At 54.1% G+C, this 71,029-nt stretch overlaps 1 long non-coding RNA gene across 1 annotated transcript; it reads left to right on the forward strand.

Annotated features, from left to right (window-relative positions):
• The first annotated feature begins 25,349 nt into the window (after positions 1-25,349).
• LOC125162203 (uncharacterized) lies at positions 25,350-33,573 on the forward strand. The gene is made up of 4 exons (XR_007150928.1): positions 25,350-25,480; positions 25,955-26,034; positions 28,745-28,834; positions 31,559-33,573. It is a non-coding gene; the product is annotated as an uncharacterized LOC125162203 (long non-coding RNA).
• The last annotated feature ends 37,456 nt before the right edge of the window (positions 33,574-71,029 follow it).

Consider the following 71,029-nt stretch of genomic DNA (forward strand, 5'->3'; position numbering starts at 1 on the left):
AGGTCACATAGCCAGGGAATGGCTAAGGTGGAATTTAAGCCCATATCTGTGTGACACCCAGTCTTTCCATTTCCTTGCCTGGTTCTGGCTCTGGCATGAAATCGGGAGGCCAGATCAGGTGAGGAAGGAGAGGCCACTCTTTGGAGCCTCCTGCTTCTGCCTGACCCACCACATGGCTTCCCCACGTGTGCCTCCGCCCTCGCCCTCAGCCATCCGATAGCCGTCCAGGGCCTGGGTGAGCTCCTGACTTTTAGGACCATCCCCTCCCATGTGCACGGTGGATCTTCAGTGTGGGACAAAAGGGCTATTCAAAGGATCCCAGGGATGACTGAGGGGTGGCGGGCAAGGGCCTGGGGACTTTGGGGCAGTTGTGGCTCCGCCTCTGATTTGCAGAGTGGCCAGGGCAAGTCCCTGGCCCCCAAAGTCACACTTGCTTAAAGGACAATCACTTTCTTTTTCTTGTAAAAGGAAGAGAAATTGTCAGCTCTTGGGTTTCACTCTGAGCTTTGCTGATGTCTTTCCAGTAACTGAGGAGCAAGGGGCTGGGCCACCGCCTAGAGGCTGCCTGTGGAGGCCTTGGGGGCTGTGGTCGATGCCACCTGGCTCCCCGCTGCCTGCCCCCCCCCCCCCGCCCTCTGCACCCCTCCTGCCTCCTCCAATAATTGTGGTATTTGGTGCGAAACTCTCCTGGAGGTAACACAGAAGGGAATCTGTGTGAATCTCTGAACTGTGGTTGAACGAAGGTATTCTTAGGCGCCTGCCTGTGAGGGTGATGAACTTCTGGTGCTAAAAGCAGAATTGCTTTTCAGTAAATGTTATTACTCAAAAGGAAGTTGTTACCGCCACGGCCGCCTCGAGCTGCTTCCAACTGCCACGGTGGCTGTCACTGTGAGGGGTCTCTAGGTGGCTCCCGCTGACCCCACCCAGCCCCCAGCCAGGCTCTGGCTGCGTCTGCTGACTCTGGGCAGCTGTGGATGAAGTTCAAGTGCCCACAGGCTGTCTAGGCATCATAGCTAGGGGCCAACTGTTTTTTGACTCAGCATTTAAGTTTCCAGGCTCGTGTGGTCTCGACCGGGCTGAGCAGAAACTGAGGGTGGGGCTGGGGGCCCAAGGACGAGCTGCCAGTTGACTGTTTTTTTCTTTTCTTTCTTTTTTCTGTCTTTAGACCTTTTGTCCATCTTGGCAACTCACCTCTCTTAGTGCCTGTTTCCTCTTCTCCAGAATGGGTGGGGGGTGATGCCACCCTATGTAAAGAGTCAAACATAGTAACTGACCCTGGCAGAGGTAAGGCTGTTATGAATGGTGAAAGTGACTCTGGATTCAAATCAGACAGACCAGGGCTCAGATCTCAGCTCTGCCACCTGCGAGTTGCATGACCTTGGACAGGTCCATTCACCTCTGAGTCTCAGCTTCCTCCTGTAAAAGCAGGGATGACAGGAATGCCCACTGCACGAGATTGTAAACCCTTAGGCACCGCGTGGCCACGCAGCAAACATGGGTCCCATTCCTTCTCTTGATCGCCTTAAAGAGGCTAGCCGCTGGGCTATTTGAGCAGCCGGGCCCACAGAAACCAGCTGCGTTCTTCCTTCACGGAGAACGGTCCGTGAAAGCAGGCACCCGAGTCCGGAGGGCACATGAGGACCAACCAGGCCAACCTCAGTGCAGCCCGTTCAGTACCTGCTCTGCAGGATGGTGGGTCACCGTCCCAACCGAGAGCTCTCAGAGGATGCCTGGAGATCTGTCCCTCCACCCATCGCAGCAATTACATTTGCTGAGCAGTCCCTGTGAGTGAGCACCGCGCTCCGTGTGCCCCATGTCCCCGAGCCCCCGCGGCAACCCCCCAAGGTAGGGCCTCTCACTGCTCAGCCCCTTGCAGGTGTGGAACCAGAGGCTCAGGGAGGTGAGAGGTCTACCGGGCTGAGATTTGAACCCGGGCTGCCCCACTGCAAAGCCACACACTTAACCACCGCACCGCGTCTGATGTTTGAGACTCTGATGGTGCCTCCAAGTCACCATAGATATGGTTGGTTATATTCAGAAGTGCACGGGTATAAAAATATCACATTTGTGTTCTGTATTAAATTTCTTATTTTGAGATTATCGTCGACTCACAGGAAGTTGTAAGAAATAAACAGAGAGAGCCCATGACCTCTCCTGGTTTCCTCCAATGGTAACATTCTTTCAAAACCACAGCCCAGTGTCATCAGGGTGTGGGCACCGATACAGCCAAGATGCAGAACATTTCCATCACACAAGGATCCACCGTGCCGCACTTTTTTTTAACGTTTACTTGTTTATTTTTAAAGTTTATTTATTTATTTAGAGAGGGAGCGAGACAGTGAATGAGCAGGAGAGGGGCAGAGAGAGGGAGAGAGAGAATCCCAAGCAGCCACCACGCTGTCAGCACAGAGCCCGACGCGGGGCTCGAACCCACGAACCGTGAGATCGTGACCTGAGCCGAAGTCGGACGCTCAGCCGACCGAGCCCCCCAGGCGCCCCCATCAGGGGCACTTTCACAGCCAAACCCAGATCCCACCTCCACCTCTGCCCCGACCACTGGCAACCACTCGTCTGTTCTCCGCTTCTAGAACGGTGCGAGTTCAAGAATGTCATATGAGTGGAATCATGCCGTGTGTCACCCTTTGGGATCGACTTTTTGTACCCAGTATAACTCTCTAGAGATTGACCCAAACTGTCGTGTGATCCATATTTCGCTTTTGTGTTGCTGTGTAGAACTCCATGGTATGGGAGCACCGCCGTTTCCTTAACTAACCACTAGCGACAGGTGTCTGGGTGGCTTCCAGTTTTTGTCCACTAGGAATCAAACTGCTATGAACATTCGTGTACGTACCTTTGCATTTTTTTCTTTTTCTTTTTCTTTTTTACATGAGACAGAGAGAGAGCACGGGCAGGGGAGGAGCAGAGGGAGAAAGAGAACCTTAAGCAGCCTCCACACTCAGTGCAGCGTACGACCCAAGGCTCAATCCCATGACTCTGGGATCGTGACCTGAGCCGAAATCAAGAGTCAGATGCTCAACGGACTGAGCCACACAGGCGCCCGCCTAAGTTTTCGTTTCTGTGTCCAGGACTGCAGTTGCTGAGTCATACAGTAGTTTTTAAGAAACTGCCTGTTCTCCAGAACACGGTAGCATTTGACATTCCCACTAGTGACACAGAAGTGACCCAGTTTCTCCAACCCTCAACAGCATTTCGTGTTCCCATCATTTTTGTTTTCATCATTTGAATACGTGTGTAGTAATATCTTGTTGTGGCCTTAAGCTGCGTTTCCCTTATGGCAAATGACGTTGGACACCTTTTCGTGTGCTCATATGCACCTGTGTGCTCGTCAGTGAAATGCTGCTCCTGCCTTGTGCTCATTTTCTTTCTTTCTTTCTTTTTAATGTTTACATCTTTATTTTGAGATGGAGAGCAACAGCACATGTGAGTGGGGGAGGGGAAGAGAGGGTGGGAGGGGGGAGAGAGAGAGAGAGAGAGAGAGAGAGAGAGAGAGAGGGAGAGAGAGAGAATCCCAAGCAGTCTCCACACCCCTCACCGAGCTCGACCATGACCTGAGCTCAAATCCAGAGTCGATGCTTAACTGACTGAGCCACCCAGGTGCCCCGCCTTTTGCTCCTTTCCCAACTGGAGTTTTTTAATTGCTGAGTTTCGAGAGTTCTTGATATATTCGAGATACCAGTCCTCGGTCAGATATGTGGCTTGAAAGTATTTTCCCCCGGGCTGCAGCCCCCGGGCTTTCATCCTCTTAACAGGGTCTTTGGGGGAGCAGAAGGTTTTGATTTTGATGAGGTACAATGTGTCAGTTTCTTCCTTTTATGAATCGTGCTTTTGGCATTCAAATCTAGTAATTCTTTGCCTAGTCTTAGGTCCCAAAGATTGATTTTCTCCTACTTAGCAAAAAATAGTTAACGTTCTATAGTTTTATGGGGTTCTATTCTAATAGTTTTATGGTTTACATTTAAGTCCATGATGCGCTTTGTGGATTTTTGCATAAGGCGTGAGGTCTGGGCCAAGGTTCTTGTTTCTTTGCCGACGGAGGTCCAGTTCGCCCCAGCACTGCTTACTGAAAACGTGATCCTTCCTCCAGCGAATTGCTGTCGCGCCTCTGTCGAAAATCATCCCGGCATATTTGTGCGGGTCCATCTGCATTCTCTATTTATTCCATTGATCGTGTATCCCCCCTTCCGCCAGCGCTACGCTGTCTTGATTGCTGTAGCTGTGTGGTAAGCCTTGCTATTGGGTAAAAGGAGTCCTCCCACGTTGTAGAAAATTGTCAGCCATACTTTAATTCACTGGTAAGTGGTGTGGGCAAAGCTTTGTTTCCTCAAGGTAGTCATTTAAAAAGGGAATATTGAAGCAGAGATGGCCAAGGTTCACCAAGCGTAGAAAGCACTGGGTGTTGTATGGAAACCAATTTGACAATAAATTTCATATATTAAAAAAATAATAATAAAATAAATAAATAAAGTGTACAAGTGTAGGAAGGGAGCCACCCAGCCAGGGGACTACATTTCCCAGTTGTCTTTGCACCTGGGCAGAACCATGTGACTAGTTCTGGCCAATGGAATGTGAGGGGAAAGGTTAGGTAGGTACCTTCTCTCTCCTCTCTCCCGCTGGATGTTGATCCCCGCGGTGACCTTGGGAGCTACCAGATGAAGAAGGAGGCATAGCCCTCTCCCCCCACCCCCCCACATCAGTCAAGATACCTGAGTAACTATGTGAATCAGGGCCCCTCCTCCCTGTGGCCATCCTGATGAACAAAAATGTCTGCATTTATAAATGAAATGTTATAACACTATTAAATTTTAAAAGTTAAACAGTACAACTTATAAAATGTCCATCCCTATACAACTGAAAACCATTTCATGTACCCCTGGTACAGTCGCAGTTTGGGAAACATGTATTCTAAACACTTCTACAGCTGAAAAAAAAAAGAGGCCCAGACAGGGAAGGGATGCACCCAAGGTCACACAGCAAATCCAGGGCTGAGTCCGAGTGATTCCACTAGTAAGGCATAACTGATTTCCATGAAACTTTGATTCCTTCTTTTAAAGGACAGACAAGTCTGAGCATGTGTCAACCCAGTCTCCAAGTGGACGGTTATAAAAACAAATCATAATTAATAATTCCTTATGAGGCAGGTCAGAGAGCTCCCGGGGCAGGCTGGCGCCTCCAAGCACTGTTTTGGGGCAGAAATAATTTTAAGGCTTCCCGCCTTTCAGAGACGTGGGGGAACAATTCAAAATAAGCCTAATAAACATGGTTCAGGCAGCTATGATCCATGAAATGAAGCTCTCACATTCAGAAGCCGCTCAGGCTTTATGATGTGTGGTTTGTCTGTGTGCTGAGGTTACAGGGGGAAAAAGACCACGAGGGATTTATGGGGAGAGACAACATCAACAACAATAATTCCTTGAGGAGCTGAGTGGGTCAATTCTTGGCAGTTGTTGGACTGAGTGGGTCAAAAGGCCTCAGAGAGAGTAACTTTGGAGGAGGCAGGAGCGGGGGTAGCCGAGGGCTCTGGGGACAGACTCACAGACCCCGCTACAAGCCTGTTCTGCCGTTGAACAGCTGTGAGTCTTCAGACACCGACTTTGCCACTCTGTGCCTCAATTTTCCCATCTGTGAAATGGAGATTATGAAAGTACCTACCACCTAGGGGCTATCTGAAACTAAAGTGAGGTAATGCATGTAAAGCTCTTAGCACAGCATCTGGCACACAGTAGGCCCTCAATACATGCTTGCCCTTGTAACATCATTACTGGAAAAATAACCCTTTGAGGATAAAGAACTGAGGTAATCATACTCCTGTGTTCTGTGGTCGGCAGCCCCCGCTTCATGTTTTAAAAAATACTGGTTTCCGGGGTGCCTGGGTGGCTCAGTAGGTTAAGGGTCCAACTCTTTTTTTTTTTTTTTAATGTTTATTTGTTTATTTATTTTTGAGACAGAGAGAGACAGAGCATGAACGGGGGAGGGGCAGAGAGAGAGAGGGAGACACAGAATCCGAAACAGGCTCCAGGCTCTGAGCCGTCAGCCCAGAGCCCGACGCGGGGCTCGAACTCACGGACCGCGAGATCGTGACCTGAGCCGAAGTCGGACGCTTAGCCGACTGAGCCACCCAGGCGCCCCAAGGCTCCAACTCTTAATCTCAGATCAGGACTTGATCTCAGGCCCCAAGTTGGTCTCTGCACTGGGAGTGAAGCCAACTTTAAAAAATAAAATAAAAAGGAAAAAATACTGGTTCCTAGGTATCCACCCCAGCAACCCTGCCGCAGTGGCCTTGGGGGGGGTGGGGGGGCGGGTGGGCACCAGGGTAACAGGTGATGCTGGCTGGCAGGTGTGGGAACCCCCGCCTTAGGCACAGCGCAGTCTCATGGTGGGGCTCAACACATTTACATCACAGGGTGACAAAACATGGGTCTGCTTTTTACCATTTGTTCTTAAGCTCTAACTTTGGGTGACGCCTAGTTCATTGCCTCCAGTTTCTACATTTTTTGCATCCTCCACGTCTCCCTCAGCCCCTCCCCCAGCGCAGACCCTAGGCCGCCCTCCAACCCCCACCTTCCACAGACGACACGACACGTGACACACTCTCTCCCTGAATGCCCTGCCTGACCCGGAGGGAATTTCTCTGAGACCTGATACTATCAGTGAGGTTTAACCCGGCTCCAGTGACTGAATCTGAATCTCAGGGGTGGGGCCCCAGCCTCTGAAGCTTTCAAAATGCTCTGCAAGTGATTCTGAGGAGGAGTCATAAGGATTGAGACCGCTGGCTTAACCAAAATCTCCATGACGGAGATAGCAAGAAGCTTCAGGACACAGAAGAAAATGCCAGGGAGCTGAAAATGTAACTCAAATCCCTGGGCCTGTAGGCTCACCGAGGGCCTGAGAACAGCCTGGCCCTGGAGACACAGATGTGAGCACCAGAGTCAGTTTCAGAGAGGCCAAGAGAACGGAACTCAGGACTCTGTGACCCCAACCTGTAATGTTCTTAACCCCCACGAGGTAGCCTCTGCCTTCAAGTTGTTCCGTTCCCAGCGGGGCAGGCAGGGGTGTTAAAGGGTCATGACAATCCCCTGTGATAAAGGCAAATATTAAGGTGCATGGGAGCAATGGAGTGAAGTGCTTGGCTGATTTAGGAGGGTCAAAGTAGTCTTCCCAGGGTGGGGGGTGGGGTGGAGGGTGAAGGACAGGTTTTGAAGGCTGAATAGGAGTTTGGTAGGAAAAGATCGGTTGCTAGTGAACGTCGGCAGCAGATGCTGCCCGTGCCTGCCCACGTTCCCTCGATGCGCACTCCAGCTTGCTGCAAATGTCTATGACTCTGCCTGGGAGATGGGCTCTGGCTGTGGGCATGTGCGTGGCCAGAAGTTCCAGAAAATTGATGCCCTTGGAACTGGCTGTTAGTTGATGATTAATGGGGAGTTGGAGGACACATAGCCCGTGTTCTCATCGCTTGTTTGAAATAACTGTGGAGTGAATGTTCTACACTGGCTCCCAGGGTTCCCCAGTGGGTTTGAGGTCCGGTTGCCCACGATGGTGCCTGGTTCGATAACATATGTTTTATTTGCTTCTTCCCTGTCTTGCTTACCCATGTCACTAGGGGTGCTTCCCAGGATCACTTCCCAAACACGCTCCTTGCCCTTGAATCCTGTCTCAGGGTCTGTTTGGGGGAGAACTCAGACGCAGACATCATCCCTGGTGGAAAAGACAGCATGTGCAAAGGCAGAGGCAGGAAACCACATGATATGTGCAGAAAATTACCAATAGCTCAGTGCAGGGGGTGAAATTAGGAGAAGAGGCTGAAGAGGCCAGAGACCCAGGCAGGAAGCAGCCGCATGGGCCTCAGCTGCCACACCCAGGTCCCAGACTTCTTCCACGTTCTCTGCCCAGGCCGCAGGAACTGGGCCCCAGGGCAGGCGGGAGAAACAAGCTGATGGCTGAGACTTCTCAAGGATGTTCTGGTGAGGTTGGCAGGCTTGAGTACCAAATTCTTCAATCGGTGCTTCGGCAAGCCACCGGCCTTTGAGTTATTTGAATAAGGTCCAATTCTGACCTGGACAAAGGCAACAGGGAAACTGACAAAAGGCCACTGTCTTTGACTGGCAGAGACAGTCCAGCTGGATGATAGCTGCCCATCCAGTTTGGTTTCCAACTGCGAGTGCCAAATAGTCTGTTTCCTCCTCTGCACAAGGGGGATTGTGATGGCACCACCCTCACGGACCGCTGCAGCACTCAGCGAAGGCCCCTCTTCTCGCCTCCTGCCCCGTGGGGACAATCTGGGGGACAAGAAGAAACACTGTCCCTGGTTGTCTGTAGAAAACCCAGAGCCAACTTCATCTTGTAGCTACCCACCACCTCCAAAACCGCAATCTTTCCAGGAGACTGGGGTTTGCCCAGGTAGGAATCATCTCTGTGCCTTGGCCATAATGCTCCCACCACACCCCCATCGTGCCCAGCTCCACTGTGGACCCCAGGAGCCCCAGGGCCCAACTTGACAGCTTAAGCCTCAAAGTTAAGTTGCAGTAACTCCCTTGCCAGCTGACTTGCCAGCAACTTCCTGCCCTGGGCTGTAGAGGAACTAGGCAGGAGAGGAAGAACAAAGGCTTTTGTTTACCCAGCCTCAGAGGAAGGCAAGAAACTGAGACTCCTGCCCGATCCTGTGGGAGCCCCCAGAGCTGCCTTCTTAGGATAAGAGCCAGAGGAGGGCAAGTCACAACAGCCAAGTGGGAGACCCAGAGCCCAAGGGTGAGAAGTAATGCTGGAAGAAATGGTCACCTATCCATCCATCCATCCATCCATCCATCCATCCATCCATCCATCCATCACCTATCTATCCACCTGTCACCCATCCATCCATCCATCCATCCATCCATCCATCCATCATCGCCCATCCATCCATATTGAGCATTATGGGGGGACCAGGCCATGGGTTTGGCACTGGGGAAACAGCTGCAAATAAAGTTCCTGCCCTCGAGGGGCTGATATTCTAGGCAGGGAGATGGACAACAAACATTGTATATTTAATATAATGACAGAGAAGGTGAGAAGCATTAGGCAGAAAATAAATCAAGATAGGAAGAGTTAATGCAGGGCTACTGTCAACGGAGTTGTCAAGGAAGGCAAGAAAGACGTGATGAGCCAGATCTGGTGGGGGAAGAGCCAGATCTGGTGGGGGAAGAGCAAGTGCAAAGGGCCTGAGGCAGGAATTGGGATTGACACGGTGGCATGGCGCAACAGCCTAGAGGCCAGTTGAGCCTTCATGAAGGAGGGAAGTGGATGGAGGGAAATAGAGGGATAAATCTGGAAAGGTACTGGGAGCAGGGAGACCTAGCTTCCACTCTGGCTCTGTATAGTCAGGGAATGGTTCCTTTCCCTCTCTAGACCTTAGAGTTCCCATCTACATAATGAAGGCTTAGGTAGGATCATCTTTTCCCATCTGGGGCTCTGTCATTTAAAAAAGATGGCCTTGCTCTTGCCTTGAGAGCTAGAGGAGCAGGATGTAGACTCCTCACCAAGGGTGAAGAATGCAGGCTCTGGAGTCAGGTATTTAATCTCCTGGAGCCTCCGTGTTCCCAGGCATAAAATGGGAATAATAATCTCTTACAGGCTCTTACCAGGAACTGAAAGGAGGGTGCAGGAAAAGTGTCTATTCTGGGCACCTTCCCTAGCTGTTATTATAATTTGGTAAGACAGTGGTGGTAAGTTTTGCTGACCCTCCAACTCAGAGGTACAGAGTATGAGGCCCTCAGATGGCCCTCTGCAGTGCTGCTGGCCTTACTTACAGGGCGAGGCTGACACAAGCTTAGGGGCTGGGTCTCCAATGCTGAGTTCAAATCACAGGGAGACTTCTGGAGAGGAGTATGGAGAAAGCCCTTTGAGCAGTTCAGAGACTTCCATCCTAGACAGGTAGCTCAGCAGTACAAAGCTCTTCTTGCGGCAGGAGCAGACGTTCCCAGCTGGCTTCACCATGTCTGTGCCGTGGCCTTGGGCTGTCTTTTTCCCTCTCTGGGCCTCAGTTCCCACGTCAGAAGCATTGCTCAGGTTCTCATCCTACCTCATTTGATCTGTTCCAACCCCAGGGCCTTTGCACTTGCTGAGTTTCCAAAGCCAGCTCCTTTTCCTCCTTCCGGACTCAGCTCAAATGTCACCTCAGAGAGAGCTTCTCCGACCACTCGATCCAACATAAACCCACCTCCCCATTCATTCTTGGTTTACTTATCTTCAGAATACTCCTTAAAACTCTCTGACATGTTTTGCTCATTTCTTTATTTCTTTTTTGCCTGACTCCTCCCACTATAATGTCAGCTCCACAAGGATAGAGACTGCCCACCTTATCCACTGAATCTCCAGCAACTAGCACATGGCCAGTGCCCAGGAAGTATGTGGGGAATGAATAATGGAGATCTAATGATTCCTTTGTTTTTCTTTAAAAGTTTGCCCCACTTAAAATTTAATTTTTTAATTATGTGATTAACACATTAATTACACTCTTTAAATTTTTCTTGACTGTTATAACTCATGGTTAAAGTTCCCTTTGGCTTCCATGCTGGACACTCCCTGGACCAGCCATACAAAAGGTTTGGTCTGCATCCTTCCACACTTATTTCTGTGCATTTACACACCTAGAAATGCATCACACTGTTATTGACATTGGCTGTGTGTATGTGCGTGTGTGTGTGTGCGTGCATGTGGATAAATGGCGGATCAGACAGGGCTCAGAGTAGGACTCAAAATAAACAACTCTGAGTAATTGGGATGGTTAAATTTTATGTGTCAACTTAGCGAGGCTAGGGTTGTTTGGTCATAGTTTAGGCTCGTGTTCAAACGCTAGCCTGAACGTTGTTGTGAAGGTGTTCTGTAGATGTAATTAACATCTGCACTCAGCTAACTTTAAGTAAATTATCAACAATAATGTGGGTGAGCCTCATGCAATCATTTGACAGCCTTGAAAGCAAAAACTGAGGCTTCCGGGAGAAGGAATTCTGCCTCTCGAATCCAGTCTAGAAATCCTGTCCGAGTTTGCAGCCCGCTGGCCTGACCTACAAATTTCAGACCTGCCAGTTTCCACAACTGCATCAGCCACTTCCTCAATTCCTTCCTTGATTTTGTTTCCCTAGAGAACCCTGGCAGATAGAGTAATTTAAACAGGAAGAGAATCTATTAAAAGGAGTTTGGGGGAAAAAGAACGATCAACACAATAGACAAAAAGGGCAGAGATTTTAACATTCCACAAAAAAAAAATACAACAAACTACCAATAACCAGGCGAAGGTGCTTGACATCATTAACCAGCAAAGAAATGCAAATCACAGCCACAGTGGGATACACTATGCACTCACTGGGATGGTTAAAATGAAAAAGATGCGAACTACCAAGAGCTGATGAGGAGGTGGAGCATCCAGAAGGACCTCGCAGACCTGATGGGTAGGAATGCAAGACGGTACAGGCATTTCGGAAAACAGGCGGTTTCTAATAAAGTGAGGCATGCATTTACCACGTGACCCAACAATAGGTCTATACACTGAACAGTGATGCAGACAGATGTTTACCAAAAGGCATGCACAAGAATGTTCATAGCAGCCATATTCATAAATAGCTCCTTGCTAGAAAACACCCACTTGCCCCTCAGTAGGAGCGCAAACAGATGAACTGAGTCACATTCGGACGATGGAATACTGCCCGGCAATGGGAATAAATGGTCCACCACTGCATACAACAACATGAATGGATCTCCAAGACATTAACGTTAAGAGACAGGGGCCAGACACAAACCCATGCCCCTTGATTCCATTTATGTTAAGTACTAGAATTAGACTCACTACCCTCGGCTACCCTCGGGGAAGTCACGACTGGAAGAAGGCACAAGGGGACTAGAACGTTCTGTTTCTTGATGTGGGGTTGCTTACACAAGTGTGCTCACTCACGAAGATTCGTCAAGTTATGACCTGTGACCTGTGCCCCTTTCTGTTATGTATGCTATACTTGAGTGAAAGTTCACATTAAAATAGATTTGCAGAGGCCAGGAGGGTTGGAGGACCAGGTTTCAAGGTCAGTAGGAACAGCCCCCCGAATCACACCATCGGGTGTGTCAGGTCCGGGTCGGGTAAGACACCTCTGCTCCCGCTGGACCGTCACTGCTTCCGGTCTGGGTAGGCGTGCCTGGTGGGTGGAGCCGAGGTCACGTGACCACCCACCCCCTAGCTACAAGGGAGGCTGGGAAGAGTGAACATCCAGCAGGTTTAGCATCAAGAGTGGGGGGGGGGGGGGGGCAGGCTCTGCCTCAGAAGACAGGGAGTCCTGAGACCACGGCAAGGTGCTTAACCTTTCCCCAATCAGTGGATATTTAGGTTGTTTCCAGCAACCATCTTGGCACATACTCCTTGTGCCTGATGTTTCTCTAAGGGAGATGCCAAACAGGGCAATTGGTGAATTGTAGAAAATATGGCTTTACGATTTTACTGGACGTTGTAGAATCGTCTTCTTGAGAGGCAATTCCACATTATACCAGTCCCACCAGCAGTATATGAGCATGGCCATTTCCCCCAAGTCCCCTGAACACTTTACATCACCACTCTTTTATGTTTGTCAGCGCGACGAGTGGAAAATGTTATCTAATAATTCTTTTTCATTGCGTTTGTCTGGCTACCAGCAAGGTTGAACATCTTGCATGTTTATTTGCCATGTGCATTTCATTTTCTGTAAATTGCCTGTTCCCATCCACTACCCCATCATTCTAGTAGGTTGGGTGGTTTCTTTTTCTTATTGTTCTGCAGAGATTCTCTATATATTATGGAAATAAACCACGTATCTACATTTACGTTGCCAATACTTTTACCCAGGTTGTCATCTGTCTTTTAACTTTGGAGTCACCATGCTGTTCCCCCAGGCTGACGACTTTTCTGGGTCTGGGAAACAGACGTTGAGGGGAAGGAGGCGGGGATAAAGAGGAAAGGGGATGTTTCTGACCTTACCCCATTTTGTTCCTACTAGCCCCGAGTACATTTTGTAATATCTTCGCCAGTCACCCTTTCATTTCCTTGTTCTTGTCACCAATAGGAAATGGTAGTGGAGCCCCAGCCATCAGACTTCCTAACTTTCACTTTATGATTTTTTTTTCCAAGCAAGAAGTTTACAGAACTTGGTCTAAAGAAGATGCAGTCCCAGGCTCTTGGCATTCTTAGGGTCCCTGGTGGGAAGTCAGCTAGGCTGAGCACCACTCGCAGGTGTCATTCATTTATTGACCTTACGAGCAAAGGCATTCGATTAATCTCAGGAATTTGCAAACGCCAGAAGCTGCCAATAGTGGGCAAGTGGGTAAATGGTGCAGAGGGCATGTGGTGAGCAAACGGCCTGGAGGTAAAACTTGGCAACGATTGAAATTATCCTTGAAAATCCTTTATGTCGCTCATACAAGGGCAAGAGATCACGGTTTGGTGAATGGAAATACGTGTCTAATGCACAAAGTCAGGGGTCGGTAAACTACAGCCCTCGGGCCAAATCTCGCCCTCCCTCCACCTGTTTTTGTATATAAAGTTTTATTGGCACACGGCCACACCATTAGTTTCATATTATCTGTGGCTGCTTTCCAGCTACCACAGCCGAGTTGAACAGTTGCAACAGAGACCACATGGCCCACAAAGCCTAAAACATGTATTATCTGGTCCTTAACAGAAAAAGTTTACCAACCCCTCAACTAAGTAACAAAACAGACATAATCAAGTTAAAATTTTATAGTATGTTTAGACCCATAGATTTAAAAAGACGATTAAAATAATATTTGGCCGACCATGTATGGCTGAGTCTTCCTAAGTTAAATGCTGCTGCCTGGCTCAGTGATCTTAGCAGCTTACTTTATGCCTATCGACCTCAATGTTCTCATCTGTAAAATGGGGGTACGGGTATTAAATGAGTCAAGATGCTTACAACAGTGCCTGGCACATCGTGAGTGCTGCATAATTATTTGCTATTATTATCATCATTGTGGTACACAGGCAAGTCTAGATCGGCATGGTGACACTGGTACCTCCCAGCTGTGTGACCAAGGGCACATGGCTTCCTCTCCCTGAGCCTTAGTCTCCCCATCCATAATGGGGTCGTAATGGTTCCCATCACCTGGAATCTCTGTAAGGGCTTAGCAGAGCATCTGACACACAGTAGGCATTCAACACGTATTAGCTGTTATTGCCACTGTTCCCATTCTTCTGACTTCCTCTCTGACCCCAAAGTCTCTGCACTGTCTGGAACTCAGCCCTCTTCCCACTGTGAAAGGCAGGTCATGACTCCAGACCCGCTTTGTACCAACACTGACTGTTCCACCCAGCGGTTGTTTATTTAACTGTCCTCTTAAGTAACTCCCCAGCCATCAAAGGGCTGTTTACAAGCCCCACAATTAGCCTTCCTGGAACAACAAATAAATAGAAACCTAATTAGGCGTGTTTCTCCTGGCTCAAGAGACAGTGATCTGAAGGCTCGGGCACAGCAGCCATCAGTTAAATAAACTTTTGTGGGATGTATGGATGAACGGATGTGTGGAGGGATAGACGGATGTGTGGACGAATGTATGGGTGGATGGGTGAGTAGGTAGATGGATGGGTGGGTGGATGGATGAACAGATAAAAGGATGGAAGGTGGAGGGATAGGAAAGTGGGTAGGCAGAGGAACAGAAGGATGGGTGGATGGAAGCGGGGTAGACGGAGGGAGGGGTGAATGAAAGAGCCAGATAGAATGACAGGAGGAAGGGCGGATAGATGTCTGGATGGTGGATGAGTGCGTGGACGGATGGAAGAGCAGACAGATAGATACATGAATGGATGGATGGGTGGAGGTTAGTGGGATGCTGGAGAGGGGAGGCAATGAGAACTGAAGTTCCAGGCTCTTTCTGACATCTGGGTCCCGTCCTGTTCTTCAGTGAGAGGTGGTGTCACCTCCCAGTAGAAGGGACTCTGGCCTTGTGGTGGCAGATCGATCCCGGGTTTGAACTCAGCCTCTGCCACAGCCTGGCTCTGTGAACTTGGCCAACTCCTGCTACTCTCTGGGCCACAGTCTCCTCCATCTGTAAAACGGATGTTAGTGACTGTCCTTACTGCGCAGGGTTGCTCCACGGGTTCGTGGCTTCAGTGCCCAGACCATGGCCCCTGCTCTGTATGTGTAAATTCCCTTTCAGAGGCTGTTGGTGGCTTGCCCGGAACCTGTGTTCTGAGGGTTCACCTTGACAGAGGGACCGAGGGCCAGTCTGCACGGGTGGCAGGAGGGGCCCCTGACACAGAACCCAGGGCTTGCATCACCTCCCTCCCTAGCTCCTTGGGTGCCAGCCTCAGGGCCACCCCCACTCTGTTCTTCGGATCTGCTGTGCGAGTCTGACATCCAGGCTGCCTAGATTCAAATCCTCCTGCTCACCAGCTGGGGACCTTGGGCTGGTTACCTACCACTCTGTGCCTTGGGAAAACGAGAGTCTCTACCGTGTGAGATTGCTGTGATGGTCGATTGAGTCAATACAATAAAGCGTGTAGTACTATGCCTGGTGCATGGTACGCATGGCTAGTTACCATTATTGCTGCGTAATAGCTATTATTAGTAGGGTGAGAGTATTATTAGTGTATTAGTGTCAGCTCTCCCACCACCCCTCTACCCTTCGGGCCAGAGGCATCTCTAACGTTGCCCGGCGGGAGATGGCCCCCAGGCTGGGCTTGAAGGAACAGGAGGGCTCCAGGCAGAAGAAGAGCACTGCCAGCCAAGGCACAGCCCGGGCAAAGGCGCACAGTGGGAACTCTCCCCTGGGAGCAAAGGGCTGGAGCGTCTCTGGCCAGAGGGAGGTGTGATTTCCAGTGGCAGAGGCTGGGCGGGGTGAGGTGAGTCAGTGTTTGGCCCAGCCGGGCCCTGGCAGTGCTGTTTCCCATCAAGGGGGCGGGTGGGGCAGCTGCGGCTCCCTCTGGCCAGGGGTGAGGGTCTGAGTCAGCCCCAGCCAGGTAAGTGGAGGAGGACGTGGGGCTTTCCCATCTGTACCCTGGAAGCCCGTGGGAGCAGGCCAGGGCCCCTCCCATGGCAAGGGAGCGGAGGCCTCCGCCAGATCGAGCCTGGGTGCCACCGGCCTCCACTGCCGACCCCAGGCCCCAAGTCCAGAAAGAGGCCCGGGAGCCTCCCCTCTGCCCGAGAATGGGACGGGGCCCAGGACCCCGGCCACGGTCCTTCCCTGAGGGAAGAAGCGAGTTCTGGAACCCAGTAAGATCTGGAAAGCCAGGGAAAGCTTTCCCTGAAAGCCCCTGAACAGGGGACGTTAGAGCCAAGGATGAAAGGAGGTAAGGAAGTGAGCAGTGAATGACATCTGGGGAAGAGGGTCCCCAGCAAAGGGAATATCAGGCACAAAGGCCTGGAGTTTTAGAGCCGCAGCAAGGAGACTGTCACGGCCAGAGCCAAGAAGAGAGAGACTTGGGGGGGGGGGGGGAGTGAGGGGTTAAGGGGGGGTGGGCTACAGGGGATGTGGGCAGGCAAAACAGAGCCTTATGGGCCACGGGGAGAACTTCAGTTTTTCCTCTGCACAAGGTGGGGCCGTGGCAACGTTCTGAGCAGGGGAGAGACAGGATCTGACTTCAGTTCTAATGAGATCCCTCTGGCTGTATATGGAGAATGGCTTGGGGGTGGAGGGTGCAGGACAGAAGCCAGGAGACCAGGAAGGAGGTGACTGCAATAGTCCAGGCAAGCAATGAAGGGGGCTAGACCAGGGTAAGGGCAGTGGAGTTGGGGAGAACAGACGGGATTCTAGGAATTCCTCTGGGCATCAGTCAACATGCCTTTCTTGGGAACCCACTGTTTGTGAGCCCTGTGTGGAAACTATGGATACAGAGATGCTGAGGGTTGAGCCCTTGCTTACAGTTCAGGAAACAGGAGGCAAATAAACTCAATTATGGTGTGATCAGCACTTGACCTACTCAGCCCCAGGCCCTGTCCACAGGCTTTCTTTCTTTCTTTTTTTTTTCAAGGTTATTTATTTTTTTTGACAAAGAGAGAGAGAGAGCGGGTGCAAGAGCGGGGAGGGGCAGAGAGAGAGAGAGAGAGAGAGGGAATCCCAAGCAGGCTCCACACGGTTAGTGCAGAGCTCAACGTGCGGCTCGCACTCACAAGCTGTGAGATCATGACCTGAGCCAAAATCGAGAGTCGCCGCTTAACCTACTGAGCCACCCAGGCACGCCCTGTCCACAGACTTTCTATGTAGTAACTCAATCTTGTGAAACAAGAATTATCATGAACCCCATTTTATTTCTTTACATGTTCTTTAGTTTATTCTTTTATTTGAGAGAGAGAGAGCATGAGTGGGGGAGGCAGGTGGAGGAGGAGGAGGAGGAGGGGAGAGAGAGAGAGAGAGAGAGAGAGAGAGAGAGAGAGAGAGAGAGAATATCTTAAGAAGGTTCCATGCCCAGCGCAGATCCTGGGATCCATGACCCTGGGATCATGACCTGAGCTGAAATCAAGAGTCGGACACTCAACCAACTGAGCCACCCAAGTGCCCCATGAGACCCATTTTAAAGATGAGGAAACTGAGGCCCTCTTGGGGATGTTAAGCAATGTGCCCAAAGTTAAGAGACTCCACCCTGCTAGTAAGCAGCTGGTTTGGGTTTCACACCTGGGTCTAAAGGGCTGTAGGACTGGGCCCACCTGACCGCTCCAGTCACCCGATGGGCCTGCGTAATCAGGAGGGCTTCCCGCAGAGGAGAGGCTTGGCCTGAACTCCCAGGGATGGGCAGGATTCTGTCAGTGAGCAGAGAGGGCATTCCAGGCCTGGGCACGGCATGAGCCAAGGCCAGGAGGTGAGAGCAATCGTCTTAGCCAGTGACTCCTACACCGCACTTAAAAGACATCTTTAAAGACATTAGGACTTTCTATGAAGTAAACTGATTTTTTTCCTTTTGGCTTGGTTGGTTTTTAAAAAATAATTCACTTAGGTAAAATTCACGTAACATCAAATCAACCATTTCAAAGTGAACAATTCAGTGGCATTCGGTACATTCACAACGTTGTGCAACCACCACCTCTAACTGATTGCAAAACGTTTTCGTCACCCGAGAAGGAGACCCCGCACCCATCATGCACTTGCTCCCAGTTCTCCAGTCCCCCCACAACCCCCATCAGCTTCCTGTCTCCATAGATTCTTCTACTGTGGATATTTCACAGAAATGGCATCATATAATAGGAGACCTTCTCTGGGGCGCCTGGGTAGTTCTAGTTCTGTTGGTTAAACGACCGACCTCGGCTCAGGTCATGATCTCACGGTCCGTGAGTTCGAGCCCCACGTCGGGCTCTGTGCTGACAGCTCGGAGCCTGGAGCCTACTTCCGATTCTGTGTCTCCCTCTCTCTCTGCCCCAACCCACTCGCATTCTGTCTCTGTCTCTCTCAAAAAGCAAAAATAAATAAAAATTTAAAAATAAAATAAAATAAAATAGGAGATCTTCTAAGTCTTAATTCTTTCACTTAGCATCATGTTTTGGAGGTTCATCCTTCTGTAGCATGTGTCAGTGAAATGATTTTTATTTTTTTTTAATGTTTATTTATTTTTGAGAGAGAGAGAGGGACAGCACAAGCAGGGCAGGGGCAGAGAGAGAGGGAAATGGAGCAGGCTCCGCACTGACAGCAGAGAACCCAATGCGGGGCTTGAACCCACAAACCATGAAATCATGACCCAAGCCAAGGTCGGACACTCAACTGACTTTTTGAGAGAGAGAGACAGAGAGACGGAGAGACAGAGAGACAGAGAGAGAGCGCGTGCTAGCAGGGGAGGGGCAGACAGAGAGGGAGACACAGAATCTGAAGCAGGATCCAGGCTCTGAGCTGTCGGCACAGAGCCTGACCTGAGCCAAAGTTGACTGCTTAACCGACTGAGCCGCCCAGGAGCCCCCGAAATGATTTTTAAAGGGAAATTTGCATTATAACTAGAAAGGGAAAGCAACCTTAAAAGCAATGATGGAAAACTGCACGACTAAGTTCTAGCTGGATTCCGCGGCCTGCCTAGGGCTCTGGGTCCAGGCCTGCTTGCCTCGTAAAGGGAACTGAGGGAGACCTGCAGAGGTGTTAAGGTTCCACCAGCAGCCACATGAGGCTCTCCCCATGGGTTAATCGGAAGAATCGAAGAGAATTCCAAAGGGAGGAATCCTCTTCGGGGCCACCTCTTATTTAAGTCATCTTGAACTGGGGGCCTCTGACATTTCCAGGGGAGACATGGGATCTCTGGGGCCCATGAGGGTGACTCTCCCCAGTACCCCTGCAGGTGGATCTGAGAGCAGGGCCAAGGATGGGGAGCCTATTGGGAAGCCACTGCCCCAGCCCAGACGTAATCCACAACATCCCATGTTAAGTGATGGCTTCCCTTTTCCAAAGCCTTTTGCATCCATTAGGAGCTAATTTCCAGTCTATTTCCTTGATGTACTTACACGCTGCTGTGTCAGTAGCACACTGTTTCATTCTCTGTGCCTCCGTCATCTATTCTAATGTCTGGACGAACAGGTCCTTCTCTTAGGTTTTCTTCTTCAGAAGTGTCTTGCCCATTTTTGCAAATGTACTCTTTCCTGGGACTTCAGAACATACCCTTTGAACAGACAGGCCCAGAGAGGACAGACCTGCGTCACAAAGGGCTCCAAACTTCCTAGCCCATTTCCAAGACTCCCAGGAGCACCGGGCAATGCCGTAGGGTGTGGAGCAGCTACACAGGGGGGGATCTGGGGGGGGGGGTCTCTTCACCACCCCGCACACACCCATTTTGGTGGGTCACAAAGGAGACGGAGCCCTCGAAAATAGCGCTTGCCAAATTCAGCGTTTCCCCTGTGCACTACATACATACTTTTTCTAAAAAGTGCTTTTATGTTTCTTTCTTTATTTTGAGAGAGAGAGAGAGTACAAGCCGGGGAGGGCCAGAGAGAGAAGGAGAGAGAGAGGATCCCAAGCAGGCTCCGCGTTGGCAATGCAGAGCCCGATGTGGGGCCCGAACCCACAAACCGTGAGATCATGACCTGAGCGGAAACCAAGAGTCGGATGCTTAACCGGCTGAGCCCCCAGGCCCCCCACATGCTTTTTTTCTTTAAGTCAATGTGCTTTAAAATTTTTTTAAATCTAGTTTTAAAGGAAACTTTTAAATCTCTGCTTTAAATGAGAAACCGGTATTGAGGGTGAGGTATTTGCTGTCGGCGCTCTGCCCACCTCCCCTCCCACAGACCAAATTCCAGCAGCCAGCACCTGCCCTTTACCTGCGGGCTCTGCCCACCTGGGCAGGCGGGAGGTGCTGGGAACGGACGCTCCAGGGAGGCGCCCTCGACCGTGAACTGGCAGGAGAGGACGTCGACATTCCTCAGCAACATCTCCACCCTGACCGCCCCCCCCCCCCGCCCCAGTGGGATAACTCAGAGGCACACGGTCTACACCAGGCCCGCAGCAGGTGCCCGAAGAGGTTACTTGCTCGATTACACTCTGCACTGGCTGCCCTTCCTCACGTCCCCCCACTTCCCTGCCAGTGTTTCTGGGAGTCCCCTCCCAAATAAACTATTTGCCTTCAAAGTATTTTCTTAGGGATCCACTTCTAGAGGAGCCCAACCTACGTCACTTGCTGTGAATCAAAGGTATTTAGCAGATTACACGAAGTGAAGCAAAGCCAGACACCATAGCTGCTCCCGGCTTGACGCCGGGGTCTGCTGTGTGTCTTAAAAAGAAAGAGCAGGTGGTAGAAAAAGGCGATAGAGACACACGGGCCCCAAGCGGAGCCTCGCCTTCCCGTGGCAGAATCAGGAGGACGGAAAGGAGGCGAGACGACTCTCAGAGTGAGATCGCTCAGGGTGCCTGCCTGCCACACAGCTATCTCCGGGCCCTTCGGTGGCCCACAGCTCGTGAGGTCCTGGGAACAACAGGCCAGCTCCGGGGATGCCGGAACAGCCACCTAGGCTGGGCAGCTGGCAGAACACAAGCCTGGGTGGGTCCAGTGAGCAGCACCCAGTGTTGGGCTGGGCACAGGGGCCGGATGGGGGCCAGGAGGAGGACACGTGGGCCCAGTCTGAAGGCGCCTAGGGGCCCCTTCGCCAGACACATGAGCTGATGAGCTCAACTCTGCTTGGAGTGCATCTTGAGGAGGGCGAGCTCACACACTCATTCACTCACTGTGCCAAGTACTGGGGACGCAAATGGCCGACCAAAATCCTTTGTGATACTGACACTCTAGTGGGGGACACAGACAAAAATACAAGTGAACACAGAACCAAACTCCAATATCAGAGTCTTGGGTGCTACAAAGAAAATAATTAGAATGATACAATAAAAAGCAGAGGGGAGAAAGGGGGGAAGGCTTTGGATGGTATGGCCTGGGAGGGTCTCTGAGGAGGGGTCGTTTAAGCTCAGAACTGAATGTGGAGAAATACCCAGGTTCCCAAAGAGATAGACGAAGAGGGTTCCAGCCGCTCTGGAAAACAGTGTGGAGGTTCCTCAAAAAAACTAAAAATAGACCTACCCTATGACCCAGCAGTAGCACTGCTAGGAGTTTACCCAAGGGATGCAGGAGTGCTGACGCATAGGGGTGCTTGTACCCCAATGTTTATAGCAGCACTTTCAACAATCGCCAAACTATGGAAAGAGCCTAAATGCCCATCAACTGATGAATGGATAAAGAAGATGTGGTTTATATACACAATGGAATACTACTTGGCAATGAGAAAGTATGGAATCCTGCCATCTGCAGCAACGTAGACGGAACTGGAAGGTGTTACACTAAATGAAATAAGTCGGTCAGAGAAGGATAGATATCATATGTTTTCCCTCATATGTGGAACTTGAGAAACTTAATAGAAGACCACGGGGGAAGGGAAGGGGAAAAAAACCAGTTACACACAGAGAGGGAGAGAGGCAACCCATCAGAGACTCTTAAATCCAGAGGACAAACTGAGAGTTGATGGGGGGGCAGGGGAGAGGGGAAAATGGGTGATGGGCATTGAGGAGGGCGCTTGTTGGGATGAGCACTGGGTGTTGTATGTAAGCGATGAACCACGGGAATCTTCCGCCAAAACCAAGAGCACACTGGATATGCTATATGTTAGCCAACTTGACAATACATTGTATTTTAAAAAAGGAAGGGGGGGGGGGGCGCCTGGGTGGCTCAGTCGGCTAGGCGACTGACTTCGGCTCAGGTCATGATCTCACAGTTCGTGAGTTCGAGCCCCGCGTCGGGCTCTGTGCTGACAGCTCAGAGCCTGGAGCCTGCCTCCCCTGCTCACGCTCTGTGTCTCTCTGTCTCTCAATAATAAATAAACGTTAAAAAAAAAAAAAAAAGAAAAAAGAAGAGAGTTCCTGAGAGAGGGAACAGCAAGTGCAAAGGCCCGGAGGTGGGAACAAGTCTGCTGTGTTGGAGGAACAGAAGCAGGCTGAGGTGCTGGAGTGGAGGAAACGGAGGAAGGGTAGCAGGAGGCCAGGTGAAGTGGTCACCGGGGCCAGGTCAGAGCGAAGAGTTGCCTGGCAAGTATTTGTGGGATCAATGAGTCACTCAAAGATGGCATCCATGGACCCTGGATGGGAAGCAAAGAGAGGAGATGACGACATCGGGTTTGTGAAGTATTTTCTCTTGATGTCTTTGTTAGTGGGAGACACGGCCAAGGAGGATGACCTTGATTTGCATGGGGCCAGCCCAGCATGCAGCCGAGAGGGGCTTCAGGCTAGCTCACCAGGGCAGACTTGGCTGATCTCAACCAATGAAATCAGCAAACTCCTCTCTGGCATCTCATAATAGTGTCTACTCTACGAGGCACTATTTATTGGGAATCTGTGCACCAGGCTCTATGCAACCCAATCAGAAGCTGTCAGACATACTCTTTCCCAGGAAGACACCCACACAAACAGAAAATTTCAATACAGTGTGGTAAGGAAGGGCTATCCAAGTTGGGTTTTGAAGGATAAAGAGGAGGCTCGCTGGAGAGCAATCATCACCAAAGGGCGGGAACTACTCTTCTTGCTCTCTCTTCACTGTGTCCCAGTACCTAAGATACAGCCTGGCACACCGTGGGTGCTCAACCGATATTTGCTGATGGAATTAAATGGAGCTGCCCACACTTGGTTATTCAAGTAACTGCCTTCATGATTTTTGTGCAGTCTGCTTTCTAATTCTATTACTTAATATTTTTCTTAACATTGACTTACTTAAAAAAAAATTTTTTTTAATGTTTATTCATTTTTGAGAGAGACAGAGTGTGAGCAAAAGAGGGGCAGAGAGAGAGTGAGACACAGAATCCGAAGCAGGCTGCAGGCTCTGAGCTGTCAGCACAAAGCCTAACACCAGGCTCGAGCCCACAAACAGTGAGATCATGACCTGAGCCAAAGTCGGAAAGTCGGATGCTTAACAGGTTGAGACACCCTGGTGCCCCCACACTGACTTACTTTTTAATTTAAATACACTTATTATAAAAGGAAACACTTGGGGCGCCTGAGTGGCTCAGTCAGTTAGGCACCCAACTTCAGCTCCGGTCGTGATCTGACGGTTTGTGAGTTCGAGCCGTGCGTGGGGCTCTGGGCTGACAGCTCGGAGCCTGGAGCCTGTTTTGGATTCTGTGTCTCCCTCTCTCTCTGCCCCTCCCTCGCTCAGGCTCTGTCTCTCTGTCTCTCTCTCTCAAAAAATAAACATTAAAAAAATTTTTTAAAGGAAACACTTTATATTATCCCTACATTTGAAAAACAAAACAAAACAAAGGACACTTGGCACAAATCAAAGATAACCAGAAAAATCATCACCACGAAAACAAGACAATGTTATTCCTCTATCTGTTAAGAGAACAAAAGGACAAGCCCACAGACTGGGAGAAATATTTGCAAATCACATATCTGACAAAGGACTGACTTGCATCCAGAATGTAGAAAGAACTCTCCAAATTCATTAATAGGAAAACAATCCAATTTTTCAAATGGACAAAAAATTTGAACAGACACGACACCAAAGAAAATAAACAGACGACAAATACGCACATAAAAGACGCTTGCCATCATTCATCGTTAGGGAAATTCAAGTTAATACCATAATGACATATACCATTGTACTCCTACTAGGAATGGCTAAAATTTTTTAAAAAAGAAAAAGAAAAAGAAAAAAAAACCCAAACCTGACCGCACCAGGTGCTGGTGAAGTTGGGAAAGCAGCTGAGGCTTTCATACAATTGCCGGTGGGAATGTGATCTGTCGCTCTGTGCGCGCACACAATGTCGTGTGGGCAGACGGTGCCCCTCACCAGTTAGTAGAACACCCGACTGTCGGAGGCAACGTGCCAGCAGGGCACAGCAGACACAAGAGCGAGGGCGTGTGGAGGCTCAGCTCCGAAAGCACAAGAGCCCACGTTCAGCGGGAGCAGTCGGGGCATAGCTGGGTGCGATTTTGCCTTTTTCATCCCTGTGTCCCTTGGCCCCCAACACAAACCTGGCACATCGTTAGCCCCCATGAATGAGTCACCCCTCTGGGATTCTGCACTGGTGGTTCCCTCTGCTGGGGATACACCCTTCTCCCACCCTGACCACCGGCCAACTCCTAAACTCATGTCAGGGGTGCCTCCTCCTCCTCCTCCCTGTCTCTTGAATGATACCTAGAATCTTTTCCCCACCTGCCCCCCACCGGTCCTTTGGGTCAGTCAGGACCTTTTGTGTGCAAGTGACAGAAAACAAGCTCAACTGTCTTCAGCCAAAAATGGGAAATGTAGTGCCTCACAAAACTATAAAGCCCAAGGGTGTCTGCGTTCAGGTACAGCTGGCTCCAGGCGTTCAAACCCTATCCAGCTCCATGTTCTCTCTCGGGCAGCCTCTTCCTTGTAATGTCTTCTGATGCCTCAGGCTCTCTCTCCCTCACCCTCAATCCAATGGGAGAATTGCACCTTCACAAATAATTGCCAGCAACCAAAGTCCCAGGATTGAGCTTCACAGGCCAGGCTCAGGTACATGCCCACCCCCCCTGGGCTAATCACTGGAGCCAGACCTGGTCATGCACCCCTTCCTAGAAACAGGGTTGTGGGGCATCCCACCCAAACCTCAGGGACTGTCATGGGGGAAGAGGACTTTCTCCAGCAGGAAACTGGGATGCTACTACCTGAAAATGAGAAATGGCTACTCACCTGTTCATAAACTTCCCACCTTCTCCTGGCAAACCCTCGCTCATCCCAGCATGCTGTGTGACCTCAGGCCAACCCCTTCCCCTCTCTGGCCCTCACGTTCCTCCTCTGGAAAATGGGCAGGAGGCCGTATGAATTCCAACATTCCAGAATTCTGGGACAGCTTCCAGAACTGGCGGCTGCTCCCTAAATCCCAGGAACCTTCCGGTACTTCTGAGGGCGGAAGTGGAGCGTCAGCCAGAGCCGCCCCTGGCCCCCTAGCCTGGGAACATGCTTAGAAGATGACAATTGGGCTCCCTTCGGCCGAAATTCCACTCCTGTGGGGGTTCTGCCAAGGAAAACAAGCCCAAGAACCAGGCATTAAAGGTGAGCATATTTGATGAGTTTTAAGATGACAAATTATTTACACAGGTGTGGGAACCATCCCCTTGCACCCTTGGTTTCTTTTCTCTCTCTTCCTCCCCTTTCCAAATTCTTTCCCCCAAGGGTGCTAACAGACATGCCAAGGGAGGGGTGGCTGGTCGTGGGGATCTGCCCAAAGAGAGCCCAGCAACGTGAGGCAACAGGGGAGGGGGCAGAGAGGCAGCCGAGAGAGCTCTGTTTTCCCTCGCCCTCCTTGCTCTCAAACCCCATTACCTGGGGAGATGCGAAGTGAGGTCCTGGGAATGTCAAAGCTACCTGAGTCCTTCTAGAGAATGATGCCTAGTCTATCCTTAGTTAACAAGGGGGGTGCGGGGGAGAAGTTCACAGGGTCACACAGCCAATAGTTGACCTTGCAGTTAGCAAGGAGAGAGGTGGAGGAAGTGATTGTTTTATAAGCACCTACTGTGTGCCTGACAGTGAGCCGAGCGCTGGGAATACGTGGCTAATGAAGCAGACAGAATCCCTGCCCCGGTGGAGCTGAGAAGGAAACAAACAAGGTAAATAATGAGTTGCATTCATAGATGCTTTAAGAAAATAACACAGGGTGGGGTGCCTGGGTGGCTCAATCAGTTAAGCAGCCGACTTCGGCTCAGGTCATGATCTTGCAGTCTGTGAGTTCAAGCCCCATGCCGGGCTCTGTGCTGGCAGCTCGGAGCCTGGAGCCTGCTTCTGATTCTGCATCTCCCTCTCTGCCCCTCCTCTCCTCTCTCTCTCTGTCTCTCTCTGTCTCTCTCAAAAATAAACATTAAAAGAAAAACAGGGTGAGGGGTTGGGGGGATCTCTAGGTTGAGGAGATGACATTTGACCAGAGAAAGATGAGAAGGAGTCAGTCATTAAGGAAGGACATTCCAGGCAGATGGCATTGCACATGCAAAGGCCCTGAGGTTGGAAGTGCCTTGAGTGCTCAAGGAACAGTGAGGCCAGTGTGGCCAGTGCAAGGAGAGGGAGGGGAGATGGCTTAGAGGTGGGCTCCATGCTTTTTGCCTCAGAAAAACCCTCAAAGTGGCTTCGATCACTCTCTTTTTTACCGAGGAGGTAACTGGGATCCAGAGAAAGGCAGTAACTTGCCCAGGGTCACAGAGCAGAGCCAGATCTCTCAGCTCCTTCCATCTGGCCCCAAGCCCATGCTCCTGTGCTTCTGAGAGGTGAGAGGGCAGGAATAAGGAGCGTCCAGGACTTACAAGCTTCTCACCTACAGCCTGGCCCTCGGGGGCCTGGGGGTAGGCCCTGTGCTTCCTGGGAAGAAAAGTGGAGGCTGATTAGGGCTGCTGAGTAATGAGGGTACAACAGGCTCCCAGGCCACAATGAGTTCTGCCTCAGTTTACCCACCTGTAAAAAAAAATGGGTTTAATAACATGTCTGCCTCCAGTGCCAACTTCAGAGAGGTGCTCTGAGGGTTAATTACTGCCTGGCAACCCCGGAGCCTTGATGAAAGGCGGCAGGAAGTGGGCACTATTAACCTGGGCAGGTAATTACTCCCAGCCTGGGGGAGGACGGAGAGGGGTCGCACCTGGTGCTGATTCAACCCCAGGCTCCTTTCCAGATGTGTAGGGCCCAACATGCCATAGGCATCTGCCTTTGACCGCCATCCCGGCCCCCAGATCCCCTGTACCGGAGGTGGGGCATTAGGGGGCTGTTGGGGCTGAGCAGTCACAAGCCACACGGGCTGGGGTTCAATCACATCTCTGCCGATCCCCTGGAGGGGAGACGTGGGCAACGCTCCTCCCCACTCGGGGCCTCAGTCTCTTCATCTGTACGATGGGGATAAGAACCTGGCCTATCCCACAGGGACTGTGTTATTTCTCACACGCCCACAGACGCTATGAAATCTGCCCATTTCATCCCCCCCTCACCCCCGCTGCCTCAGTTGGAGAGAAAAAGTGACAAATGAGGCCACAGCTACCCATGCTGTCAGTCACCCTGGCCTCCATGACCTGAGCAAAATGGTGAAGGACTTTTCTAGGGAGAAATGATTTTTAAAACACGCTCGGCTCATGGTGCCCCACCCCCCACGCGGGCCCCATTATCAGGCTCCGACCGCCCCCTGCCCTGGAAGCCCACCCCTTCTCTCCTCCCTCTCTTGTGGCCCCCGGTCTTGATCTAGCCCCCACCCCCACCCCACCACCAACACACACATACACACACACACACACGTCCTTCTCTTGGTCCAGCTGTAAACACAGAGCCTAGTCCCTGGGGACCCCTAGAAGTTTCTTTCCATGCAGGGCTCAGCCCTGGGCTAGGGAGGGGGAGCGAGGACAGATACTGAAGCTGGAACCCCTCTTCCTTCTTTTAATCCCTCCAGGAGGCAGCATCATGCCCATCTCACAGGTGGGGACACTGAGGCCCTGAGATGCAAATGCCAAAGCCCTGAGCTAGCAGGAGGCAGGGAGGCTCACACTCAGGTCTGACCCAGGTCCTCGGCTTCCCCGTGGCCACCTGACCGAAGCCCTCTGGGCTTCGCCCCCACTTAAGGGAGGGAGTCAGAGTCCCAGCGGGCCTGGCCCTCCATGGCGATCCTGGGATGGAAAGAGGCCAGGTCCTTGTTAGAGGCTGGGACTGTCGCTGCCCCCGCGGGTATGGGTCGGGGCCCAGGCGGCACCACGCTTAGGAAGAGCTGTGGGTTCCGAGAGCTGGTCCAGGGCTCAGGGCGCGTGGCCGCCTTACCAAGCTCCCTTCGTACCCCTCCCCCCACCCCCCCTCCTCCAGCCACACCGGCCTAGCTGATCCCCAAACACGTCCTGATTCCCATCGCCTAGCCTTCGGGCCTGGAACGCTGTCCCCTCAGACCTTCCCACACTGGCTTCTTCCCTTTGTTTCGGTCTCTGGTCCAATGTCCCCTCCTCAGAGGGGACTTCCCAGCCTCTGTCCTTCACACCCTGTTTTATTTCCTCCAGAGCCCTGACCACTCTGAGAGAATCTCAAACTCCTGATTCCCTCAATGACAATACAGGCTCCGTGAGAACAGAGGGGTTTTTGTCCGTTTGGCTCACTGTCGGATCTCCAGGCCCCGGCAGGGCACCTGGAACATGGTGGTGTTCAGCAAACGAAGAAGTGTTCAAAAGAGAAGCGTAATTCACTTCACGGGGTGGGGGGGGGGGGGGGGAGTTCCGGAGGAGATGTCACCCGAAGGACTGGATCATCCCTCCAGGGTCTTGAAGAGTGTCACCAAGAACAGCATCATAACAACCATCCTGTTTTTATCAGGCGCTGTGCGCAGACCTCACCCAGCCCTCTCGGCGACCCCGTGAGGCCAGTCCTGTGATCATCCCGTTCTCCAGAATGCAGCTCAGGGAGGTAAGGGACTCGCTCCAGGCCACCATGACCACCACCCCCACCCCCCAGCCCTCCCCACCCCACGATTCCTGGCATAGCCCAGAGAGGTTGAGTGTCCTGTCTGACGCCCCCGAGCTGGGCAGCAGCCTGGAGGGGTGACCCCTGGCCCCCTGGCCCCCTGGCAGCCACTGGCCCTGCCCACAGGGAGAGGGAGCCAGCAGGTTGGCGGCTGTCCTGTCCCAGGGACGCTGGGCAGCCAGGAGTTTCTCTCTCCGGACTTACTGTACATGATTCAGCGCCAGCCCCAGTTGTGAAATCTGGGAATCTTGTGGGCAAGGCCAGGCCCGGGGGAAGGCTGTCTGGGAAAAAGAGGCCGGGAAGGGGTTAAGGGGGGCGGCGGGCCCTTCCCCGGGGAGGCACTAGGCCAGGCCAGCAGAGAGCCATTAGCACTGGGCTGGCCACCTCCTGCGGCCAGTCTCTGACATCACAGCTGCGTCAGCACAGCCTGCCCCAGCCCCCCACTTCCTTCCCTCCCTCAGCCCGCATCCCCAGCCTCCCCGGCCTCACTGTTCTCTCTGGAAAAAACGGCAGCACCCAACCCTGCCTCCTGGGAGGGAAGGCTGGACCGGGAGAGGGAGGTGACAAATCTGGCTTTGCATGCAGGAGGCGCTTAATAAACGATGGGTGGGATGAGCTAGACCTGAGCTAGACAGAGCAGGCGGGAAGCTGTGACACCCACTGTAAAGAAGAGAGGGAGGGCTCAAGAAGGGCAGGGGCCTGCCCAAGTTCACCCAGCCCCACGGTCACAGTCACTTGCCATGTTAACACGACTGTGTGACTCTCCCTCCACAAGCACGCGTACCCCTCGTCACCCCACTGTGTGGCAGTGAATGTCCGGAGGCTGGGATTCTCTTCCTCCTCTCATTTATTTTGTTAAGTTCGATTTTACACCAAATGGATGTTTGTGTGACTAGAGGGACAACAGAAAGATTTCCGAGGGACTATTCATAGATCAGTGGTGACTTATGGTACTGAATTAAATAAATTCTGCACTTGAAATCTTTGAAAAAGTCACCGAGCGCATTCCCTGCCCCAGGCACCGTTTACACATATTCGACTCACTCAACCCTCAAGAAAACTCTGTGAGGGCAGCTGTGCTATTTACTCCACCTCACAGAGGGGGAAACTGAGGCACAGGGAGGCAAGTGACAGGCTTGAGGCCAAGAGCTGGCAAATAGCAGTGATAATAATAATTAAAACAAACAAAATAATAATAATAATATCTGGCACTGATAAGGTGCTTACTCCACATGCTAGGTATATTATTTACATCATCTCCCTGGCTTCTCTTACCACCCGAGGAGGTGAATACTCTTATTCTCCCCTTTCATAGAAGAGGAAACCGAGGGGTCGACTTGCCCAGATAGCACAGCTACCCAGAGTCGGGATTTGAACCCAAGCCCTCTGGCCTCTGTCCCTACCCAGGCACAGACTGGACACACGGTGAGTGCTTAGGTAACTCAAGGACATCCAGGTTGGAGATGCCCAGGGCTGCCTAAGGCATCCCTCCCCCAAGATATCCCTGGCATCAGCTCAGACCCATCCTGCGTGGGCCTGCGTGGCTGGGAAGAAATGTGACCTCACACCTTTTCCAGGATGCCATGACTCCCACGGCAACAGCCCCCGAATTCACAGGCACCATCGTTTGAACCACCTCTGAGAAGGTTCATTATCCTCCCCATTTTATAGGGCAGGAATACCAAGGCCCAGAGAGGGCATGCGACCTGCCCCAAGTCACGCAGCAGACATATGGAACACAGCCTGGCTTTCACCTCCCGCACCTGCCCTTATCTGGCAGAGGCCCTGGAGGGTGTTTGAGGAGGAAGGAGATGAAAGCTGGCCCTCTCCTGCCCGTCTTTGGGAACCTCTCTCATTTTCCTAATGAGGCTCAGCCGCACATGAGCTAGGTCGCCAAGAGGGGCAAGAAGGGGAACAGCAAGGGACAGGAGAGACAGCTCCGGGAGCAGCGGAGGAAGAACACATACCTAGTTAGGTTGGGGTGGAAAGGTTGGGGGGCTAGGGACGGGGAGCGTTGAGGCCTGGGTCAAGCAATAGGGGCCTTGAATGTCATGCTAAGGAGCTTTGGGCTTTGTCCAGGGGCAATGGGAAGCCATGAAGGCATTGGGAGGAACATGATCACTACACAGAGGGCCGACCACTCCAGTCACTTCCCCTCTGTTTTTCCTGCGTCCACCCCGGCCTCTACTGGCCATTCTCTACTTGCAGCCAGAAGAATCCTGTGAAAACCCAAGTCAGGCATGTCCCCCCTCTGCTCAGAACCCTCTATGGCTCCCACCTCATGCAGAGAAAAAGCCAAAGTCCTTACCATGACCCACAAGGCCCTACGCGTTCTGCCCGCATCCCCTCGCTGCCCTCACCTCCTCCCGCTCTCCCTCCCTCCCTGTGCTCCAACCATACCAGCCTCCTCCTTGCTGCACCCCGCCTCAGAGCCTTTGCACTGGCTGTCCCCTCTGCCTGGAAAACCCTTTCCCTAGCGGCACCTTCCCTCACCTCCTACAGATTGTTGCCCCCATGTCACCTGCTCAGTGAGGCTGTCCCCGACCCACCTATTTAAATCCCCAGAATGCCCCACCTCCTTTTCTGGCTTTATTTCTTTCTGTAGCACTGCTTATTTCAAATATAACACAGTTTATTTATCTTGTTTACTGTTTGCTAACCCCACAGAAGTGCGAACTCCACGGCGACAGCGACATTGACGGTCTTGTGTCTTGCTGTGTCCCAGTGCCTGACATCAGGAAGTGCCCAGTGAATATTCATGGACTGAATGGATTCTTTTTGTCCCTCAGCATAATTTGGTGAGGATTTAGCTGGACCAGAGCTTACAACCTTCACTGCGGGGTCCAGCTAGAGAAGTGACTTACCCAAGGCCATCCAACTCGTAAGTGGCAGGTTGGTATGGCCCCAAAGTCTTTGATTTTTCCCCTCTATTCTCGGCCGCCCCTCTGGCATTGAGGCCCCGCATCAGCCACGTTACCGCTACTGGGCGTGTCCTTGGCTCCTAGCGTGTCCTTGGCTCCCTCTTGATCGGGAGGCTCAGAGAGGTAAAGTGACTTGCCCAAGGTCACGCAGCAACTAAGGGTGTGAATTCAGGTTTTTCCACGTCTGTGTTTTGGGTACTTTCTGCTACAGCAGCTCTGTGTCTCTCCCCTCCTCCTTGCCTCTTTTCGGCCAATGCAGCCGCAGCTGAAATATGAGGCCGCGTGCAGCCTTCACATCCCCAGGCTTGGCCCCCGCCGCCACCCTGGCTGGGTCGAAAGCACAGCGCCTGGTCCCACATGCCTCAGGGATGAGCTACGGAGAGTGTGACCAGGCCCAGCTGACACATCTCAGAGCAGATGTGGGTCGGCCTCCCACGGGTCCAGCTGGCCCCAGCCAAGTCTCAGCCCATCCCCCACCCCCTACCCCCAGGGCGTGGTGCCGGGCCTTGTGGGGCAAAGGGGGGAAGAGAACAGTGGCTCCGAGAAGTCCACGTGAGGCACAGAATAGGCAGCTCAGAGCTGGAACCAGGCCAGGGCCCTGGTGGTATGCGAGAACACGAGACTGGCTCCCGTTGAGAACGCTCTGCCACCAGGGGCCAGCGGGGATTTTAAATCGAGAAAGCAGGTCAGGGTCCGACAATCAATAGTTACGCTTCCTTGACCTCAGTTTTGGAGAGACAAGAAGGAGCGGTGGGGACTGGGGCACACACCCTAAGCTGAGTTTGGCCCCTTGGGAATGAGGACCCCGGGCAATCAGATCTTCAGACCCTCTGATTTCCAAGGGGAGCTGGAGACAGATTCTTAGAAAGCATCTACACATTTTTTAATGGCTCCGTTCATTAAAAAATTCTCTGTGGGCCCAACAAAGCCCACCCGAGGGCCAGGTTCAGCCCCCTGGGCCTGCAGTCTGCACCCCAGGCCCAGCCTAATAGGGCGGCCGGGGAAGCTCCTAATCACAGCCCAATCGTGAGTCAGGATATGGGGCCCGGACTGAGGCCAGGACCTCGAGCCAGCTGCTCTGAGGTACTTCGGAGAAGGTTCCTGTCATCTGGCCCCCTCCTCCACCCCATGGTGAGGGGGATGAGCCTCCCCCTCCCGCCCGCCCCGCTCCGGCTGGCTGTGGGGGGAAGGAGCCTGGGCGGGACTAAGGTCTCCTTTCCCACGTGGGACACAGCTGTGGATGTGTCTGCCAGGCAGATCCTAATTTCCCTCTCCCGTCCCCCATGTCCCTGCAGCACCAGGAAGGAGGTGACTCCCTTCTTGGGCACTGAACCGTCCCCCGCAGCCCTGCCTTCACAGCAGCTCGTGTCCCTGCCCCACCCCTTGTGCTCCAAAAGTTACAGGCCTCCACAGGCATCGCTGACTCTTCACCACGTCCCTTCGTGACCAATTTCCAGATGAGGAAACTGAGACTCGGAGGGAAAATGTCTGGGCCAGGGCCCTCCAGCAAGCACACAGAGGACCTGCTCTCAAACACAGGCCTCACACACTTGACCATGGGAACCTCACCCCGTCTCTTCCTGATAGAACCCAGCCCAGGCTCGTGGCTCGGCCCCAGTGCGTCTTTCTGGTTTATCTGACAAGCACCCAGGCCCTAGGCCCGGTGCCGCATATTTAGAAATGAACAAATATCGGGGTGCCTGGGTGGCTCGGTCGGTTAAGCACCAGACTCCATTTCGGCTCAGGTCATGATCTCACGATTTGTGAGTTTGAGCCCTGCATTGGGCTCTGTGCCAACAGTGCAGAGCCTGCTTGGGGTTCTCTCTCTCTGCCCTTCCCCTGTGCACACTCATGCGCTCTCTCTCTCTCTCTCTCCCTCTCTCTCTCTCTCTCCCTCTCTCTCTCTCTCTCTCTCTCTCTCAAAATAAATAAATAAACCTAGAAAACAAAAAAGAAATGAACAAGTAGGATTTGTCTCAGGATCCCCCCACCATGTTTATTGAATGAATATTTCATTCGCTCCCTGGGAATCTCGTTTTCCCGAAAGCCATGGCCGCTGTCTACATCGCATGTCTCTGACCCAGGCCTGCGTGTTTCCCAGATGCCTGCTCCTGGATGGCCTCCAGGCAACCTCCAACTCACCCAGAGTGAACTCAGCAGCTTCCCCCAACAGCTCCTCTGCCCCCGTCTCCCTTCTCATAGGAGCCCCCCACCATCTGCCCAATGGCCAAAGCCAGAAGCCCAAGCATCACCCAAAATGCCTCCCCTCCACGCTCCCAGCTCCGTTGGTCACCAAGGCCAGGGAGTCTCATCCTCAACGTCCTTCAACACTTGCCTCCTCACTGGCTGCCCCGTGTTGGCACTCTCTCATCCCCAAATCCGGCTTCCCACAGCGGGCACATTCCCCATTTCCTGCAGCTGTCAGATGTAGCTCCCATCACCTTCAGGAGGAAGCCCAAACACCATGGCTGGCCTTAAAACCTCTGCTTGGTCCGGCGACCTCTCCCCTGTGGCCCCTCCGTTCCAGCCGGCCTCAACTGCTCTCACTTCTGCAGCATGCTGTGTATGCTCTCGTGGAGCCTTTGCACAGCTGGGCCGTCTGCTTGGGGTGTTCTTCCCTCCCCCACCCCCATCTCTTGTCTGACAATCCCACAAACGCCCTTCAGGATTCCGCTGAGGTGTCGTGGCCTTCCTAAGCCTCCCTGATCCCCTAAGTCTGGTTTAGGTACCCGCTGGGGTCTGACAGCGCCCTGTGTGCGAGCCAGACCCTGTGTGCAGGAACCAGAAACCCCTCCAGGTATTTTGCACAGTAAGGATGGAATCCAGGGAATCGGGCGCCCACCAAATCAGCAGTAGGGCTGGAGGGGCTCCAGAACAACACAGCGGAACTGGCTCCTCAGGGGAGCTCCACCTCAGCCGCTCAGGGTGGTGGGGAATCAGGAGGCAAAGAAGGGAACCGCAGGTTTTGAGAATATACCACCGAGCAGCGATTCAGAGATCAGGAGGCCACCAATACCATTTATAGACACCCCTCCCCCAAACTGGTAACCAGGAATGTTATGTTGCTGCAAGAAAATGCAGCCCATGACCGTGCTTGCTAGCAGAGAGAGAGAGAGAGAGAGAGAGAGAGAGAGAGCGCGCACGCCAAGGCAAAACAGGGATGGCCTCCATTTCCTGAATCTCACAGGAGAGCATCTGGCTGGGGGGACCCAAGGAGCCTACAGAACTGAGCTACAAAGGAGGCTGCGAGATGAAGCCTGTAGCTTCCCAGCCTCCACAGACTCTAGCCAGAAGGCCAGGCTAATGTAAATGGAGGCTAAGAGCCAATGGACCCTAAGCATGATGTCTCAGGATTTCTCCACGGCCTGTGTTGAATCCCCTGTTCACTCGTCTACCTTTCCTACCAAACTGTGAGCACTTTGAGGGACAGGATGGTGCCCCAGATACCCCTGGCTCACCAGCAAGTTTTGAGCATTGACTAGACACCGAACACTGTGCTTGTTACGTTTTACAACCCAGTAGGGTCGGGATTATTGCCGTCCCTATTTCATACAAGAAAAGGAGGCCCAAAGACGTGAAATGATTTTCCTAAGATCACTCAGTAACTATTAGAGATGAAATTAAAAATGAAACCCGTCTGACTTGAAGCGGCTCCAAACACTTGCCAAAGGAGAGGCAGCTTTGGCTTCTCACGGGCACCCAGAAAAGCCACCAAAATGCTGTGCGATGAACAAATGAATAGACAAGAGCCCCGTCTACTGGGACACCTGCTATCCCCATCCCAGCTGGCCTCATCCCTCTGGGCCTGGGTTCCTCTCCAAGGTCAGAGCTCAAGAAATGGAAAGAAACTAATTACACTGCACTGAGACACCTCACCTAGGGTCTATAGGTGGCTGCTAGGCTGAATGACTGCTGCCCTCTTCAAATTGCCAACAACATTGTGTGTCCGGGTGCAATTTTCTGGAGATAGGGTTTGTTGCTTTCATTAAACTTTCAAACTCCAAAATCTTGATAAATTGTTGTATCAGGGAGAGATGCGGGGATCTTTCTGTCATTCTGACCTCAGTTCAGACCTTATGACGTGGCATACATTTGCTCATGCGTGCATCCACTCTCCCATCCACCCACTCATCCCTTTTTCCATCCACTCACTCATCTACCCATCCATCCATCCATCCATCCATCCATCCATCCATCCCATCCATCCATCCATCCTTCCACCCACTAATCTATCCAACCATCCATCAATCTGTCCATCCATTCACTCATGGAATCACCAGTCCATCTATTCATTTATCCCTTTACGTGTTTACTCACCTAGCCATCTGTTAACTATCCATCATTTATTAATTTATTTACTCATTTAACTATATGTTTATTCATTCACCATCAGTAATGCACAGTATTCAACCATGAAATCTTCCACACCATCCATCTCATAATTTATCATCCATCAACCATTTACCCATCATCCATCTATCCATTTATCCACTAATTTCTTTATTCATCTATCCATCCATCCATCCATCCACCCCTCCATTACTTCGATTGTTTATCGTTTCATTCATTGATTCATCTTTCACTGATTACCTATCTCTTCATCCATTTCACCCACCAATAAATAGTTCCCTCACCCATCCACCCATCTACCCATCCATCAAATCATCACCCATTCTTCCACCCATTAAATTCCCCCATCCACTCATTCCATTTCCTGTCCCAGAACCAAGAGATGAATCACAGCTGGTCTCTCCCTTGAAAAGCTCCCAGTCTACTGATGGGAACAGACTCAAGGTGGAAAATCTTAAGAGGTCAAAGGGAGCCCTAGGTAGGTGCCCTCATGAGGAGGAACTCCGGTCCATTTGGGATTCAAAAGTCTCCTTAGAGGAGGTGGCATCCAAACAAAGATTCATAAAGACAGGAAAACAGTGGACAGCAAAACAGTGAGATATCTCTTAGATATCTCAAAGGGTGACTCAGAACACCTATCTACGTAGATGTTCACTGAACTTAACACATTACATTAAAGACTCTGATAAGTCCTGTAGCAAACATTAACATTGTTAAACTCCATAATTCTTAAACTCATTGGACCTTGGAACCCTTTCCCCACATCACTCCAATTAATTTCTCAGAGAATCTGTGTCGTTCAGAACCCCAGGTGAGAACTTGTTTTCACAAACAAGAAAACAAAATTCCACAAAACAGTCTCTGCCTTCAAAAATTGTTTCATCTGTGTGTAAGATGCAACACACAATATGTGCCCAGGACTCTTTTTTAAATTTGATTTTATTTATTTTTTTAAGTTTATTTATTTATTTTTGAGAGAGAGAGAGAGAGGGAGGGAGAGAGAGAGAGTGAGCAAGTGAGTGTGGAGGAAAGGGGCAGAGAGAAAGGAAGAGAGAGAGAATCCCAAGCAGGCTCTGTGTGTCAGTGCAGAGCCCAACATGGGGCTTGATCTCACGACCCTGGGATCTTGACCTGAGCTGGAATCAGGAGTCGGACACTTAACCAACTAAGCCACCCAGGCACCCCCTCAGGACTCCTTTTTTAATCCCCGGAGCTGAGCACGGCGTCTGGCACACGGTAGGTGTTCAATAAGCATTTGTCAAAAGAATGTTGTTGTTGAAGCAGTCACTCCAAAATGACCGCTGGTTAAAATAAATAAACTAATTTAATTAAAAAATTTTTTTAAATAATTTAAAAATAAAATTAATTAAATTAATTTTTAATCAAAACATAAATTAAATTTTAAAAAATTTTAAATGACCCCTGGTTCTTAAGCTCTCCCTATTCCCCAGTGAGCCCCCTGTAACCTCAGCCAACTCCACAGCCCCCAGCCTCAGTTTTTCAGTCCCGGAATGGGCACTAAGCTCACGCTGGCAGGCCTGATGCGGGAAGCACGCGCATACACTCGGCTTGCGCATACACTGGGCTTGTGCCGCGGGCTCTGTCCCTGGTGTAGCTCCATCCAGCCTGCCACTCTCTCGCCCCGGCTGGTTGAGTTTCCAGCCAACGATGGAGGAGAGACCTGGGGCCTCTGGGTCTCGCCGAGCCTTTGCGGCCCAGGCTGGTACCTGGAAACCGTCTGAGTAATTCCACGGCGTCCCTGCCCAGCCTGATGGGGCATGAACTGGAAATTCCCTATAATATTCGCTAATTAAATGATTCCTCCCTCCTCCTCCTCCTCTGGCCACGGCCTCCCGCTCTCCCTTACTCAGCTCTCCAAGCACCTCCAGAAACCTCTGCAAAGGAGTCCAACTGGTTTGGGGAGGACTGGGTGGCACTTCCCCCTTCCCGCCACCCACTTGCCCGCCCACTGCCACTGCCCCAGCCCAAGACGTGCGGCCTGCTGGGAGGTGTGGGTTGTGCAGTTCTAGAACACCGGGCCGGATGCCCGCGCCAGATAAAGGGGCCACTAAGTGCCTCCTCAGCCCAAGCCCAGCCCTTGTGCAATCCACATCTTTGTTCCACAGAGACAGCCACAGGGATGAGCGGATGTGCTTATCTGATGGGGCCACGAAGCCTCCAGCTCATTCCAGGGGCTGTTTTGATAGTCTCTGGGCTCCTCTCTGCCGTGCAACCACGCATGCCCTTTCCTCACGTGGGCACATCCTCACCCTCCTTCCAGCTCGTCATCAGCATTTAGTAGGCATTTCCTCTGTGCCCAGCCCTGTGCTAGGTGCTGGGGACGTAGAGATAAGCGAGAGCGAGTCCTCGCCCAGTGGATCTCACAGCCTGACGGGGAGCGGGGCAGACACCTAAAAAAATGATGGTCGCAACAACACGGATGAATCTCATCATCATTACGCTGAGGGAAAGGAGCCCAACAAAGGTTAAATATGCTCCATGATTCCATTTACAGAAAATTCTAGAGAACACAGCAACAGAAGAAACCCACTGCAGTTGCCTGGTGATGGGAGAGGGGAGGTGGGGGGGCAGGAGGAATGAATGACAAAAGGACACAAGGAAGCCTGTGGAGGTGATGTGTCCGTTCACCAGCGGCTTCATGAGTACAAACGTGTGTCAAAACACGTCAAACTGCACACTAAGATATGTGCCAATTACTGTATGTCTGTTATACCTCAGTAACGCTGTGAAGAAAAAAGAAAGATAATTCTGAGGCGGAGTGATCAGTGAAGCAATGGGGAAACTCAGGAAAGGCATGGGAGAAGGACTCGGAAGGGAACCAGGGAAGACTTCCCGGAGAAGGAGACTATTGAGCAAAATCCTGAAGATGAAAACGAGCTACAAGGAAAGAAGAAAAGAGAATGGCGTTAACTTCCAGATGGCCTGAGTTCAAGTCCTGACTCCTCTGCTTTCAGGCTGTGTGGCTTTGGACAAGACCCTGCACCTCTCTGAGACTCAGCTTCCTCGTCTGTAAAATGGACCCCACAATGCGCTGATGGGGGCCCTAAATAATCGAAAGCACTCGGCCTGGTATCCAATTGTCACAGCATCTACACTTCAAGAAGGGGCAGTGATCTGAACAACATTCAGGGAGTCAGAGTGGCTTCATCAGAAAGAGGGAGAGAGAGGCTTCAGGGGCCAGGGTTGCAGGATGTCTGGGCCATGGTGAGGGCTGGAGCGGTCTCCAGAGGTCTGGGATGTCAAGGAAGAACTGGAAGCAGGGGAGTTTCGTCATCAAGGCTGTTCTTTTATCAAGGTCACTTTAATTATCTGCGTGAATGAATGAATGAAACCGAGACTTCAATGAATGGGGAACCGAGACTTCAACAGAGAAGGACTGGGCCAAGATCCTGTGGAATCACAGAGCTTGAATGGAAGTGATCTCTCATTCATCCAAACCTCTCTTCAACCCTGTAAGCAGATCAAGGACTGCCCTCTGGGTTTGCCTGCATGCCTCCAGTGACAGGAGACTCACTATCTAAACTGTCGGGCAGTTCTGTCTGTAAGGCCCAATTAAGAGGCCTCTTGAATTGGCCCCAGCTCTTCCCTGTGGCCCTGCCCAGACACCCTGGCCAGCGTCACACTGAGAGGAGCCCAGTGCACAGGGGAGGAAGTGGAGGGAGAGATGAGCTATGACAGAGGCGTCCTAGGTGCCTTCAGCAGCTCCCTGCCACGAGACCCTGGGCCATACCCTCTCCTTCTCTGGGCTTCAGTTTCCCCATCTGGAGATTCTCACTGCTCCCCAGTCTCCTTCCAGCTCTTAGAAGTAGATTTGGCCCTGCCGAAGCACCTGGTGGGGGCTGGGGCGGGCACAGGGGTTCGTGAGTCCTGCCCATCCACTCCCATCTGGGGGCCGGGGTCGACCTCAGGGCAGGCGGGCCAGGCTCTGTCTGGGGATAAAGGCAGGCGCCTCAGGGCACAGCCAGCTTAATAACAGGCTGCTGGAGCCAGGGGGTTTGAACCCGGGAGAAGAGGTTCAAACACAAATTGAACAGCCCACGTTCCTGTCTGTGGGTCTGAAAGCTGACAGTTCCCACACCGAGCAGGCCTGGCTCCTACTCTCTTCAAACCCATTCGCCCCGGGGGTGCCCCATTTGTGTGTTTGCCATGTGCCAGGCTTCTCGTACCCAGAATAAGATCGACACTCCTGACCTTGGTCCATGAGTTCTGGCTCTGCCCACACTTGACCCTGCCTCCTACCCCCTCTCTCATTCACTCCTCTCCTTAGGGCCCCCCTAATGCTCTGCAGATGTGCCAAGCTGGTGCTGCCTCAGGGCCTTTGCACTTGCTGTTCCTCCTGCCCAGAACTCTCTTCCTCCAGATCTTGCCATGGCTGCTCATCCTTTAGGCCTCAGCTCTAAGGTTACCTTCTCAGAGGGGCCCTTCCTGTGCCCGCCCCCCCCCCCCCATCCCGTTGCTCTCTCTAGCCTCATCCTGCCTTATTTTCCTCCACAAAAGGCTTCACTGGGATGTCTTGCCCTCTGGTTTGGCATCTGTCTCTCTCTGGATTTGGAGCTTTATATGGCAGAGCCTACGACTGGCCCAGCACTGGGTCTGATGTCACCCGGAACAGCTTGGCGTTCGCCTACCTGTGTCAGTGTTGGAGATTTTGACCCACTCTGGGGCCGTTAATGCTTCATCTACACAGACCCTCTCACCTCCACGTAGAAGGGCTGGAGGGATGCCTAGACCAATTCACTGTGCCCCTGTTCGCACCTGCGTGTGCACACACACACACACACACACACACACACACCCCATTACCCAGCACCCTCTACCCCGTCCTCCACATCAGCCCTTGGCACCCCAAGTTCTCAACTCTCCCTCCTTTCACCGGGTGCCAGCTGGCCCTATGCCAGCTCCTCTCCCCCAACCCGCCTGCCTGCCCTGGGCACCAGACTCATAAAGGATGAGGAAGGGCCTGGGGTGGGCTGGCTGGCTGCCATGTGAACGCAGCCCCTGGGGCCCTCGCCTCCCCCTGTGCAGACCAGCCACACACCTGTGTAATGAATGTCACGACTGGGGACCTGCCAGGCAGGCCCCGGCTGGCCCAGCCACCCAGGCTGCGAACGTGGCTGAGGACGGGGTGCAGGGAGCACGGGGGGCAGAGGGTGGCGGGGACGTCTCTGCCCTTCCTGGCCCCAAGGCTCAGCCCTGGCTTTCTGGACCCGCACAGATGGCCTCCTGCCTTCTCCACGGACTCCCACGCCTCAGGTCCCTGTCATAGTCCAAGCCGGCTCACAAGGGGACGAGGGAGGAGGAACACTTCAGCACCTCCTATGTGCCCACTCGGCACTGAGAGCTGGCATTGTCCCTTCCCACATCAGACACCGTCTCGTCCACTTGCCTGCCGCCTGAGTATCGTCTGTCTCCCCCATTTGAGTACAAACACGGAGGACACTTACCGACTGGCCACTGTGCACCAGACTCCACACTAAACACAACGCAGGGATCGACTCCGGCTTCCTCGCGGCAACCCGACCAGGCGGGTACCATAATGATTCCCTTTGACAGGTTAGGCTCAGAGAGGTAAAGTAACTCGCCCCAAGTCACACAGCGGGTAAGTGGTGGGCCAGGAGGCCCCTAGGCCCTCTGGCTCCAGGGTCACGCTCTTAACTGCTTGTTCCTCCACACCACTTCTTCCCTCAGAGCCAGCAAGGGCTTTTGTCACTGCTCGTCCCCAGGACCGAGTCCACGGCCTGGCACATAGCCGGTGCTCCAAAAAGAGCGATTGAAGGAACAGGTGAGTGAAAGCACGAGCTTCCGGAGTTCTGACAATGCCTGTCCAGGAGGTATTTACCCACGAGGAAACCAAGGCTTGGAGAGGTGAGGTGACTTGCCCCGGGTCACAGTGAAGATGTCACAGAACTGAGAGTTGAAGCTCGGGTGTCTTTTGTAAAACGCAAAGTGGGAGCTCAGTCCCCTCTGCCCTCCTGCCCCCTCGTGGCCCTGACCCCTCTCTAGGCTGCCCCCACCTCTGGACCACGGGGCCCAGGAGGGTGAACACGTGCCTGCCCGTCTCGGTGTCCGTAGGGTCCAGCCCGGGCCTGGCACACAGTAGGCCTTCAGAACGAAATTCCGGCTCCTCCCTCCTGGCTCCAACACCTCCCAGGATCGGGGCCTTCAGAACATCACCCCATCGCCTTTCGCCTCTCCTTACATGCTGTTCCCTCTACCAGGAACACTCTTCCAGCACTTCCGCCCCACCCTCAGCTTAGAGGCCACCTCCTCTGCCGGGAAGCTCGAGGCACTTGGGGCTGCGGGGCCCCACTCTGCTGACCCGCGGGCCCTCCACTCCAGCCCATGTCCTTACTTCCCTCTCCTTAGGGGCAGTTGGCCCGCACTGGCTGTCCAGCCACCCTAGTTTCATCCTCACCCTGCCACTGACCTCCCGGGTGAACTCGGCCTGGGCCATCGTTAGCTCATCTGTCAGATGGGTAGAAAATTTGACTGTCACAGTCAGTGAAGGCTTGCTGTCCATCAACCGGGTCACATCAGTTCCCTTCCTACTCAGATCCTGCCAGTGGCATTCGGCCCACAAATCCCTACATGATCTCAGCCCTGCTGACCTCTCCAGCATCATCTCCTGTCACCTGCCCCTTCCTCTGTCCTGTCCAGCCACCTGGCCTCCTGCGTTTCCTGGAGCATTCCAAGCTGTTTCCCCTGCTGAAAATCCCTTCCCTTGGGATTCATTCCCCCTCCTCCTTCAGATGTCTCTCCATGCTCCCTCCTCAGAGAAGCCCTCTCTGCGAGCAAGCAGACAGCAAGCCTTCACAGCTCACGGCTTCACAGCTTCACGCAGCTCCAAGGCAACCCCTGTTTATCTCCATCTTGGCCTTCTCCCCGGTGCAAACTGTCTTATCTATTCGTGGGTTTGCTTGCTGATCTCCTGTGTCCTCCACCAGAATTGAGGCAGAGACCCCTTGTTCGCTGCTGTGTTCCCTGGAGTCTTGTATATAGTAGGTGCTCAAGCAACGGTTGTGACATGAAGGGAAGATCATCAAAGCGCTTCCCTTTCCCTGCCCACCCCACCCCTAGCCGGAAGTTCAGGGCCTGGGAACCAGGTGGCTCCCTCCGAGCCCCAGATCCCGTCTGGTTCCCAGCCTCATAAAAACCATCACTCTCACTTTGCCCCTGGGCAGCAGAGGGTGAAGGAGGCAGGCGTGGGGCCCAGAGGCTGACCCCAACGTGGCTTCAGAGACCGGGGCCAGGAGAAGGTGCAGACCGTGGCAGTGAGTGTTCATGGAGCGCTTTGTGTGGGTCTGGCAGCTGTTTGCACACCGCACACAGCACTCACGGCCAACTGTACAAGGTCAGGATCACCACCCCGATGCTCTGCCAGCGAGGAAACTGAGGCATCACGGGCGCAGCAGCATGCCCCAGACCCGGCAGCCAGAGAAAGCCACAGCCAGGATCCGAGCCCAGCTCTGCCGGCCACCAAAGCCCGCGCGTGCCCACCCACCCTGGTCAGCCCACGGATTCCGCGTGAGCTCCAACTATGTGCCAGGCGCTGGTTCTGAGCACTGGGCCTCGAGGCCGACCGGCACTGAGGCCGCAGGCAGGGTACTCAGCCCCTCTGGGCCTCGGTTTCCCCACCTGGCGTTTGCGGTTTCATAGGGTTACCCTAAGACCAGGATAAGATATGTGCCCAGTGCCTTGAACGCAGTAAGTGCTTAATAAGCGCTCACAGTTATTTACTCCAGTCGTCTGGGCCTTGCTTTCCCCATCCGTAACCGGGAGGGCAGCCCTAATCACCCAGGACCTCTTCTAGGTCACTGGAGCAAAACCCGGGGGTCCTGGGGTGGCCCTGCCAGGCTGAGAAGGTCTGGGGGATGGGAGAGGGCGGCAGAGCGGCTGGGATCAGGAAGCTGCAGGAGGCTGGGCTGACTCACCAGTCAGCCGGGCTTGGGGGCTGGGCTGCGGGCCCCCCACGCGCCCCTCTGGGCCCTGCCTTGCGCCCAAAAATGCTGTGTCATGCTCTGTCATGTGGCTCCGGGTCATTAATACCCGAGTTCTGGGAAGCTTGGGCCGAGTTCCCGGAAGGGGTCAGTCAGTTCAGTAAACAGATTGGCTGGTTGGTCGTCACAGCTGAGCCGGGCGGGCCTGCAGCTCAGGAGGCAGGAGGTGGGGACCGGTGGCCACAGGGGACACAGGAACTGCCCCCATCCCTAGGCAGGGCTAGCACCTCCCAGGGCAGCCTGGCCCAGGCTCCGCACATGAGAGGGGAAACTGAGGCTCAGAGAGGGCAAGGCACTTGCCAGAGGCCACACAGCGAGTCCAGGGTTCAAACCCAGAATTCTGGACTCATCATCCAGTGCTCTCAGCATCTGTCTGACTGAAGGGTGGGAGGCTCTGTATCCTCCTTACCCCCCAAATGCTGACCTAGACCCCAAAGCCAGTTTGTTGGATGAAGGGAAAAACACACGGAAGGCAGTTTGGGCAGGAAGAGGGTTTGGAAGGATATCAGGCTGTCCCCAGTGGTAGGTCCTAGAATAGTAAGACTTCACCTTTCTTGAGCACCTACTATGCGTCCTTAGGCACACGAGGGCCACTTAGGCTCTGCTCTAAGTATCTTACATTAAGTCACGCATTTAATATGCAGCCACCTTCACACAGATAACTACAGCCCTCATTTTTTAAGCATCTACTAAAAGTGCCAAGCACTGAGCTGGGTGATTGATAGGCACCACCTCTGACCTTCACACGGACCCCATTGGGTGCCCACTGTCCTCACCCCCATTTATCAGATGAGGAAATAGAGGCCCAGGAAGGCGAGCGGCTGTGTCATTTGGTGGCGGGAGAGCAGGCCCCGGAGTCACCCGGACCTGGGGATTCAAACCTTGGCTTCACCCCTTCCATCGGTATAATGTCACGAAAGCGACCCCACCACTCGGAGCCTGGGTTCACCCCTCGGGTAAGTAGGGATGTTTATGGTACTCGGGACACAGGGAGCCAGACGTGGCGTGAGCACATAAGGGTCGTTACAGAGCAGCGGTTGGAACGCAGACTTCGGGCTCCAGTCCTACTGGGTGACCTCAGGTACACAGCTTAACTTCTCTGGGCCTCTGCGTCCTCTGTAAAACGGGCATCATACACCTCCCTCATGCTGCCAGCGGGAGGAAGAGCTGGGCATTGCACAGGCAGTCAGCACGGGTGACCTCTTCTTCTGTCCCACATATGATGACTCCGCTGGGGTGAGGGGAAGGGGCCCTAGGCCGTGGACGAAGGACAAGGCACCCATGCTCTCTGCCACCCTTCTGGTCCCACAAGCAATTTAAACAGAGGAGGTCAGCCCCTCATTCTTCTCCACATGCTCGGCCCCCCGGGCCCGGTTGTGCTCCTGACAGGCCTCATCTCTGCTCTTTGGTTTTTGCGGCGCCTCTGACCATCGGTAGCTCCAGCCCCGACCCCCTTGGTCCAGACCCTCACCTCGCTATCCCCACCTTCACACTTGCACTCACGGGGTCCTCCACCTCGCATGCTCTCACTTACCCTAGCCCATCTGCCTGCTCTATATTTCACCCATCCTTTGCCACTCGGATCCAAAACCGCCTCCTCCAGGGAGCCTGCCCGGATCCTCCCCGTAAAAGCAAACTCTCCTGGATTCTCTCTAAACCTCACTTACCCCTTCCTATCATTACACATCAGCTATTTTTGCACACGTCACCTCAAATTTTGGCTGCCGTGGGGTGGAAAATTTGCAAGGGAGCTTTGGAAAAGAAATTTTATTGCCTCTAAAATACTTAAAGAAACCTGCTAAATCGAAATTAATCAATCTTTCATTAAGCCACTCAAACTTCACAATTCAGCATTCAATTCCTAATTTAGTATTTACGAAAATTTTTGTGCTGTTTGAAAACAATCTGCAAGCGAGAATGTTCCTTGTTGGGCAAACACTCCCTGGTGTACATGAGGATTGCCAAGAACCCAAAGTCAGTGGTAAAATAAATGAGCAGCCTGTTGCCAAACAATTTCGGAAGTGAAATTATTAATATTATTAAAGTTCTTTTGTGATTTTCCGAGCCCTGCTTTTGGTCTGGCCTCTTCATTTATTTCCTGGCACCTCTTCCCCCCTCCGCCGCCCCCCACCCCCCGCCAGCCCCCCATTATCTCCTTCTCTTCCCTCCTGGTTCCATCTCTTATCTCCGTCCCCCTCCAAAACAGTCTCCACGTCTCCCATATTCCCACCTCCACACCCTCGCTCACACTCCCCCACCTCCTGGAATGCCCTCGCCTCTTTTTTTTTTTTTTTTTTTTTTTTTTGCCGCATCTGACCCTTCTTAGAGCAGAGTCCAAGCCCCACCTCCCTGATAACGCCCAGCCCCGCCCCCAGCCCCGCCCCGCCCCAGGAGAAGCTGCCCTCCCTCTGCAACAGCTGTCCCTCCCCACTCCTCTGGCTGGAGTGGGACAGGGGTGTCAAACTCATGGCCTTCAGGACAAATCTGGCCTGTATATTAGTAGCTTTGCCCCAGCATTTAAAACTCCAGAAAAATCAATCCAGATTTACAGCTTCTCAGGAAAAACTGGAAGTCCTGGCCTTCCCCCTAGGCGACATTGGACCCACGCTTGAGACAGGCCTGCCCTCCTGCCAGCCACTTCAGCATCTGGGCTGTTTGCCTGGCCCTGGAGGCACCTGCATTTGCAATCCTTGGACTCCAGCGGGGGTCCCAAGGCTTCCTTTAGTCTCAGGATCCCTTCCTGAAACATCCTAGGTTGATCTCTCTCAATCTCCCTCTCTCTCTCTCCTTCCCCCCCCCCCCCGCCGTCTCTCTCCAAGTGCAATCCAACAAACCTTGCTAACTTTTCCTTCAAAATGGGCCCAGAATCCACGGGCTTTCTCCTCCCTCCACTCCCTCACCCTCCCTGGAATGTCTACAACCCAGCTCTCCTCCCTCCGCAGCCAGAGGTATCCTGTTAGACCAGTAGTTCCCAACTGGGGGCGATTTTGTATCCCAGGACACATTTGACAATGTCTGGAGGTATTTTCAGTTGTCACAACTGGGTGGGGGGAGGAGTGCTGTTGGCATCCGGTGGGGACAGGCCAGGGATGTTGTTCAGCCTCCTGCAGTGCAGAGGCCGGGCCCCCACAACAAAGCACCAGCAGGCCCGAAAGCCTAGAGCACCCAGGTTGAGAAAGTCCACGTCCTCGGAACCTGAGTCAGACCCTGTCCTTCCTGCGTCAGAACCCTCCAGGGGCTCCCACTTGCAATAAAATCCAAACCCCTCCTCCTGGGGCCCAACAGCCCTGAGTGATCTGAGCTCTGCTGGCCTCCCCCCTGCTCACTCATCCAGATTGCTCTCCTTATCTTTCCCCAACAACGCAAGACTTTTCCCACCTCAGGGCGTTTGCATCTGAGGTTCCCACCATCTGGAACACTCTGCCCCAGATGTCTGCAGGGCCGGTCCCCTCACCTTCCTCCAGCCTCCCGTTCCTTCTGCAACGGCCCATGTTACACTGCAGCCCCAAAATTCCTCAGTCCCCTTTGCCATTTATTTCACTATCTCACATACTCCACCTTTTACTTTCATTTCTTGATGGTCTCTCCTGCTAAAACATAAGTGCCATGAAGGCAGGGACTTGGCCCATTTTGTTCACTGCTATGCTTGGCACAAAATAGATGCTCAATAAAATATCTACTGAGTAAGTGCATGGCTTGGTCTACCAGACCTCCCATGCATTCGAATTTTAGAATGACAGGGGCTTGGTCCACTGAAAGCCAGGATTTCTTTGTCCTGGAGGGAAGAATTCTATGTTTCCAGAAGTCAATGATCTTGAGTATCCACTGAGCTCCCATTCCAGGCTGGAGCACTACTAAGGATTACTCAGATCCTGGCTTGGAGAGAGAAAGGGCAGAGGGCAAGAGAGAAGGGGAGGCAGGGGCTGGACCAGAAGGTCAGTAGGCTGAGGTCACAGGCACGGGTGGTGGATGACAGGTCCCTGCTTGGGAGGCATCCCAGGGCCACCCACCATTGGAGACCCTGGGACCCCTCACAGAACAAGAACTGTGCCTGGCAGTGTAGGGGAGGGAATTTCTGGAGAACTCACATGGAAGCTCAGAAAATAAAGGTAGACAATTTGGCCCAGGAAAAAGCCACATAAAGTGAATTTATTGAGAGTCGGGGCTAACATATCCAAATAAAGATCCACCTTAGAGAAATCTGACTAGGCCCCTGTTTTGCAATGTTTAAAAAAAAAAAAACCTGAAAATAAATTGATTTTCCCGTCTCTTCATGTAATTATTCAAATTCTTAGGACGAACAAAGCGAATCGGGTGCTGCTGTATTTAAATATATTTAAACAAAATTGCATGACAGCACAGTGAAATGCCCTTTCCATTGCATCTGATCACCCCTAAATAATCACGGAGAGAGTCGTTTCTGCAAAATTATTCAGTCGACACTGTGGCTACCACTGGACCCTGGTCACTGCCCCTAGAACTCGCCTGCCTACTGCAGCCTATGGGGAAATAGAAGAGGCTGTGGCCCCACCCACCCCAGACAGGGCTCCGTGAGCACCACCCCCATTATTTCCAACTTCTGATTCATAAACTGGCAAGGATGCACCTGATTGGTGCACACTGGTCACATGGCCTTGCTGGAGCTTGGAGAAGCAGTCCTCAACCCCTCCTTCCCCCCCGGCTGGGGTCCTGCCTTCCCCCTGAGCCCCCACACCGCCGCCCCTCGCCACAGCCCTTTCCGTGCCCCAGGAGGGGCCGGCCCAGCACCTCCCGTTTTTAAAGAGCTGAAGACTTACTATTTCCCATTTTAGAAACAAACCAGAAAACATATTTTTTATGTTTTTAAAAATTAAGGGGGAATTCTCCCATTATGAAGGTGGTCTCAAACAAGACAAACTCTCCTTGGGGAAAATGACATACAAACAGAAATAGATTAGGTACCTCCTAGGCGCCAGAAACTGGGAATGCAAAAGTGGACAAAGCTATCGTCATCCTCCTGACCTCACTGTCAATGGCAGAAATGACTGAAAGGGTGATCCCCTGCCCCATGGTGACCAGGGGCACCCAGCGGACTGTGGGAGAAAGGGACACAGTCACCATCAAGAACGATGAGGTGAGGAAGAGGAGAGAGTGTTCCAGGCAGAGGGAACTGCTTGGCAAAGGTGTGGAGAGAGAAAGAACTCCAGCCACAGCTGGAGTGTGGGCAGGGCTGACGCTTCTAGAACCTTCTAAACCAGACGTGTCCACAGAGTTGGGTTGTTTGTTGTTTTTAATTTGATTCGTTGGCCAGCATTTAAAAATCAGGACTTTTCACATGCGACCTCAGATTTCTGGCTTCTCTTAATAAATGGAAAGATCTGGGCTGCGTGCCGACTAAGAGGCAGCTGTCCCCTGAGAAGGGCCTATTCTCTCCAGTTTACGGCAGTCACCACCCAGCCCACCTCACTCACCATATCACCTCCTGACCCCGAGATGTCTGAGTTTTTGACTCCCTGTTCTTATTTATTTATTTATTTATTTATTTTTAATGTTTATTTATTTTTGAGAGAGAGAGAGAGAGAGAGAGAGAGAGACAGAGTGCAAGCAGGGGAGGGGCAGAAAGAGGGGAAGACACAGAATCCGAAGCAGGCTCCAGGTTCTGAGCTGTCCTCATACAGCCCGACGTGGGGCTTGAACTCACGAACCTCGAGATCATGACCTGAGTTAAAGTGGGACACTTAACCGGCCGAGCCACCCAGGCGCCCCCGACTCCCTGTTCTAAAGCCAGCCAAAGAGGATGCTGGGGAACTGGGCCCAGAGAGCTTAAACAACCCTTCCAGGGTCCCACAGCACACAGAAGAGGGCTACCACCTGGGACTCGGGACACCCAGTTCTGCTTAGCACACTAAGCACCTACCCCCAGAAGGCCCACGGGCCCCACCTCCGTTCTCCAGGAGCTGCTGACCCTGCCCCCCCCCCCCCACCCCGAGCCCCAGAGGACTAGGAGGCCATGCCGGGGCGGGGGGGTGCTGGGCAGTGAGCTGGGGAAGGCCCCGTCCTGTTTAGGTTTTGTGGTCTCGTGAGTAACTGAGTGGAAAAAAACAAGCTTGAAAAGATAACAATTACAACAAAATTAAATCAAATCAGGCTCGTGACTCATTTATGGAGCCGTAAAAACAGAAAACAAAAACAAGCTGGTTCTGGAGAAAGGAGGCCAGGATGAGGAGGGGAGAAGTCAGGGAAGGGAAAAAAATAAAGCAGCAGCAGCAGCCTCTGGGACTGTCGCTACCCCAACAGTGAGGCACAGGGCCAGGCCCCAGAGCGGCCACGGCCCCGGGGGCTCGAGAGCCAGGACACCTGAGGCCCAGGGGAGGGGCCAAAGACCCTAGATGCCGGCCAGATGGCTGGTCCTGTCCTCCCAAACACCCCCGACACCCCCGTGAGCTGGGAATCATTAGCGTGCCGTTCTCCAGACAAGGAAACTGTCACTCAGAGGGACCGAGGGACAAGCCTCAGATCACACGGCCAGGAAGTGGGAGGATGCGATTCAAACCTGGTCCCGGAGCCTGTATGAGAATCGAGAACCGCTCTTGCCATCTGGAGAACAGGCGCCTGAGCCCCAGCCCTGCTCTGGGAGCGACAGAGAAGCCGGCCTCGCGGAGCTGCTCTGACCGCCTCAGGAGCCCCTGAAGGCCAGACACCCACACAGCCGCCCCTCTCTAGTCTCGCTGTCCCATTTGCTAACAACAGGGTCACGTCAGGCAACGTTGAAGGAAGGCCCAGGAGCTCGGTGGGTCTGACCCAGGGGAGCTTCAAAGCCTCGCTCTGCCCATCTCCCAGAAGCCTCTGCCCCCCCGGGGATGTAAGAGGAGGCCAGAGGCAGAGCCTGAGGGAGCCCGCCCCACAGCCCTGCGACTCCCCAGAGGTCGCTCTGACCCAGGGACGAGACTGTGCCGGCAGCGGGGAGCTGGGCCGGGCAGACAAAGCAGGAGCGCAGGGCTGGTGAGAGCGGGATTCAGGGGGGCCGGGAGGGAAACCACTGCCAAGAATAACACCATTCACCATGTTGGGTACTGAGTGCTTGGTATGGGCAGGGCGTGGTGCTGAGTGCCTTCCATTTGTTCATTCATTCATTCATTGATTCGTTCAGCCACTCTGCAAGTCTTTCTTGAGCAGCTTCTTGTGTCAGGTGCCATGCTGGGGGGTGGGGACATAACAATGATCATGAGCTGCTGTCTCTGAGGGGTAGACAAACAAGCAAGATCACGACGCATCAGGTAGTAAGAACTACAGAGGGGAAGGGCGTGCAGGGGCCAGAGAAAGACTCACTGCACTGTGATGTTGGAGCAGAGACTTGAAGAAGGAGTGAGAGCAAGCCATCTTTGGGAAAGGTGTAACAGGCAGTGAGAGCAGCAACTGCAAAGGCCCTGAGGCGCGAGCGTGCCTGGCACGTCCGAGGAACAGCAAGCGGGTCAGTCCCAACGGCCAGCAGGGCTGGTACTGCCGTTACCTCCCGTTACAGAAGAGGAAATTGAGGCTCAGAGGGGGGAAGTGACTTGCCCAGAGTCACACAGTCAGGAAACGGCAGCCCAGGGAACAGAGCACAAGTCAGACTGTGCGTGGAGGGGAAGTGTATGTGACAAGCCGCATGGCCCAGGGGCGACTCCCAGACAGCATGTGTCACTTGCCTGTGTCACAGCCACAGATGTGTGACTGTGTCCCAGCCCCCTCAGATCCTATCGTCACCATCGTGGCACTCCTGCTTTCTCTGCCCAGCCCAGGGAGTCTCAGCCCTGCGCCCCCACCCCTTCCCACCTCCCACCTCCTAGGCCCCCTGAGGTCTAGAGGTCACTGGACAGCCAAGAACCCAGAGAACTCATTCAAGCTAAATTGTGAGCGACTGCTAGCAATCCTTGGCTTATCCCAATCCCTGGGGTGACCTTTCACCAGGTCATAGAAGAAGTTCTGCGGCCTCAGTTTCCCCACCTGTCAAATAACGGATCCACTTAGGTGGTCTCCGATGGGAGCTGAGGATTCTTGGGTCCAGAGAGAGGCATGGCTTCGTGAAGTCACACAGCCAGGGACTAACAGAGCCAGAGAAACCCTGGCCTGCTGACTGTTGGCCCAGCCCTCTTCCTCCCGCCTGGACGCTGCTTTATCCTGGAGCTCAGCCTGCCCTACTGTCTTCACCAATCGCCCCTCAGCCACCACCCTGCACTCCCCCACTGCTCACAGACCCATGCCTGTGTGCACGCTGTCCCCTTCGTGGGAGTGCCTTTCCCCTGTGCAATCTCCTCCACTCATAAAGGACAAATAAAGCCGGATCAGGGTACAGACAGGGCAGTATAAAGGAGGTGGAATATCTGTTTTTTTAAATGTTTATTCACTTTTAAGGGGGGGGGGCGGGGCGGGGGACAGAGGATCTGAAGCAGGCTCTGTGCTGACAGCAGTGAGCCCTATGCGAGACTCAAACTCACCCATGAGATCATGACCTGAGCCGAAGTTGGACGCTCAACCGACTGAGCCACCCAGGCGCCCCAAGGAGGTGGATAATACTTATGCTGGCAAGGGAGAGGGGCTCAGAGAAGGCTGCTCTGAGGGGTGGCGTCCAAACGAAGACCTGAAGGGGGTGAAGGAGTGAGTCATGTGAATACACAGTGGGCGAGGTTTCCAAGCACAGGGACTGGCACGTGCAAAGGCCCTCAGGTAGAAAGGTCTGAGGCTTATTAGAGCAACAGCAAGGAGCCCGTTGGGTTGGGAAGGAGTGGCAAGGGGGAAAGTGAGAGGATGTGAAGTCATCAGAGAGGCATAGGGTTTCCTGGGGGTGGATGTTACACAGGGCCTTGAGGGCCACGGGGACGACTCTGGCTTTTACTCTGAGCAGGGTGGGAGCCCTGGGAGACCCCGGAGCACAGGAGGGACAGGATCTAACTTAGGTCTAAGGGGATCCCTCTGGCTGTGTGCAGAGAACAAACCGTAGGTGCGAGTCCCCTGGGTGGGTGAGGCTGGTGGCACGGGCCAGCGTGGGGCAGTGGAGGTGGGGGGCCAATAGGATATGGTGAGAAATCAGATGTGGGGGCGAGTGAGAACAAAGGGTCGAAGGGGACTCCCAGCTTTGGGGGCACCCTGGAGGAGGTGCCAGGAACTGAGACAGGGATAGTCTGGGGGCAGGATCACGGGTTGGATAACGGCTAGGCTGAATGTTTGGCTGTCAGTCACCCCAGCAGCAATGGGGCGGGGGGCGGGGGGAGGTGAGACTCGAGTCTGGAGGCAGGGGAGGTGTCCACGTTGGAGAGATGCATGTGAAAGTCCCCAGCATTTAGACGAGGGCAAGGACTGTGTCTTTGGCACCTGTGTCCCCCACTGCCCCTCACCCCAGCCCCAGGCATGTCTTGGGGAGGCCTCAGGGAGCGACCAGGGGGCCCTCAAACGAACCCAGGAGCATGTGTATTGAGTACTTGCCATGCTCAGGGCCAAGCCAAGCGACTCCTCTCACTGACTCACCTCTTCCTCACAACATCCCGAAGGAGTAGGTACCACCAGAGCCCCGGGTACAGAGCTGAGAGTGAAGGAATTTTCCCAAGGTCTCACCAGCACTGGGGCAATAAACCACCGAATTAATGAATTTGGGCAGGCCACCCTCAAAGTACAGCAGGCAGTCGGCGAGGCTGTTAGGGGAGAACCCCCTCCATTCTTACAGCCCCTGATGCTGGGGCTGGGGCTGGATGAAGCCAGAGGTTCCCGAGTCACCAACATCACCTCCTCCAGGCAGCAGGAAGGATTGCCTGTTGGGGGTTCTGGGACCCTGGAAAAGGGCTGAATGCAAACTAGAGCTCCCCAGGATCAGCAGGAGAGAGGCTGGAAGGGAGCTTGGGAGACAAGCAGAGGAGGAGGGGGGACTGTAGTTAAGGACAAGGCTGAGGCCTCAAGCCAAGGGACAGAGACTAAGACTCTGGGGTAGGCCGGGGACTGTGAGATCCCCCCACCACGCATATGGAGCTCTGGAAAGCCCTTTGGTCACCCAAAGTGCTCTCCCACCGATGCCTCCCACTCTCATTCACCACAGCCATAACGCCCAGCCAGCCAATGGCTGTGATTTGTAAAATGTACTCCCCGAAATGTACCATAACCTGGATGGAGCCTGAGAGAAAGCTAAGGCTCACAGCCTGGGTGTGCACTGATTAAGCACCTACTGTGTGTCAGACCTCTCACCCAAGGTCACCAGCAAGAGAGGGGCCGAGGCGAGATTCAAGCTCAGATGAACCTGATCCTCAAACCGGATTCCTTCCACTTAGGGATCCCCTTGGCCACTTGGCAGCCATGCAGGATGAGAACAAGAGTTGGGAGGGACCCTCAGGGGCAGGGGAGGAGGAACGAGACCGGAGTCTGTTTACTGAGGCCTAGCCCTGCAAGACTCACTGAGCGAAGACTTTAGTTTCTCGTCCGTAAAATCCATCAAATGAGCCCCTCCGTGGCTGTGATGGATTACTTGGGGCATTAGCAACCTGTTTCTGTAAAAAGCCAGATGGGAAATAAATATCTTCACCTTGGGGGAGGCTTTTTATTTTTTTAATGTTTATTTATTTGTGAAACAGAGGGAGACAGAACATGAGCAGGGGAGGGGGAGAGAGACAGAGAGAAAGAATGAGCAGGGGAGAGGCAGAGAGAGAGAGGGAGACACAGAATCCAAAGCGGGCTCCAGGCTCCGAGCTGTCAGCACAGAGCCCGACGCGGGGCTCGAACCCACAAACCGTGAGATCTTGACCTGAGCCGAAGTCGGACGCTTAACCGACTGAGCCACCCGGGCGCCCCACACCTTGGGGGAGTCTTACGGTCTCTTTCACAACTACCCAACATGGCAGTTGTAGGATGAAGACAATTATGGATAAATAAATGAACGGGCATGCTGAGTGCCAATAAAACTTTGCCATTATCGCGTACTCCCTGAGTGCTGGGTACTTTCACCAGTTGTATTTCACGGAGTCTCCTCCGCAATCCAGGAGACAGGTGCTCTTACTGTCCCTGCTTCCCAGTGGAGGAGATAGGCTCAGACAGGTGGAGTGACTTGCCCAAGGTCACTTCTGCAAAGGGGCAGAGCCAGAACTCGAGTGGGTCCCAAAGTCCTGGGGACAAACCGGGGTGTGCAATCCAGGGTGGAATCAGTCCTGCAAGACACCAGGCCTTGAATGCGGGACAGTGAGGCAGAGAACAAGGCTTGTGCCAGGGGCACAGAGGTTAAGGACTGGGGGATCTGGGTCCTTGGGCTCCCTGGCAGGGCCCCAGCTCCAGCACTCTCCCTCCCCTCCCACCAGGCCCCGATTAGGGTGACAGCCACACCCAGGCTCAGCCTCTGGCCCACGCCGCCTGCTGGGAACACACAGTCCTCGGGACTAGAAGGCTCAAAATAGAAAGCTCGGAACCTGGGTCAGAGCCTGGAATGCCTGGGCAGGCAGGCCGGGACTCCTGGATCAGCCCGAGTACTGCGCTGCCTGGGACTGGCAGGGCCACAGAATCACCAGCATCCACTGCTAGGGCCTCCGTCCCATCTGTATTCTCCCGAAACGGGTTCCAAGATGCCAGCTCCAGGATCTCATGAACCTGGGCTCATCTCCTCTCCTGGCTCAGTCTCAGACTAGCTGTGTGGCCTTGGGCTGGTCACCTACCCCCAGGAAGCTCAGGGTCCTTATTTGTCAAGAACTCATAGAGTTGTTTGTTCAGTCATTCAACAAATGTTTGCTGAGCACCTATTATGTTCTGGGCCCCGTGCTGGGCACTGGAGACACAACAGAGAAGAAAGCAGACAAAAATCTTGTGTCCTTGTGGATAAGTAAAATCTACAGTGTGTCAGATGGTGATGAGCACCCCAGGGGGACATAAAGCAGAAAAGGGAATGGAGAATAGTGGGCGGGGCATGGAAGCAGGGGTTCAGAAGAGGCGTCACATGCAGATGACACGTGAGCAGAAACCTGAAGAAAGGGAGGGAGGAGGCTCCGTGGACACTCGAGTGAAGAGTATTCCAGACAGAAGGAACAGCCAGTGCAAAGGCCCTGAGGCGGCATGAGTTTGTGCTGGTTTCTTTTTAAATATTTATTTTTGAGAGAGACAAAGACAGAGCACAAATAAGAGGGGGACAAAGAGAGGGGGAGACACTGAATCCGAAGCAGGCTCCAGGTTCTGAGCTGTCAGCACAGAGCCCTACATGGGCATCAAACCCACAAACCGTGAGATCATGACCTGAGCTGAAGTCGGCCACTTAACCGACCGAGCCACCCAGGTGCCCCAAGCTTCTGCTGTTTCAGAGACACAGAGGAGGTCAGATGATGTGCGGCCTTGTGTGCCGAGGGAAGAGCTTGAAGGCCGATTCTCGAAGCAATTGGACTACAACTCAGCAGGGGAATAACATGGGCTGAGCCACAGCTTTAAAGGACCCCTCTGGCTGGATGTGAAGAGGGAGTTTCTGGGGTCTGGATGGAAGCTTCTGTGCCCGTGTGGATGAGCAGCGATGGTGGCAGCGGAGGCAGAAGGAAAGACTTGGGAGGCCCCTCTGGGCCTCCAGAGGCCCAGCAGGAAGTTGGTGGTCAGGCAGCCCAGCCCGGGAGGCTGACTGGTTTGTCCAGCCTGAAGCCTACGACCCCCACCCCCACCCTGTGTGGCCTGTGGCAGCCCCAGGGCTGGGAAACGTGCCTGGAATGTCAGCCATGAGGCCCAGGGTCAGAGAGTGCCCATGGGACCCCGGCCACAGCCCTGCCCACACATGGAATCTCTCGGGCCCACTGGCCAGGGTAAGCGGTAATTACAGGCCCTGGAGCAGAGGGGGAGGGGACCACAAGCCAGAGCCTCCCCCACGGCCACTCCCATTTACTGAGCACCTATTTCGTGCTGAACCCTCACCACACACCGGCCCCTCCCAACCCCGTGCCGCCGGGACCCCCGTGTGACCCATCTTGCAGATGAGGAGGCCGACAGTCCCACAGCACAAGTGAAGACACGCAGAAGTCAAATTGCTACCCAGGACCCCAAACCTGGCACACCTTCGTGTCTGCACGGGCAATGCACGGCTCCAGAGACCAGGGTGAGTCAGGAGAAAGTCCTGGAACGTGAGTCCCCTGGGGCTTCCTCTGAGCCTCAGCCCCCTCATCCGTCAAAGCATTCATTCATTCATTCGCTCATCACTCACTCTTTCATTCACGAGTGTTTGGGAGCTGGGACTACAGCAGCGAACACAGACAAAGCTTCCCACCTGAGTGATGCTGACATTCCAGTGGAAGAAACAGTCAAGAAGTCAGATAAACAGGGGCACCTGGGTGCCTCAGTCCGTTAAGTGTCTGACTCTTGATCTTGGCTCAGGTCATGATCGCATGGTTCACGAGTTCAAGCCCCGCGATGGGCTCCAGCAGACAGCGTGAAGCTTGTTGGGATCCCCTCCCTCCCTCTCTGCCCCTCCCCCCCCCAATAAAAATAAAGTTAAAAAAATGTCAGATGAATAAGCAGAGTAATTTTCTACAGAAAGCTATAAGTCCTAGAAAGAAAATGAAATCACATGGGCTGATAAAAATGCGGGAAGGCTGATAAAAATAGCCAGGGAGGGCCTCCCTGAGGGGTGACTTTGGAGCTGAGGCCTGACTCACCTCATGGCGAGAGCTGAGCAGAGAGTATTCTCCAGTCCGGTGGGGAAAGCAAGTGCAAAGGCCCTGAGACAGCAGCATAATTGGCGTGTTTGGGCCGCGAGCAGGAGGCCAGTGTGGCTGCAGCTGAGCAGAATAGGGGAGAGAATGGGTGGGTGGGAGGGAGGGAGCCAAATTACAAAGGGCTTCCGGGAAGAGAAGGCTGCCATAAGGACTCTGGCTTCCCACCTGACTGCAGTGGGAACCATGGAGGGTTCTGAGCAGAGGAGGGACAGGATCTGTCTTGGGTTCTGGGTTCTGAGGGAATCCCTCTGGCTCAGGAAGGCAGGACTGGAGGCAGGGAGATGAAGAATGGCTGTGGCTGCAGAGGTCGCAGTGGGAGAAGTCAGTGCTGGACCAGGGCAGGGCAGTGGACGTGAACCCCCGGACGCCTGAATGAGCTCACGGACGGACTGGTCATGGGGAAGCGGAGGGAAACCCCGGGTTTGGAGCCTGGACAGCCAAGAGGTTAAAGCTCCCATCACTGCAATGGGGAAAACCCCAGGCTTGTTTGGGGAGGGGGGGAGCAGGGGGGCCCTTCTGGGCACGAGGCCCCACTCAGGGTAAAAGTGGGGCACCGACTCCCCCACGCACCTGCCTCAAGCAGAGCATCGGTGAAGGGGTCCCATGGCCAGACGGCCCCGGAATCTGTGACCCCAGAAATGTGACCCCAGGTGAGCCCTGCAGACACAGCTCCCTTGACCAGCCCAACCTCACCCCACGGTGAACAAACTCACTGTTCTTTGCCCTGCCCTGACCATGCCTCCAGGCTCCCTGGAATCCTAGAGGTTGGGACCGGGGGTGGGGGTGGACGGCACGAGGTTGTATGTGCTTCTCACCCACCTGCCTCCCCTGCCGGCCAAACAGGGCCGAGGAAGATTCATGGCCGGTTCTTCCTCCACACCTTTGTCCGGCCCGTTCCCTTTTGGCCTCTTCCCCTGCCTAGCCCACCACCTGACTCTTGCTCCCCCCACAACCCCCCGCCGACCTGGCAGAAGCCTTCAGAGATAGCACCCAGCATCCCTCGTGGGACTCACAGCTGGGAACTCTGCTCCGGTCACTGTGATGCCAAACTCCCCGTCAATCTCATCATCACTTGGTTCTCTAAGTTCCTGTTTCATAGATGGAGGAACTGAGGTTCCGAGAGAGGGAGCAGGTTCCCAAAGTCACAGGCAAGGTCAGTGGCAGCACCAGCATTCAAACTCAGGTCTGTCTGACACCAAGGCTCTCAACCTCCACACGGTACGGCGGCTGGCTCAGGTGGGCATAGGCAACGCTTTGAGAGCAAGCGATTTATTTGGGAGGTGATCCCAGAAACACCAGGAGGGAGTGAGGAAGCGAGACAAGGGAGGGAGGTGAACAGGCCACCTCTGTGGGCTCAGCGCCCAGGAACCTCTGGGGCAAGAAGGAGAATATGGCCCAGCACTGCCCCCCACAAGGCGAGGAAGTCAAGGTATTCCCGTGCCCTTCCCCACCTCTGCTGACAAGGGTCTCTCACTTCTGCCCCACATCCTGCAGCCAGAGTACCTCCCGGGTGGGCCCTGAGAGCACCTGGCACCCCGGCCATCTCAGAGGTGGCTTCCGTCCATCGTTTCCCCCCACGCCGCCTGCCCTGCACTGGCCCAGACCTTCTGACCCCAAAACAGAAGCCTGAGACAGCAGAGCTGGTACAGATGGGAAAACTGAGGACCACATGCCAGGAGCGGCTCAGCGGGAGGGTGGCTGAACGAACTTCCCTTCCGGGCCACCCGGCTTCCAGAACAGTGCTGGCCCTGGGTCACAGACAATGACCAGCAGGAAGCGGCTGAGCTGTGTGACTATGTGCTGGTCCCTCCGCTTCTCAAGGCCTCAGTTTCCTCACCTGAAGAAAGGGATCATTAAAAAAACAAAAAACAAAAAAGCATGACATTGTGAGATTTTTGTGGGAGTCAATGGGACACTAGATCTAAAGGCCTTAGAAGAGCACATGGCAAATAGTAGGTGCTTAGGCAAATATGTGTGTTTAAATGAGATCATGCCTGGTGCATAGGGGCCATGCAGCAAATGGGAGAATTATCATGACAGCCGTCACTGCTGTTTAGGGCCCTGTCCCTAATGGCCCGAGCCCAGGCCCGCTCCGTTGGGACAAGATGTTGGCTGAGCGGCCTCCCCAGCTTCCTGGGTCCCTCAGCCTCTTGCTTGAGGCTGCCTGAAGTTTGGAGAAGCGGAGGGGGAGGAGGAGGAAGAGAAGGAGGAGGAGGAGGAAGGGGCCGGGGCCGGGGCCTAGGCCAGGCCTGCTCGCAGTAACTGCGGGCAGTGACCCCACCTGACAGGCCCCTACTCATCCGTCCACCCATCCGCCAAAGCCGCCTGCCCATTCCACGCAGGGGACGCCTCGTCTTGCACAAGACAGGAAGGGGGAGGCCCCGGGCGGTGGTGGGTGACGCCAAGACCCCGTGTCCACCCGCTGCAGACAGGATGGGCAAGGGAGGCCCCAGCCAGCTTCCTGTGTGCTGACTACACTGGGCAGAAAGGAGAAGTGGAGCCTGGGGTCACAGGGCGATCCAGGCAGCACCTTCCACACCCCGGCCCAACTCTTCCACCCGCTGTCCCTGATTCAGGGGCCCTGCGTTCAAATCCCACCTCCACCATCTCCCAGCCGCGCGACTTGGGACGACGCATCTCAGGACCTCCGTTTCCAGTTTCTGCTGGAGAACAGGGAAACCTCTCCTCCAAGCCTCCCTGCCCCCACATGTCACCATCACGCCCATGTCGCTGACGAAGAAACCCAAGCCATAGGGTGTTTTCAAACGGCATCTATTACACTTGAAGGCTTAGGGACACGATGAGGCAGCACAGCCCTGAGGACCTACTGCATGTTGGAGACCACGGAGGTGAGGCCAGTGGGACTCCGGGCCGATCACTTACGATTCTCCCTTGGAGGAGCCAGGGCGGCCTCTGCTCAGCACAGCTCTCCAGCCGCCGTCGAAGCGAGCACCTGAGACCCCAGGAAGTCAGCAGGGAATGTCCCCCAGCTCCATCCCAGCAACAGAAAGAGGCCGCCCTCCAGCAAGCTACCTCTGGATAGTTCCCTATAATCAGGGACCCCGAAACAAATCTGCCCCTGCTGGCCCAGACTCTCAGGGCCCCCTCCTTGGGGACACGCCTGATCTGAAGAAGGCATCTGCAGAATAAGCATCTCCCCAGAGGGGTTGCCGAGCGGTTTATGGACAGCCCGCAGGGCGGGAGCAGCATACTGGGGGACCACAGGCAAAGCCTGGGCTTGGTTGAGGGTGGGAGGAGGGGGACGGTCACAGAGTAACTGAGAAGGCGGCGGGTCCAGGGCCGGGAGGAGGAAAGGCCAGATACAGGCCTTTCTCCAGGAGACAGGCCGTGGTGCCAGGGAAACTCCAGTGACCCAGAGCCCCACGGGTGGACTGTGTAAAAGGAAAAATGAAACCAAATGCAGAGCCCCGGGCCTCCCGCCAGCCCTGGCCATCCATCTCTGTGTTCACTGCCCCCACCCTGGTCCAAGCCACCATCGCCGCTCGCCTGGACACCCACGGCTCCTCCCAACCTGGTCCTCCTGCTTCACCCTTGTCCCCTACATAACCTTTCCACGCAGCAGTTGGAGGGGCCGAAAATGTAACCCCAACCAAGTCACTGATTCGACGCCCCAGTGACTGCCCGTCACATTCAGGATAAAATCCGCACGCCCGTCCCTGACCTCCAGCCCTGGCCGTCTGGCGCCTGTCCCCTCCAATGCCCTCTCTTTCTTCGCTGTCACTCACCTCCCCAGAAACACAAGCATCTTCCTGCTCCTAAAGTAAGTCAACCTGATGCCCACCTCCAGACCTCTGCTGTTGCAAAGGTTCCCCCATATTTTCCCTTGGTCGCTGGGTCTCATTAGTCTCAATAGATGCCCCCTCCTCCCAGAGCCGCCCCCACCCCCAGCCCCTGCCAGGGGGTTTCTCCCATCACGCCCCACTGCCCCCCTCTGCCGATGTCTTCATAGCCTGTATCCGTGTCTGAAAGTAACTACTTATGTGTACGTTTGTCTGTCTCTCTCTCGCCAGAATGCCAGCTTTACAAGGGCAGGCATCCTATCCACCCTAGTCACTGCCATGCCCCTGGCACTCGGCACACAGCAGGCGCTCAATAGATATTTGTTGAAAAATCGGGGCACCTGGGTGGCTCAGTCGGCTGAGCGTCTGACTTCGGCTCAGGTCGTGGTCTCGCCATTCGTGGGTTCGAGCCCCGTGTCAGGCTCTGTGCTGACAGCACATGGAGTCTGCTTTGGAACTTCTGTCCCCTTCTTGCTCTGTCCCTGCCCTGCTTGTGCTCTCTTTTTTTTTTTTTATACTTTTTTTTTAACATTTATTTATTTTTGAGACAGGGAGAGACAGAGCATGAACAGGGGAGGGTCAGAGAGAGGAAGACCCAGAATCTGAAACAGGCTCCAGGCTCTGAGCGGTCAGCACAGAGCCCGACGCGGGGCTTGAACTCACAGACCGCGAGATCATGACCTGAGCCGAAGTCAGACACTTAACCGACTGAGCCACCCAGGCGCCCCTCTCTCTCTCTCTTAAAAATAAACAAACATTAAAAAAATTTAAAAACAATAGATATTTGTTGAAAGAGACTGAGGGGAGGCAGTTTAGTCGTCTAGGGGCTCTCACTGGAATCTTCTGGGTCCACACTCGCAGCCTCACCCTGGGAAGACAGGTGGGGCCCTCCTGAGCGCCAGACCCCAGCTGGTGCACAGTGCTGAGAATTCGGTTTCAGTGGGAAAGAGGACCGGTGTGCGATGTCTGCCACAGAGCGGGCAGGGTGGTGGGCATCTGCAGGCATCCGTGTCTGCTTTGTTCATTGCTGTCTCCACAACACCCAGGACAATGCCTGGAACACACTGGATGCTCAATAAACATTTGTCCAATGTCAAATACATGAGTTCTTCATCCAACTGTCTGCTCCTTTCAGGAACAGAAACACCTTTAGCTCATTCATCCAACAACCAGCGGCGAGCCGCTCAGTGAGGCCCACTGTGGGCTAATCCTGAGAACAGCCAAGCGAGAGGCTCTGACCCTCTACTTAGAGGAGGAAGCCAAGATAATGAGGCTCCATCACAAGGTCACCCAGCTGGGTTCAGCTGACCCCAAAGTTCAAGATCCAAGTCTGCCCTGCCCTGCACCAGGGCATCCCTGGCCCCCTCCCTGGGGTACAGGGCATGAGGACAGGCGGCCTCTGCTTCCCTTTTGGGGCATGTCACAGGGATGTGGTTAAACGGAAGCAGGACCCTGCCCATCCCGGGTACGGGCCTCTGAGGGCCCCACCCTCCCCATTCCCAGCCCAGGCTCTTCCCAGCTGACTGTGGGGCGTCAGTTCTCCGTTCCTCTTTTCTCTGGGCAGGAGGAAGCGGGTGGGGCCATGGGAAGATCCAGAGACTCAGTTTCCTCATCTGACAAGTGGGTTCAACTCCTGGCACCTTCAGAAGCTGGTCTTCAGAAGTGGTAGAGATTCAAAGAGAACATTCATGAAAGATGCTGAGCCAGGGCATGCCAAGTAGTCAGGTGGGAAGGCAGAGGCGGGCAGAGGTGCCTCGTGACTTTCCTCCCTGCTCAGCCTTTCCCAAGGTCCTCCACTGCTCTCAGCATAAGACCAGGCTGCTCTCGCTGTGGAGCCTCAGCCTTCCCTACTCCTCACTCACCCCTCACCTCACGGCTCCAGGTACAAGGTCTTTTAGATTCACCAACTCCTTCTGTTCTGTTCTGTCCCACCACAGGACCTTTGCACATGCTGTGGCCACTTGCTGGAACATTTGTTCCTCCATTTCTCATCCACTTGGCCTCTACTCATCCTTCAGTTTTCAGCTCGGTACCTTCTAGAAAGTCTTTCTGACCTCCCCAACCACATGCACCCTCCTGCCCATCAAAGATCCTCATCACTTCATACTTGTCAGTCACAAATTGACGTTTCTGGGAGTGAGTTGGCTAATGTCCACCTCCCACACTGGGCTATGAGCTCCTTGTAGGCAGGGATCGTTGTCTCCTCAGCACCTGGCACAGAGTACATGCTTCATTAACATTTGTTGAATGAACGAACGCTAAGCACAGAATGAATAGAGCAACAGGCAAGCCATGCCCCCAGACGCCCTCCCTCAGATCCTGGTCTGGCCTTGGACCCTGTACCACCCCTGCCCTGCCCAGGCTGCAGCCACTCTGTTCCTTGTCCCCAAAGCTCTGCCTCCCTCACCTCTCACATCCTTATTTTCCTGCATGGAAACGAGACGGATGGACCTCGATCGTGGGCTTTCAGACTGGGACCCCCTGAGCCTGGTGTTCAAAGGATGGGCCTTGGGGTCACCCCGGAGAAGGGGTCAAGGCCAGGAGGCCCCCAAGATGAACCGGAAGAGCACACACACACACACTTGTCTCTGTCACACTCAGGGCAGTCACTTTGACAGGAATTCAACTACACGTGCTCAGCAAAAAACAAAAAGTCCCAGAGAGAAAAGAGCCATCGGATGGTGGATATGCCAGGAGGGGGAGATATGGGTTAGCGGTTCCCCCAGTCTGGGTCTGCTCAGATGCAGCCACACTGTGGCCCCCAAACATAAGCCAAGCCTCCCCTGGGCAGGGTCCCAACGCTGGGGTGGGGGTGGGGGGTTGGTGGGCCGAATTTATGGAAACCGTACATCCGCCTCGGGTGGGGAGGGCCGTGTCCTTCCTGTGGAATCCCCAAGGGGAACTTGGCCGTGGTTGATTTCCACCTTACAAACCAGCTTTAGAGCCTGCACTTGGGACACGTGGGCCACCGCACTGGGATCTTCTGTTGAACAGTGGGTGACACCTCTCCATAAAAAAGAAAAAAAATTAAACCATCAGACAGGATGAAAGAGAGCACGAGGGTGGGCTGAAAATTCCTACAGTCCATTCCTGTCCAGCGTCACCTCCGGACCTCCGAAGGCTCTGTGACACCATGGAAGTCCTGGCTCCATTCAGAGATCCTCTCCCCACTGCCTGGGACCCTCTCCTGCCCTGAGGCCCAGGCAGCACCCCTGGGGCGGGAGGGGGCCCACTAGACCTCAGCCGGGAGCCACCTCCGGCCCCAACGGTGTCTCCACGGCCACATCCGCGGGAGGTCATCTTGCCCAGACCGTTGCCAGGCACGGGGGTTTAGTGCACCACCTGTGTGCCAGGCCCCGTGCCAAATGAGACACAGTTCCCGTTTGCTAGAGCTCACCTTCGGGGCGGGCACGAGACACTGAGCAGACGGACACGTAAATACAGAGAGAGGATGACGAGTGTGCGGCAGAAAAATGAATCAGGGTCGGGACCGAGAAAGAGGGAGGGCCGCAGTAGGGGGTGGGCTGGGAGGTCTCACTGAGGAGCACGGGCCCAAGTGAGGGGAGGGGGCAGGACACGGAAAAAATCCCGAAGAACGGTAGAGGGACCGATGAGGGCAAAAGTGGGGAGAGGGCGGGGAAACGCTTGGGGTGTTGTTTAAGAAGCAGCCAAAGGCAGCACGGCCAGAAGGGAGGGTGGAGGCGTGGGGAGGGGAGGGGCCCATCCTCCAGGATCTCCGGGGCTGGGGAGGACCCAGCATTCCTGGAAGCAGGTGGGAGCCACGGGAGGGCTCTGGGCAGGGCAGCGGTGTGAACAGGACTCTGGGAGGCGGCCACCGGTGAAGAAGACGTGCCAGGTGGTGGCAGCGGAGGGGAGGCGGGTCGGATCTGGGCGCAGGTGGAAGGTCAGGCCAGTGGGATGTGCCGACGGACGGACTGGACGTGGGGTAGGAGAGAGTGGGGTGGAAGGCACCTCCAGGGTCTGAGACCTGATCGCTGCAGTGCCTTTCTCCGAGCCGGGGAGTGTGTGCTGGGGGAGGGGAGGTGGATGTGGCAGGTTCAGTGACACCCACACCTCTCATTGGAAACCCGAGCAAGACAGAGACGTGGGAGGAGGAAGAGGCTGGGCTCAGGCAGTCCGTGTGTCCAGTGGGGCACCGAGGCCGACACTGACAGGGACTGGGAATGCGGGACCGACGCCATGCTGCCTGGCTCGCCGGGCATGGGCAGGTGAAGGCAGGAGAGGGCTCCGCCTCAGCCCAAGGGCCATTTGCGAGGCCTGAGGAGGACCGGGCAGGGAGGACGGGGAGAACCAGAGCATCTTCCCCGGCATCTGGAGGCCTGGGAAGACGCTGCTCACCACCAAGAGAACCAGCCAGAGAAAGGCCAGCACCCCCAGGCCCACCGGTGCAGTCTAGAGGGGGAATGAACGTCAGCGAGGCTGGCACCAGATGGCTGGCCTGGCTGTGGCCCCGTTGCCCCCAGAGCCACATTTCTTGGGGACAGCCTGAGAGGCGGAATCCTCACATTCATCTAAGTCAGCCCCGGGAATTCCTTCCTGGTTTAAAGGTGGACATGTGACTCCATGGTTATGTAGTCACAGGGGGAAGTCTACTGGGACATTTAGGAAATACTTTCCTGCTTGATGAAACAGTGAGATTCTGGATGAAAAAACCTCCTTTTTGGCCCACCCCTTTCCCTTCCTAGTTAAGATGTGGTTATATGGGATGTGATGTCTGGTGCCACAGCAGCCACTGGGACCCATGAAGACGGGAGACGTGAAGAACCCAGATAACCGATCCAGGAACAGCCCCACATCCAGACTTCATGTTCTAAGATTTAATTAAATGCCTTCACCATTCCAGGCACGGAAGATGGCCTAATTGGGACAAGAGGCAAATGGGAATGAACCCCAAGGCAGGGGAGGAAATAGAGAGGTGGTGGGAATGCAGAGGCTGAAAAGGAGTCTTTTAGAGAGGATTTCACTTGGGGCAGCAAGGTCCTGGGGGGAAGACAGTGTAGCCTCGCAGACACTCAAATCTTCACCTAGAAGTCTAGGATGCCATGGATAGCCCAACCTAATGTACAGATAGGGAAACTGAGGCCCAAGGAAGTTAGTAGCTGCCCGAGGCCACACAGCAGAGGCAGACTGGTTCACGCATCCAGCCATGCCGATTACCTGCCCTGCATGTCCCTGGGCCTCTCTGAGCCTCGGCTCCCTCATCTGCCGGTGTGAATGAGGGATGTGAATGAGGTGGCTCTCCTGAGGTATCACGAGTCTCAAGGATCCCCGAAGCACTCAGCGAGCCGACTGAGAAACAGTGAGCACTCAAAACCATCAAGGCACAGGGCCTGGGTGCATGGCAGGCTCCAAAAGTGTGAGCTACTGTTTCTGCAAACAGTGGATGCCCCACGAAGGGTGTGCCTACTCCATGGCAGCCACATTTCCAACCCTGGGCATCCAGTCACTCTTTTAATCCCTCCACAGCCCAAGAGGCCTCATCTGCTCCCCAACTCCTGGCTGCCCAGGCCCCAAGTTCAGTGAGCCGCCACTGGTGAGCACTAACGCCTCACTGCGACCCCAGTGAGGTCCCTCCTCCTCTGCTTGTATGCCTCTTGGGACAGGCAGCTCACTCTCTGAGGGCCCCACTTTCCAAAGCTCTTTGTCCCTCTGTGGCCCTGGGCAAGTGCCAAGGGCCTCTCTGGGCCTCCCTTTCCACATCCGTAAAAGGGCATTCCTAACAGTCCCCCCTCCTACACTGCTTGTGAGGATCCAGGAGGGCCCCTGATGCATTGCCTGGCCTACAGGTAGTTCTAGATTAGCATGAGGTATGGTGACTTAGCCATTATCGTTGCCAGGGGCTGCTGGCCCGGCCCCCCGCCTCTTGCCCGAGCCCTGGACCTGTTGGGTTTGGGAGCTGAGGTGCCAGGGGGGTGTCCCCAGGTCCCGACCCAGGAGCTGGAGGGGAGGGAAGCTGTGCTGAGCCTGCCGGCCCACGGCCCAGCCCTGCGGCCCCTGGCCAGGGCTCACGCCCGGCCCGGGGCCACCACCATCTCTGAGGACCCATTGTTGCTGTCTGGCTCCACTCCAGGGTCCCGGCCCAGCCCGGGCTCCCACTTCCCTCCCGTGTCCCCCACCCTGCCGTCAACGGGGTTCAGGCCTCCCTACAAGAAGGCACCAGGTGTGGCAGCAGCAGAACCGTAGGAACACAAGTTCAAATCTCCGCCCTGGCACTTTCCGTCACTGTGACCTTGGGCACTTCATTTCTCTGTGCCTCAGTTTTCTCATCTGTTAAATGGGGTGACAGGACCTCACAGAGCTGTGCTGAGGATCCTATGAATTTGGGGATGGCAGAGTGCCCCGCATGTAATAAGCCTCGGGGCACATTGGCCCCACTTCCTCTGCTCCCCCAGGCCTAGAGGACAGAGCCAAGAGGAGCAAATGCAGGGGTGGGGAGGGCACAACCGGCCTTCAAGCCGGGGTGCCATGAGCAGAGCGCTGGATGAGGAGTCCAAGGCCAACCCTGCTGTGTGACCTTCGGCTGGCTGCAGACATCTCTGGGCCCCAGAATGAGGGAAAAAAGAGGCTAGGATCTTCCTTTCTCTCTAGGAAGTGGGGGAAGGGACAGGGGGGCCTAGAGCCAAGTTTTCTTTTCATTTTTTTCTTTTTAGCACAAAGGGCTTGAATGAAAATCGGCTGCAGGGACAGAGAATCCTATTGTGAAGGCACCTGAGATTCCTGGGCAGGCAGAAGGAGCAGCATTTTAGGTGTTGGGCTTGGTAAACAGAGGCCAGGGTATCGGCCAGAGACGCTGACAGGCAGGGGACAGCTTGCTTGGGGCCTCCGACCCCTCCCTCGGGGCGCCAGCCTGGGTATCCAGGGCCCTCCCTCGGGCATCTCCTGCTCAACCACAGTTTCTGTGTGCAGACACGGGCAGGCCATCTGGCCTCTGTTTCCCCATCTGCACAACGGGTACGGTGAGAGTACTTTCCCCCTAGGTGGGAGTAGGTATGCTGTTACAGTCTCCGGGCAAGCACCTCACTCAGCAGGCTTGGGTAGGATACTGGCTCTGCCACTCACTTGTTGTGTGACGTGGGGTCAGCTATGTTGGCCTCTCTGTGCCTCAGTTTCCCCAACTGGGAGGTGGAAACAATAACAGCACTAGCCTGCCGGGCAGATGAACTGAGATGACTCAGCATGGAGCCTGGAGCACAGTCCCATGATCTCAGCCCGCCGAGGCCCCCAGTCTCAGACACCTCCTTTCCTCCGAGTACATGTTTATCTCAACAATTCCATCACGTATTTCTTGGGCACCTACTATGCGTCAGTCTTGGGGAAGCCGACATCCCAGGAGAAGAAAGCCGTTAAACTCAAGACTTGTGTGTGAAGGGCTCGACACAGGACGTAGGTGCTCAGTGATGCCGTTCACCCAACACCTGGCCTCCCGCGGCTGTTCCATGCTGGGTTCTTGCTGGGCTCTGGGATGCAGCCCTCGTGGCGGTCCCAGTCTGAGCATCTGGGTGGGGGCGGGAGACTGGCATGTGGAAGAGGCAACATCCCATGAGGGAGGGTGCCCAGGCGGCCTCCGGAGCCAGAGGAAGTCAGGGTGGGCTTCCTGCGGGAAGCGGTTACGAATAACAACACACATTGAGTATTATTATGTGTCAGGCAGTGTTCTCTTCACAACAGCGCTTTGCAGAAGGTTTTCCACACTCGTTCTGTGGGTAATAGTCTGAGACCAGAGAGCTCGAGTAGCCTGCCTGAAGTCACACAGCAAAGACACGATGGAGCTGAAATTCAAACCCTGTGGTCTAACTGAAGCATTGCACTGCTCCCCAGACAGTGCTCTCCAGCGCCTAGCCACTGAACCCACTTGTCCCCTCTGCCCAGACTACACTCCCAACATCAGAAATGATCTGAAGCCTCCCCCACCTACACTCCAGCACCCCTGAAGGCCTGAGGCCCTCACTCACGGAGGAGGTGGGGGCAGACATGTGGCCAGCACAAAGTCCTCAGGGGCCGAGCCTGGCCCCCTTCATCATGGTGGAAGGAAGGAGGGGACAGACATTTTCTGAGGCCTCACTGCACACCCACTCAGTCGTCGCTCACAGCTCAGCGAGGCCAGCCCCGACCGAGGCAGGGGGGCTCAGAGGCCCGTGTGAGTCCAGACCCTGCACCACCTCCCCCCACCTCTGCTGAAGAAATGAAGGAAACCGCCTCCAAAGCGACTCTGAGCCTCTGTTTGCCCCTTTATGAAATGGGGATCTGACCCAGGATCCTCCGCTTCGGGCAGGAGCCAGGTGGTGCAGGGGACCCATTCGCCTGGGGCCTGGGGCCTGGCCCAGGGGAGACCCTCCCGAGACCCTCCCGCAGCCTGGCTGTTATTACTGCTGCCATTATTACCGTGGTGGTGACACGCCCCTGTCAGCCCTCTGAACCCCCGTACGTGTAATTCTTCCTGTAACGAAACCCGCCTGCGAGGCCTTAGCGAGGGGCCCTGATCGCTCACTTAATTATAATCTTTGGGGAAAGAAAAACACCCCCCCGAGCTGCTAGGGAAGCCGCCAGTGTGGCTGCAGCCTGTGGGGGGTAACCTGACGCCCCTCAGCCAACCTGGCCCCCCGGCCTTTGTGTCAGTCCTGCCCAGATTACTCTATTTTTCCAACCCCAAACCAGGGCTGGCATGAACTCAATGCTCGGCATTGTCCTGGGACCGGGCCTCCCCCAGGGCCAGGCCTCATCCTTCCTCCAGCTGGGGATCCGGCCCCCAGGAGGCGTCTCAGAAATCAGAAACCCAGCAGGGCCAGCTGGGGCGGCCTCCCGTGTGCGGGGGTCTTCGGGGGTCCTAGGCTTCTTGCTTTGTCACCTCACCAAAGCTTCAAACTTCACTGCCGGGAGGGGCTCATATGTGCCCATCTTCCAGATGGACAGACTGAGGCCTAGGTAGAACTGGCAGAGCCCAGGTCAGACTGAATCAGGATGCTTTCCCAAGAGGGGGCCTGGGTACCCTGGACCTGCCACCAAGCGTGAGAGGGAATTGGGGAGGCAGTCCTCCTGGGGACTTCACAGAACACAAACGGAGGACACCTGGGCCGCGGGGCAGAGGGCGTCACGGCGAAGGGCTCCGATTTCCACAACAGCAGCTCCGGGTTCAGGTCCAGCTCTGGGCCCTGCTCGCACAAAGCTGGTTCCTCTCTGCACCTTGCTTTCCTAAGCTATAAAACTAGGGAGGGAGGGGATCAGGCTACCGGTTGGGGTGCAACACTTAGCTGGTAGTAAGTGCTTCATTAACAGAGCTTCAAAACCCTGACAATGGCAAAGGTTCCAAGTCAGCACGAGAGCCCCCCACGTCACCCACATCGTGGGCCAGAGCTAAAGACTG

Source organism: Prionailurus viverrinus, chromosome A3, assembly GCF_022837055.1.
Source record: "Prionailurus viverrinus isolate Anna chromosome A3, UM_Priviv_1.0, whole genome shotgun sequence".
Classification (NCBI taxonomy): domain Eukaryota; kingdom Metazoa; phylum Chordata; class Mammalia; order Carnivora; family Felidae; genus Prionailurus; species Prionailurus viverrinus.